The 72,089-nt window shown below is 45.3% G+C and overlaps 1 protein-coding gene across 2 annotated transcripts; it reads right to left on the bottom strand.

The window, feature by feature from the left end:
- Window positions 1–41,165: 41,165 nt before the first annotated feature.
- Window positions 41,166–66,792, bottom strand: NAB1 (NGFI-A binding protein 1). Of its 2 annotated transcripts, none has more exons than XM_027678126.1 (8): window positions 66,608–66,792; window positions 60,557–61,390; window positions 54,858–54,991; window positions 53,817–53,868; window positions 48,293–48,403; window positions 45,820–45,961; window positions 44,472–44,621; window positions 41,166–43,397 (listed from the first exon to the last, which is right to left on the bottom strand). In XM_027678126.1, the coding sequence occupies exons 2-8, from the start codon at window positions 61,373–61,375 to the stop codon at window positions 43,306–43,308; spliced, it is 1,500 nt and encodes a 499-aa protein (XP_027533927.1). In that variant the 5' UTR covers window positions 61,376–61,390; window positions 66,608–66,792; the 3' UTR covers window positions 41,166–43,305. The 2 variants fall into 2 exon arrangements, with proteins under 2 accessions (XP_027533927.1, XP_027533928.1); XM_027678127.1 differs by lacking the exon at window positions 66,608–66,792 and adding an exon at window positions 65,128–65,195.
- Window positions 66,793–72,089: the final 5,297 nt, after the last annotated feature.

Here is a 72,089-nt window from a genome sequence, read left to right as displayed (position 1 = left end):
ATGAAGGGTAGAAGCAGTAGGGTCACCAGGCAGCTGTCACTCAGTACTGCTGAAACTCGATGTTGTTAGAATTGCTGTCCTCCAAAACGAGTAACAGCAGAGCAGACTGGCTTCAGCTTGTCCATAGCAGGACAGAGCTAGTTCCTCCCTACCTCAGTTACCTACTGGTGCTCTCAGTTCAAGGGCGTGGGTAAGAGGCAGCTGTACTGCGGAAGTTACAGGTGTAACCTTTGACTGCCTATTTCAGAGTTCAAGTATGAAGTCAGCTGCGTCTTCCAGCTGGAACTCAAACTGCTTAACCTTCAACTCTTAGAGGTTTTCAGATCAGTGCTGCAAATGAATAGTGAAGATTATTCCCAAACGGGCTGGCAGTCTGTTACACATTATCTTGAAGCAGAGTGAGCGGAAGGATGCCAGGGTGTTCTCTCTGGAACAGAAAGGGATCTTCTGGGAAACAGTCGGTCCACTGGGTCCATCTGTGCAAAGGCCAGGTGATGGGCCAAGAGAGAGGTCATTTATATAAAGGCCTTCCGCAAAGGTGTCACAAAGCTGTCCACTGAAAACAGAGAGCTAGGTGCTTGAATGCTTTAGAATTGGGCTGCATGAGAATTAAATGATTCTTAACTAATTCACTCTTCCTTCCTAAAGAATTACATATATTTTAACCATATAGTAATAAAGTGACAAGAGAGAAGTGATGAGGAATGATGCTACTGGTAACCACGAAGTATGTAGCATTTTTAACAAAGCTAATTAGTTTCGGATTCATGCAAAAAAAAAAAAAGGTCCAAGTTTTGTAAGTGATTCTGTAAAGGTGAACTATGCCATATTCTATTAAAAAAAATCTGGAACTCAGTGCAAGTTTACACAGATGAGTGGCCATTTAAAGAGGTGTTTTTTGCTAAGCCAATAATCTGTTTATTCTCATTGTTGTGAACCTCTCTGGTTTTAAGTCATGTTAGTGCACCAGATTGCACATATCTGTGCGTGGGAAAGGTTTCTTTCCATAGCATTTGATGCATCCCCAGTAGAATTGTCTACAGCACAGTATACGGTAGTGGCACTGCCAATCTGTCCCACGTTTGTGTGACACGAGGCAGCACACTGGAGCAGTGGTCCTGGCACGGACACAGCTACCGGTGCTCTGCCTGCTGCCCTGAACAGCAGGAAGACGGGCATTAGGAGCTGGTGTCACGAGCAAGTCAGAGCAGAAATTGTTTAGCAAAAGGCCAAACACAGAGGCAAAGCAAGACATTTTTACAATTGTCTTTGAGAGAAAAAAAACTCATTTGAAGTCATTGTTCTGAGAACAAAACAAAAACAAAACAAAACAAAACAAAAAAAAGGAAAGAAAAAGACAAAACAACTTTTAAAAGCCTTTTCTGCTACGAGGAAGTTCATCTTTCATGAAACCTGGAGGAACAGCTGTTATTGTGTTCCCAGGCAAGTAAAATCTGGAAGGAAATGAACACCATTATCCAGGAAATGGAAGTGATGGGAAGCAGCTGTGGGCTGGAGCCTGCTGGCTCTCCCTGGCAAGTTCCGTGGCTGCTGCTCATCCCTGCAAAGCAGGGCTTTGGTGTCCCTTTAATTCCTTTTACACTGGCGGGGACACCCCCGTGAAGGCTGGCTGCCACGGCCCCACTAGCATACTTGAAGATTAGTTTAGGGAAAGTGCAGATGCTGTCCTAATCCTGTGTTGAAGCCATGATGGAGTGAGTGTTACACAACAGGATCCCTTCTCTGACTCAGTGGAAAGGATTTCCTGAATGCCCCTGGCAGTGTCGGTCAGACACAGGGAAGATATGCAAGGGAGCGGGCGCACGGCTCAGTCAGCTACAGCACAGACATGACCTATCCGAGCACTTGAAATAAGAGTTGCTGGCACGTTTCCACGCTTTTGGGCAGCCTTCCCGTGCACAGGACCCACACACTCAGTGTGAAGCCATGCAGTCATTTGTCTCTAAACCCCAGACTCATGCAAGGGTTCTCCTCCCCATTCTCAGGTGTGCAAAGTCAGGGTCCACGTATCTGTGCTGCGTGCCCAGCTCACAAAAGCATCCTTCCTAGCTGCTGCTGGAAAAGACTGCTGCGATCGCCCTCACCTCGCAGCCATCCCTCGCAGCCTGGCTGGCGGCCGTCAGCGCCTCCAAGGAGTAGAAGATAAATGGAGCAAGGGCTTTCAGCAACCTGATAGTGCCACAACTGCACAAAGCAAGCTTTCCCTGCCCCAGCAAAGGTGCAGGACAAAAGAGGCTATAGTACTATAGTCCTACTGTTATGCAAATAATTACACAAATGCAAAGTCTTCTGTCTGGAAAGCATTTGCAATAGTATGGGCGGTGTGTTTAACCATTTGCATTTCTTGATTTGCTAAATCATCTCAAGAGCTCTGACACAGGGCAAGTGGAAGAGATCCTTTTGGTTCATCTGGAGATGAATCCCAACCCCATCCCTCCAATTTATTTCACTACTCAAGTTCTGCTAGAGGACTAGCAGCACTCAGTGCTTCATCAGCTGACTTGGGACATGCAGGCAACATCAGCTGTGGCGTTGAAGAGACGGTATGACAGTAACAAAGAAAGCACGAGTTATCTCGAGCGAGCTGGTCAGTGCTCTCCAGCTGGCTCCAGGCCTCAGCTCAGAAGGTCACAGAGCTGACATATCATCCTATGAGTCAGCCCCCGATAATGCCTGTGTCCAGCATAACTCATGTGGTTTGGCAGCATCGAGGGAAGTTCCTTCTCATTTCTTGCTGCCCAGAGTCAACATTGCCCTACAGAACAGACAAGACACAAAAGCCACCAGAAGGCAGATGTACGGCAACTTGACCATCTTGTTACTCATCATCACCTCCTGGAGTGGCAGCACCAGACAAGATTCATACCACAGACATTACTTACAAGCTATCTAGATGAAGTATGTATCAGCACAGCCAAAATACAGCTAACCACACCAAAAATAAAGGTTTACAGTCCAGGTCATCTGATTGACCTAATTCTCTGAAGTCTCTGCTGAAATACGAAATGTGTGCAGGTCTTAACAAGGCTGAAACAACAGACATCTTCACTAAACACTGAGATAGATACCTGGTCTCCAAAGCTCTGTGGAGTCAGGCCCATCAGGTTGTACAGGTTTCATTCACAGTCTGCACTGTTACGGTCTCTGAGTCTATTCCCTAACCAGACAGTAAAAGCACTAGAGACTCAATTGGCACCCTGACAGCACGAGGATATTGCCAAGTGTCACTCCATCAAACAGGTGCTCAGTCAAAGCCACTGTCCTCCGACAAAACCACTGTTTCTGCTTGGGCTGGCTGGAGGCAGCTGGGGAAGCAGGAACTGAAGACACATAAAAGCCACAGGGTACATTAATCACTGAGAAGGGCAAGTAGAAAGCTCAGATGCAGTACATCTTCTGGCAGGAGATGAAGCAGAGAAGTTTGTGAGCAAGGTAAGAAGAAAACAACAACAAAAAAAACCCCTGTCAAGTACATGTGAAAATTATACTCCTCGGACTAAAGTCAGGCTTGAGGCCCCTGAATTTTGACTAAACTTAAAAATGAAAAAAATGCATACACTAAAAGGAAGACATAGTGTTTCAGGAAAAAAGACATGGAACCAACAGATGAAAACAGCAGAAATGTGGTGAGACAGGACCCCCCAGCTTGCCAGGTGAGACTCCATCCCTTCCAGGTAGTACTGTCAGTTATCCTGGAGGAGAAAATGCCATGTCTAGAAGGAAAACTGCCTTGCTGTAGTTTGCAACAGCACCCATCATGTAATTTGTCAATGTAATGACAATGAAAGGATTTTGTGATAAGGCAGGTAGCTATAATGAGAAAACTATGACAGATCATGCACAGTACATCTTTCCAGATGCAAAAAGGAATGACCATCATGGTTGAGCAGTCTGTTGACCATGCAGACAGATGTTTGAGATGGGTGCTTAAACACACTGCTTTTCATTAAGAGAGCAGAGCAAGATTTTTTTCTGCCAGGGTAAGGTGTATTTTTTCCACTGGTTCTGATGACCACCTTGAGAGAAGCTGGAATTTTTCTTCTGCAGTGAAAGAAAATATACATTTCAGCATTTAGCTAAAAGTTATCATCCTGCAGTGCTGGATGAAGTGCTGCAAAGTGCCATGGTTGCTCCAGACTCTTGCAGAGGTGCTGCATGCCTGCAAGGGCTGTGCTAAGCAAAGAGATACGCTGAGCCACGAGGCTACTGGCCATAGTGCTCAGCATGTGCCACACCAACTCCTGTTGGTTTGGAAGCCTGTGGCAGGAGCAGTGCCACCAGCAGGACCTCAGTGGCTGCTGTGACCACCCTTGCTCAGAGGTTAGTGCTGCCACAGGTGCAGTGGCTGCCCTGGGCCTGCTGCAAGTGGCAGCGCTACACACACAGAAATCAGAAGCCAGAAAAAACATGCTCGAATACTTCTCTAGATGGTGCAGTACTTTCAACAGGCAAAGAAAGCCGAGGGTTTTAACCAAGAAGGGGTTTAAACAGAAGAGCTTATACCCTGTTTCCTGAACTACATGCTAAAGTTACTCATTAGCAGTTTGCATTCCGATACAGGGATGTTTGTTTGGGGCAGGAATGTATGTTTGTTTTTATTTTCTCAGAAGCATGTAGCTTACATCTGAGGAAGATCAATTATTAACTCCAGCCTGAGATGAAAGTGTTCAGGTTTAACTTTCCTGCTGTGTTTCTAGATCTGACAGGTTCTGATGTGGTTTGCTCCCATGCAGGAGGTGAAGCACCAACATGCAGTGAAGGGGTCCCTCTGGGAGAAAGGACACCACACTAAGTGCTGATGGGCATAGGGTAGGGATTGACTTCATTTAAATTCAAATTTTTACAGTACTAGTAGAAACAATGTTGTGGAAAAAGGATTTTTTTATTCCTAATAATTCCTAGATCTTAGGTTTTGCTAAAATCTGTAAGAGTTTTCGACAAGGTGCAATGTTACTGCACCTGTGCTCCGTGGATGATGTTTCAGACCTCTACAGAGCCACTTATGTGTGTACATAATTAATGTGGGGAAACATCCTTGAACTTCTGAAGACTGCTCTTGAAGTGTGACTTTAGACTCATTCATCAAGACCTAATTGAGCTCTTGGGTATCAGATGTTTCTGCACAGACATTTTTTCCATGCACAGCAGTCTGTTTGTATATATAAATATACACACATGCACATCTCACCCTTTTGTACTGTCGATCCTTCAATTAGGGGACCTGAAGCTTTCATTTATTAACACCAGCTTTTTATAATTTACAGCTAAAAATCACCCCAGCTTTACAGCTACATGACAGAGTAGCATCACCCATACCTAGGAACAGCAGTAGATGGTGTAAGTGCCCTCGCAAGCAGGTTTCATATGTTACATGACCACTTGCCCTCAGGGTATATTCTGGAGCTGAACCTGCTCCCCTAGAAGTCATAATCAGGCTCATGGCATTCCTGACAATCATAACTAAACATCTTCCTCAGAGGAATCCCTCCCCTTCAGGGAGGATCCATTTACCTCCAGAGCAGGGGCTTGATGAAGCTGAATTCCCAAAGCATTGGAGGTCTCTGCCCTGTGCCATGGTCTGCAAAGCTGGGTTCAACAGTACATGGGATCAGGGGAAGCTCTTCTGTTGAATGACAGTCTGTGAATGGCAAGCTGGCGGGGATTTCTCAGTTTTGGCCCTTGTTTTCTAAAACGAGGAAGGGAACTTCCCCACATCTGCCTGTTTGCAAATTCAGTTTCTGTCTGACAGTGCACTTCACTAATCTGCTATGGCAGCACCAGAGGCTGCACAGGCAGAGCCGGGAGCTGGACCATTGCCATGATGATCTACTCTGGGAGGCTGCCTTCCATACAAAAAAAACCTTATACTCTCCCACCAAGGCTGTGTTTCATTCCTCCCCGTTCCAGCAAACCCTCTGCAACCACTGTCTCGCAGCAGAGACGGCGAAACCCAGGGGAGTCACATGGCTGCGTGGCAGACATTAGCAGATCTATTTAAATTGATTGTGCTTCAAACAAAACTGGTGCTGTCAATGTCTACTTGCATTCCCATTTCAGGAACATTTCATAACCACTTAGCCTTTTAATTAAAAAATGTATGACTTTGTTGCTGAGCCAGCAGTCTTTGCAAAGTGTCTTTGCTGTCTCTCTAACAGCACATTAAGTCAGGAAGGGACCTGAGGCACAAGAAGAGAACCCACTGGCCCAATTTCCTCTCTCAAAACCAGTGAGCTGCCTGGGCACATCTGCAGATGGGTGAGGCTCTTATGGACCACAGCACAAATTATCTGCCCCAGGAGTCAGAGAGGACAGCTCGTACTTGGTGGATGGGGTGACAAACCAGGAGCATTTCCTATGCCAGGGGAAGGAGCACTCTCCACCCAGCTGAAAGTGCCTGGTGAAAGCTTAGAGCTGATGAGAAATCATCTAAAGTACCAGCCTGCAATAAAGACTCTGCACTGTTAGTGTTACAAAGGAGGCTCCTGTTCAGACAAACTTGTTGCTGTTTCTTTAGCGTGACTGCACACACTACTCCTCAGAAGGAAGCTGGTGGCTTCCTTCATGCTGAAGTTTTGCAAAGTTATTTAGAAGAGTGTTGTTTTTCTGGCCATCCCTGCAAGCTCCTGTCTGACACAACACTGCATTGCTTTCTGGATTTCCCTCCCAAGGAGAGGCTCGCTAGAGATCTGTGCTTTCTGGCAGTTCCCTTATAAGGCAAAGCTTTGGGCTCAGCTATTCCCTTAGTCTTTAGTCTTCAGTGCAAAAAAATAGTCCTGCGCTCTGATAATCATTGTACCAGTGTCAAAAAGGAAAGAAGAAAACAGAATTCCTCTTTTCCCTTTACTAAATGCCAGCTGACTTCACCATTTGAAAAAACCCACCCCACCCCCCAAAAAAACAATCAGCTCAGAGAATGTGTAATGTTTGTACCATGAGCTTTGCCCACCAACAATAGCCTGCAAACTCTTCACCACTTGTCTCTTCATCACATGTTCCTACAGTGCTTAACTCGGCAGAGCTCTGCCCCTCATCCCTGATCCCTGGGCATCACAGTCACGTAAGCACTACAGAAAATAGGGAGAGCCCCATCAAACAATGCCCCACGATGACTTGAGTTACAAGGAGACTGGGCTGGGCCTTGACTCATCTCTCCCAGGAGCCCTCTCACAAAGGGTACCAGGGAATCGGTAATAACAAATGTGCCAGCCCAACTAACTCCCTTTTGAGCCCTTAGCCAGAAAAATACAACTATTGCCTCAAATCCAGGGACTGCAAAGCAATTTGAAGATATCAAGCAGTTCTGCAGTAGCTGAGTAAGAGAGAAAGGAAGGGACAAAAGAATATTCAGATTATGATATATGTATTTATACTACACTCAAGTTGGAAGCCAAGTTTAAGCCCGACTGTGTTTGTGCTTGAACTGATAACGGTCAGCCAGATCTCAAGTCCTAAATTTTCAAAGGAGCTGTAGAGATGCAAGTTTGAACTTAGTTCTGCACATGACTGTGGTGCCCTGGGTAAAGTTATTCTGTGTCAACCGTCCTAACACATAAAGCCTTAGGAATTAACACCTCACTGCTGTGTAAAGTGGACTACACATTTGCCTAAAAAATGTGCTTTTCATAAAGAAAATCTATTGCTCAGATCCATATTCAGGCACAGATTCAATGAACTGTTAAACCAAGGTGAGAGGAAAGTTGCTATCCTTGTGTGCCCTGTCTGCTGAGGATTATCAAGTCAGCGGCCAAGAGTATCTTTAGATGTTTGCCTTCTCTTCCTAAGCAACAGCAATTACTTTGGGATAGAAAAATAACAAGAATTTATCGTTTCTTTGTAAATGATTAGCTATGTCCCCATTGATTTTCTTATATGCCTACTACTGCCCTACTTATAGGTTGATAACTGGAGCTATAAATACGAGTCACCCTGCTACTAGAGGCCATTGCAAGGCATCATTGTGTGCTCCTCAGCCTGGAGATGACTCACTTCCAAAACTGAAATGCCACTAGTTATGTGGTGGTTTCTCAAACCCCAAGAGCATTCAGTTGGGATAATGTCACTGGAAAAAGTCATATTAGCTGAAGGGAGAAGCTGAAATTCATCACCTTGTAGCTGCTGCCCAGTTTATTTGTTACCTGCCTGTTGGAACATGGCCTTACTAAGTGTTGTTTCCTTTTTGGAGGGACACCAAATGAGCATTGCACAAAAACAGCATGTAACAGACTCTCCCTCCAGAACCCCATGATCCTTTTTCCTTTCCCAGTGGGGAGAGAGGGGCTGCCGCCCTGCACTCCAGTGGCCACGGCACGTGAGCCCTGCTGAACGGGTGTGCAGAGTCAATGGGGATTTACTGCTCCACCCAAAATTAATCTCATAATAATCCAAGGTATTTGTGCATCAGTGTAGATAACGACCAGGGCCACTGTGTCACAGGAGGCCTGTCTGTCAGCCGGGGCACGTAGCGTCTGCCATTCCTTTCATGGCTTATCTTGCAAATCTACTGCACCAATCAGAACAAAGGCTGAGAGATCATAAAATTTACCGGAGAACAACAAAAATGCTTTAGACTGGTAGGTTTGTAGTGCAAGAGGAAGGAGTTGTGGTGCACTTAGCTTTGTTTACTTCCTTGAGTAGTACCACCATGCATACCACAGCGATGGCTTAATCCAAAATAACATCTTTTTTATGTGTGAGAGGAGGAGGAGAGCTGAGAAAGGAACATGCTGTAAAAACAATGCAAACTGGATATGCAGAAACAAGGGATATTTTTGTTTCTTCTAAAAAGTCATTAAGCAAAACAAAATAAAACCTGTTGTAAATAAATTCAACTTGTTCTGAGCCAATCTGCCTGTTTCCTCCTGCGCCTGCCATATCCAAGCTACTTCTCCATTTAGCAGCACAAGGCATAGCCCTTCCGTACTGTAACAGCAAAATCAGCCCAGGCTTTTCACCGCATTTCACAAAGTTTGAGGAGTGGCACGTTATCAGGCGTGGTCACTGACAGGGATATTTCATCATGAAAAACAAACAAACCAACCAAAAAAAACCCCTCGACCATAGAAAACATATCAGCCCCAGCATTTTTCTCATGCCACTGACATTATGCATGCAATAACATTACTGCTCCAATATCCCAACCAAATGAGGCCCTTCCTCACTGCCCTTACCCTGAATGGCTGTTTGCTCCAAAAGTGCTCTGGGGCAAAGATCTGTCTTCCAAGGCTTTGAAGTGCTTAGAGCAGTGCTGTCATCACGTGAAAGTATCATAAAGCATATGCAAGCATATATCTGCATAGAGTATTACTAGTAAGGCTGTTGCTACATTTGTTGGTTGTTTTACCACGCAGCAGCTATCTCGCTCTGATTTCTTATAAGCTCGAAATAGGTTTATATAGCTGTAAAGGTAATCTAGCAAATGCAAGTGATTAATAATTTCCCCAACATAATCTGTGAGCAGTAAGATAGAAAGTGCGTCATTTTCCGGGATGGGTCTCAGAGAGGAATTGGAGCTGATGGGAAAAGCTGTCCAGAGGCACAACCTACAGGTACGAGCTGATACTGCACCTCAGCTTGCAGGGCATCGGCAGGGCTCATGCCTATGGAAAAACAGTTTGTCCAGCAGGGTAAAGCCCTCTTGACAGGATAAAACTGGTTACATATGTGAAAGGGATACAAGCTCCACAGCCCCCGTGCATAGCATCCAAGAATTCCCTTGCCAGAGCAAGAGCCTGCACTTACCCTTTCTGGGCAGGGGGCTGGAAGAGGATTTCCAAACCTGTTATGAACACAAGCATGGGGTACTAGGTAGAAAGGTGAATGAAGGTTGAATCATCGTATTAATTATGTTTTTTTCTTGAAGTTCTTCTGTCCTTGAAGTGAATTAGTCGCTGTAATTAGTAATATCACCTCCTCCAACTCAGGAAGACTTGGAGTCCATGCAGGCATTATTTACACCCAGTGCAGAGAGGAGAAATGGCAAAATGAAAGGTGACTTACTTCCAGGCAAGGCTCCTGGTCTTCAGGGAACTTCCTGAGCAGCTCTGCAGGCAACCTGCTCACCCTGCTGGCTACTCCTTCTGTTTCCATCCCCTTTCCTGAAGTGATTTCACAGGGAGATAGTCCAAACTCCGTATTTCTGCATCCCCTGGACTTTATTTTTGTCCCCAGGGAATGATTACCTCTAAGCTCACCAGCATACCCAGGGCCAGCAAGCTCAGGCATAACTCCTGCTACAGCCATGGGACTGGAGGGCACCCACCTGTCACAGGCAGGGCTATGCTGGCACCAGGTTGCCAGGATTATCAAAATCACAGGTAGGGGAAGAAGAGGAGAGTCCCTGGCAGGTGCTAATGCTTCGACAGCTACACTCCCAGTTGTGCTTCCTTGGGGGTCATACACCAGAAGAGTGTCTATTTCCCCCCTTCCCAAGAAGCTCTTTCTCCATCAGTCTTATGACTCCCAAATATATGAACACTTCAGTGTGTGTCTTGAAAAATGCAGGCATTCAGCCACTCCAGAACTAATGAACAAGTGTGTCTCTGAGCTGACATCTCTTAAAAAAGCCTGGTTTTCAGCTGCATAGCAATTTTTCTAAATTGGCTTCACTTGAGAGGTTTCAAATGGGATGGTCAATTATTGCCTATGGCTCTTCAAAATACCAGCCTTCATATTTACCCTGTGAAGGCCAAATACAATTTGAAGCCCCTTACTGCTCCCAGGTAATTCAGTCATGCTATTAACTGCAGCGGGTCTGCATGCGGAAATCGACTGGAAAAACTATTTCCGAATCACTGCAGACATTTTGTTCAGGGATAAAGGGAGCATTATTTCTTTGACTTTTTTTTTCTTTATTCTTTTTTTTAGGCGGAAAGTCATATGGAGGCAATCATCACATGGGCATCTGGGAGAGATTCCAGAGCAGAATCAAAGAACAGGTTTTTTCTCTGTGTTGCTATTCTGGTAATTTTCTTCATGTGGAAAAATCCCAACAACGGTCAAGCTCACAGTGTTGTTTACCTCTCTTAGGGCATGGAGAGGTGTCTCATACAACCTACTTCAGAGTTAGCTGTTTCGGCTACATGATGAAGTCATTTTGGTAGGCACACAAAACTGGTAGAGACTTCTGAAAGTATTGGGATCTGCTGCAGGAGCCCTCCCAGCCAGGCAACCTCCCTGACTTCCGCAGGTCCCTCCTTACCAGCTCATGCATCACTGCTCATGTTTTCAGAAATGAAAACCAAGAAACAGATACCATGACCAAAAAAAAAAAAAAAGTTACTTTAGATTCTAAAGAAACAGGAAAACTGCCTTTTTATAAAGTGTCTATGTATTTCCTCTGCAGTCTCCCTACAAACCAGCAGGGTGTGCCTGTGGACCAGCTTTCTTACACACACAACCTATTTTGTGCCTTAAATGATGCAAACTCTCCTCTTTATGCATCATTGCTTTCTTCAGTCAGAAGAAAAAAAAAAGAGGCTATGGCCCAATTAAACTAACAAAAAAGATCATCCCTGCTGATGCTACACCACCTTTCCCACCTTTCTGTAGTTTCTCACTAAAGTACAACTAAACTTCAGCAATAGGTAAAATGAACAGTAAGCAAAGAAACAGAATCACCTCTGGTTTTCTAATAAAGATAAAACACTCGCAAACTCCTCCCTAAACTGCCTGCTCTTAGGTGGATCAGCTTGGCAGCCTTCCCACCAGGACCTCTAAGATTAGGTTTCCTGGGAAGGCAAACAAGGGCACAGCAGCCCCTTCTTCCACTCCAGTCCCTCCAGCCCCTGCTGAGCAGCGCTGAATGCAGCAAGTTCTCCAGCTCATGGAGTTGGGAAGGGACTGTGCTGCTGTGAAGTGCCCCATCATCAATTGGATGCAAACGCTAAATTGTACCACCCTGAAAGCTACATCTACGGAGAATAATGCTTTGATAGCATCAGGCAATTTAGTTTACCGCTGAGATGCACATGGAATTGATCTGTGTAAAAAGACATGAGAAATAGCAGTTTAAGCCATTTAAAAGCACTTTGTGCTGCTAAAAAGGACACCTGATTTTTCCCTGCTTGCTGCACGTTGCAATATTGTGCACATCACTCTGTGAATTCACCTCCACTGACCCAAAAGAGCTACAGCTGGCACTTGATCTATTTTTGACACTAATGCAAAAAAGCTGTCCTGGATCACTAGCGAGTACCATCTGCTCTTTGCAACTGAAATGCCATCAATTCACACACCAGGGCCAGAAGCTTCAGAACTAGCTAGTCTGAAGTGAGATGCCTCGATCCTTATTTAGGCACCTGCCTGACTTTCAGGAAGAGCTGGGCATGCTGCAGCCCCCATTAACCTGAATTCAGTACCTCCTGCCACTGCAGCCTGGGCAGTGTCCTCTGGGTTTCTCTAGCCTGAGACTAGAAAAAAGGGACTGGTTTGTACTAAATGCTGATTTAGCAGTGTCTCAGATGAGTGAATTGCTCCAAAGCATCCAGACAACTGAAGTCTGAAGTGACCAGATTACTACTTACTTTCCATTTCTTAAGCCAGAACTACCTTTTAGCTCAGTTACTTTAAAAAAAAATGAACCTAGAATGATAATTTTCACCTTACAGAGATAATAAAAAACAAACTCCAATTTTTAGTGTTTACAAGGTGGAAAACAGTTTGCAGAAGTGATGGGGATTCTATGCTTAAGTTATAGATACAATATATTGCACCCTATTTAGGTAAAGCACTTTCAGGACTGTCCTTGTTCCTACCACACTGACATACTATATTCATTTTCTTCTGAAGGGGACCAGAGAAATGCGGTCTCATACCTAGGCTCAGGAAGACATTTCCACACCAGTGGAGATCCAAAATTTATACAGTGCAGCACAAAAATCCTGAAAGCTCTAAAAGATGTTTTCACTGTATTAGTGACTATCATTTTGATGTGAAGCCTGCTTTAATGAATACCTGACAACTAAACCTCTTAAAGGAATGATTTTGCTTGACATGAATGCATTCAACTACTGTTTGTTGAATGATGTTCTTGTTAAACAGCCAGCCAAAGATTATAGTGACACTGTAAATCAGGGGTTCGCAACCTTAGCAGCACTTGGGGCCACGTTTGAAACCTGCTGCTCTCAGGGCAATGTTGGATTTCAGAGTAAGCTCAGGGGGTGATTTGCATAAGCAGAGAGAGGCCCTTGGGAAGTCGATATTTGCTCTGTATCCAGGGAGCAGTCCTCACCACAAACTTTATCAAGTGCTGCACACAGAATATCTTTTTTTCAGCCAGCATATTTACTTTTTCCTCATCAGACACTGAGTGATGTAAAGCCAGCGTCCACAGGCCAGGTGCTCACCACTCATGGGTCAGGTCTGGCAGCCTGAAATTCCTGCTCAACTCCAGCTTTGCCTCTCCGGCTGGAGAGAAAACTGGTGTGTAAATACACCTTGCAGCTCCACGGCCCTTCCAGGCTCTGCAAAATGCCATTCAAGCACACCTTGACTAAGTGGGTTCCTCCTGCTCCGGAGCAGCCCACCAGGTTTGCATTGGGAGCCATGGAGCTTTCCATCACAGGGTGTCCATACTCCTGCTCTCCATCCCACAAATGCAGCAGGCAGGTGAGGTTACACGGGGGGCACGGGTTGTGCAAAGCAGATAAGATCATAACAGCAAAAATAATGAAGTATGAAATAAAATCTGGTGGTGTCCAAGATCTCTGTTTCAATATGAAAGTATGGTCACCATTATGTATAGTAATGGCACTAAGATACATTGTACTGGCTCACATTTAGAACAGTTTCTGTTGCCACTGAAATAACTGAAAGTTTAATTAGTGTACGGGGGGGCTGTGTGGGGTGTTTATTTTTGAAAGCCCATTTTCTGCAGAATCAAAGAAATCAAACACCTAAAGAGATACGTCCTGTACACATAAGTGCCCTGGACAAGTACTTTCCAACCTGTCAAAATGAGTCAAAGCGCTGAGAATACCAACAATGAGCACCAAGAAAAGTTGTAGAGAAAAGGGGTAAGAGACGAGAGCTTTTTGGAAAAGTAAAAACGCACAAGCAGATCTCCTCTCCAAAGGGCAGCCGTGCCTTTTCCTACCAGCAGGTGTCACATGGAAATAAGCTGTCATCCCAGCTGACACTGCATCCCCTGCCCGGGCCAACAAGCCTGTCCCCAGATCAAGGTGTGTGGGGTATATGGTCCTGGCCAGGAGATAAATGGAGTTGTCCTCCACCTGGACAAGGACAGCGATCACCCACAGGTACCTTACATCCCACATAGGGGACCTGGGTAAGCATTCCAGGAGCCACCACTCACTAGGCACTTCTCTAATGGGACATACAACTGTGATATAGGGCAAGGATGTCTGACAGCTGACCCTTAGCTGCTTTGTTAGGGGCACTAAAATGCCTTACAAATTTTTTTTCATGACATATCACTATTTTGTGTCACCTCAGCCTGCGTTGCTCTTTGCATGGGGTCAAAGCCAGGTCCTCCAGGCTGCCACATGTCAGACTGCCCCACTGCACAGTCCGGTGTAAACACATGAACGGGATTTGAGCAGGACATGCAAAAGGGAGGCTTTGAGTAGTGTTTTGTTTTGGAAGAACTGAGATTCCCAAAGCGCCCCTTTCTGAGATGTGAGTGGTGAATGGTAAGCAAAAAATAGAGGCAAATAGCAATTTCTAATCTCACAGCAATTTCTGAGCTCCAGGTAAACACTATCTGGGTAGCTTTTTAAATTGCTTCAACAACTGTTCTCACTCAATGGGATCTGGAGCCCAAATCTCTTCTCAATCAGCCCACCAGAAACACTGTGGGCCTCAGCAATGTTGCACAGCAGCTGCACTAATCCCCACTGCTTTCAGAGCATCATCTCCTGGAGGGAAACCATCCTGGAACCACTGGGAACTCACCCAAACCTCCACCAGCACTTGCACTGCAGACTTCCCTGTCCCGGAGGACTTTGCACAGGGGGCCTGCAAAAGGTGCCTCCCAGTGCCCTAAGGGCTGGGTCACCTTGGTTACAGCCACACCGTGGGACCTCAGCTCTGCAGGAGAAGCCCTCAGTTGGATAGAAGCCCTAGGATAACAGGAATTTGTCCCTGGATAAGTGCCTTTGGCTCTGCTGGACCACTGGTAAGAAGGAGTGACGTCCACTGCTTTGCCCAAGAGGAGATCTGAGCTTCAGAAAGGAGGCATTACCTGTAGGAACCCTCCACACAAGCAGCTGCTGGACCACAAAGTCTCAACTGCTGAGTGACTAGCAGTGAAGCAAATCAAGGCAGTTATAACTCTATTAAATATAAATATTGATTAGTATGGTTCATAAAGTCTGGAGTCTTCTTGAATTATGCCACGCTACCTTGCTTTGGAGAAGCAACTCCTAGCTGCTGCCAGGAATGTGGGGATCCTTTCCATAATCCAGACAGCTTTGTATTTTGTTCCCCTCCTGGAATAAATACAAAAGGCAGGTTGGATGCTTCACAGAAATCCATTTTCAACAGCCCTATGAAAGCGTGGGAGTACAAATATCTGACATCCCCCTGCACTGTTTCAGGTATCTTCAGGCCCATCTACTGCTTACAGGCTCCATCAGCCTATGCTAACTTGAAATACCTTGAAACAGAGATGAGTCATTTATAAGAACTGGTGGCTAGCATTGCTTCCATCATCCTTCTAGGAGCAAGAGAAGAGCCTTTCAATAAAATTAAAAAAGACCAAGAAAAGTATGAGTTTTGAAATTAATAATGAAATTCGTTAAAAATGAAATTAAATCTTCCAGCAAAGCTTTAAAATTAAAGAATAAAACAATAGGGAGACCAATACACTGACTACAGCTGGGGAATGCTCAGGAAAGCAAAAAAGATTTGTGCTTCAAGCAAACAGCCAAGTTTGAGTAGCACAGGTGGCACAGAAACACATGTGGCCCTAGCAATGCTCCAACAGCACTGGGACTACAACAACCTGCACTCATTTTTGCCAGAAAAGTAGCAACCTCACAGCTGAAGTCATCATCTCAGGATGGAGATGCTCTATCAGGGATGCAGGGTGGCATTTCCCTGCACACACGCAACAGTGAGAGGAGCAGACTGAAAACACACAAAAAGAAGTGCTTGCATGGCCCTGGTGGTGTTGCCTGAGGGCTGCATGGCCCCATCATCCACATCATCTCACCATTCATCCACTTACCCGTCAACTGCTTCCAACTTTCCCTTTCCAGCCCTCATTCATCCTGGGACAAGCAGCTCTGAGAGTCTCATGGCAGGGAACATGTCCTCATGCATTTCTGCTACAGTGACTACAGGCTGCAAGCAAAAATCCAACTCTTCTCATCTTCCTTTCCAGAGAATAACTGGCTTTGACATCTACCAATGTTCATGTAGGGAGAAAATATGAAAGTTATTCAAATAAACAAATTCACTCTGTAGATGCTGTGTGGCCAATCCAGATCTCACAAGGCACATGCAGCTGCTCCTCAGCTGGTACAAAGTGTGTCAGTAAAGGATATTTTCTCAGAAAGAACAGCCCTGGGGAGCAAAAGCCCTTGTGACAGGGCAAAGATAAAAGTGACTGGAACTGAGAAAAAGAGAAGGAGGGAAAAGGAAAAGTCAGAAGAAAATTAAATGTCATCTTTTCAACCACACATTAATGGGCATTGAACAGAAGCTAATGTTACACCAAACAGCAAAGCAAGTCTTGCCTTGAAGCTGTACTCTGTACTCTGGCATATTTGTGCAATGGCTGAATATTTCCCCGTGGTTTTTTTTATCAAGTGCAGCACCATCAGTGAAGGTCCCAGCGCTTACCCATTCCCAGGGCTTGGAGGGACCCCTCTCCTCTTGCTCAGAGAGCAAGATGGTGTGAAGGGGGGCAAAGAAGGGCCAAGTGGGGCCAGGGCAGCTGGAGTGCCCTTGCTCTGAAGGCCAATGCAGCAGGGCTGGCCCACCCCAGGAAGGTGCTGCACCAGACGAACTCCACTCTGGTCATCCTTATGAAACGCCACTGGAAAGGCATTGGGAGCAGCACAGTTGTGGTTTGCTCCTCAGATTTTCTTTCTCTTGCAGAAAGACCAGATCACGATTTCCTCCATGGGACATTTTCCTGACCAAAGTCCAAACTGCCAGAATCATGTCCCTGGCTGCTGCACATAAAATGACTTACCCCTTTCCCCACACCAGTGGGGAACTGAGATCATTAAAAATGTATATTTTTGTACATTTAGGTGAAAAAACCCTTGCTCTTCTTATGGTTTTACTCTCTTCACACACTCAGTGTCTGCTGCAAGCCCGGGGCAGCCGCAGCCAAATTGCTTGGCTGTGTCAGAGCTCTGCTGGCGCAGGAACAGTGACTGCTGGGAATGAATTATCCTCCTGCATCCGTGGCGTATCCCTCATCCTGTTTCTTCCCTTCTTGTCAATCCTCCTTTCAATTACAAACTTTCAAATTGGAGTTATTTTTTTCCCTACACCAAAGTCCCTTTGCCTGTGGGGCACAGGTAGCAAGGGGGGATCAGAGCTATGCCATCACCAGGGTCCTGCTGCAGCTACGGACAGGGTAGCACCAGGGAAGCCCCAGCAGGAGGCCTTTTGACGCAGGAAAAGAGATGAGAAGGATAGTCTGGTATCAACAATTCCCAAGACATTGAAAGTTGAATGTTTCAACAACTATGCAGTTATGACATTTACCAGAAGCAGCATAAAAATACTTGTTACACTCCTACCTGGTATCCCACCACATTCTTCAGGAAAATGAAAGCCAAGGGAGGTGATGGATCTGCTGGGCTGTGGGACCCAGTACTAAGGGGGAACAAATTTTTAAAGATCTCAGGGATCTTGGCACCATCCCCTGAAGCACCTGGACAGATCCACAAGCTGTTTCACACCCTGACCGAACCACAGGGAGTACAAGGTGACAAACCAGCATAAGCAAGGGGCTGCCATTCACTGCCATCCCCAGGAGGGTCAGGGGAATGGCAGGAAAAATTGGTTTTGATTTTTAAGTGCTTCAAGAGGCTTAAAAAAAAAAAAAAGACATAACGATGCAGGGAGCAGAGAAGAAGCAACAGCAATGTGCGAAGGTGCAGCGGGGCAGGAGGATGAGTCAGTGTGAGTGGGTTGTGGCAGAGCTGTGAGTGGGACTGGGGGAGCAGGGGCATGGGCAAGCACAGGGCTCCTGCTTGGAGCCCTTGCAGAATATATGGGCTCCGACTGCCACAGGGAAAAAACAAACACAAAAAACACCAAAGACCTGATTTTACACAAAACTGGAAAGCAGAAAACTGACAGTTAACGTCTCCAGACTCTCTCCTGCATCCCGCACATCAGGCATCTTTCCAGTCACCTCATCGTGGTTTTAAGCCTACAATACTTCTCCTATGACATGTGAAACTATCCTGGCCTGGTGTGTGGCCACCAGAGCCCAGCCTGCTGGGCAGAGCTTTGGGGAGCAGCCCTGGCTCTGGGAGAACCTTCAAGCAGGAGGGACTCAAAGTGCCCAGCCCTCAGCCCCCTTGAAACAGCTTTCCAGAACGAGCAATCATCGTAATTAAACCACAGCCAAGTGTCACAGCAGAGCAGCAGCTGAATTACAGGTCTAGGAGGTGGGGAAAGTCAGGGGTCTGACTGCCTGACAGTCAAAGAGGGTAAAGGAAACTCTGAGCTCTGACACACTGTAATTGCACCTCAATCTGAGAATAAGCAGGAGTAGAAATTTGCCTCCAAAAAAAATCCTGTTGCAATTACATTTCTCTCCCTTCCTAATCCACAGTTTGAAATATAAGTATTTTAAATTACAATGGGCAAGACCTCTGTAGAGACCAAAGTACGCTGAAAATTAAAAACTATGCAATAAGTAAACGTAAGCTATCTCCAGTAATTTATATTCCATGAAACTGCTTGCAGGCAATGTCCCAGGAATTGTAGCAAGTAAGGTGAGCACGAGGATGGCTGGAACTGACAGAGTTTCATCTCACCTCTGTACAGTTTCTCACCTCTGTACAGGACATCTGAAAATTCTCCCAGCCTGAAAATATCCCAACTCAGTACCAGGTGCCTTACTGCTGGCAGGATAACCAGTTGTGAAGGTACCACAGTGGGCAGTTGTTTCAGTATGACCTTGTTTAGCTACAAAAAGCAAATTGTTGCACCCAGGATTTTGTGAACTGCATTTATAAACCGGGTGAGATTTGGGTGCTGGAGCTGGCAGTGGCCCTGTCAGCAGTGACTGTGCTCAGCTCTGTACAGGGACAGGGTTGCTCATACATGCTGGGAAATGCTGCAACTGCATGGGCTGTGTATGCTACAGTGGACACACTTAGAAGCACTTACACTGACACTTTTAAAACTACATTAATTTTACACATCTATTGCTTCAGGAGGTTTGGTGGGTTTTTTTGTTTGTTTTAATTATTCAAAATAACACCCTTTCTCCCAGCGAAAATGTGTTCTGAGTATCAATCAAAGTAGAAGAGCAATCCTTTGGTCCCTTCTCTGTGCAGAATACCTAAAAAAAAAAAGTATCAATAAATTATAAAGTCTTTCTTCCACAGCATCTGCATGGAGAAGGAAATCCCCACTGTACACGTCTCCTCACAGGGCCCCTTTATTAAAATACCACTAACAAACACACATAGTTCCCACCAGAAGTTAGGAGGTTTTCTGGAGCATACAGGCAATCCCAAACCGGCAGACCTGGAATTGTGCAGGAGCCCACTTGTAGGACCTGGGAGGACATCTCTTCCGGGAGCTGTGCTTTGGCACACAACATCCTCACGGCACATGAGGTGCCTGAGCCACTTGCCCTTGCTGGCAGCAAATCCAATTACAATTCATCATTAAACGTGACAGGAAAACACATAGGGAATTATGTCTTTATCTTGTTGTTACCGAATGGCAAAGCTGGCCTTGGAGAATGACTTTTTAAATTTTGTCTCCTCAAAACACAAAAATTACTAACAGACTCAAGTAAATTGATACTATGAATTAAGTCAGCAGCACTGTTACATGGAAGCAAAGCTTGAACATCAAAAGCCTAGATGCCAGCCCAAAGCAGGTGTCATTCCACTGATCCCTCACCCAGGTCACGCACAGGTCACGCTGGTTATACAGGTTTGTGGCCACAACATTTGAGTTTCCTTCATCACTTACTGAATGAGGGCTTTATTAATTTATTTATTTTAATCAGATTTCTCTCATATCACTCACTCTTATCAAATCTGATTGGCAGGGCATGAAATAGCAATACCTAAAAATAGCAGCGAGGAAGAGAGTCTTGCTCTACTTTCCCCCTTCTCTCAGAAATCTACCATACAGGGCTGCCAAGAGGTGGGATCCCGCGGGATGGAGCCGTCCAGAGAGTGTAATACGGGTGCTGTTGCCATCTCAGGGTCACCAAGGCCAACAGCAAAGGAACCCAACCCAGGTCCCTCAGAGGCACTTGGTTGCAAAGGATTTGCACTGGCTGCAAAGGCAGTAGTACAGCCCAAGAGCAGGCTTTGTGGGCTGGAGCACCGGGGTCACACCACAAGTAGGATCCAGCAAGAGTCTCTAGAAGTGACAATGATGGGCACCGTAAGAATATCCCCACTAGCTCTAGCTTTTCTGTGAGCTCTGGGCATGATCCTAGTCCCACAGAAGTGTGTGGGCGTTTTGCAACTATTCACAGTAAATGTAGATCTGTTCTCCTCTCCTTGTTCCCTTACCATCTCTGCTTGGCATTCCTTCCTCCCCGCAGCTCTCCTTCCCTGGCAGGATTCTGCTGGGGTCAGGGCCTGTAGCCCCAGGCAGGGGTTCACCACCCATCCCATGCCCCTGTTGAGGCGTGCACAGCAGCTGGAAACCAGCCCATTTCCAACAAGCTTGTTTCCTCCCACATCAGCAGGGATAACTGGGTCCTGGAGCACAGCATCCAACGGGAAACGCCCGCCAGCCCCCGAGCTGCCGGGAAGGAGCTATCCGGGAACGCTGCATTTGCATCCTGCGCCTTTAAATTCATTTTACTATTACAGTCATTTCACTAACTACTTAATTGCAGCCATCTATCTGCGTCTGTCTCGGTCCGACACCCACAGCTGCAGCCGCCCACACAGCCACCCACGCCGGCCCACGCTCTGACTCATGCTCCGAGCCGCTCTCAAAAAACCCCGCTCCCCGCCGAACACAAGCGCTCTCTTCAAATGTGTGCTGCTACTTTGATCTATTTCCATAGATTCCTGTGAGTCATCTGATCCGTCTCTGATCTAAACCCAGTAGACTAGAGCCTACATGTATGGTGTTTTGCATGAATTTGACTTGCACAGAGAGCTGACCCTGCTGTAATGCACAGGCATGCAAGAGCAGAAAATTCCTGGGAACTTCTTCCAGGAGGGAATTGCTTACTTATCCAAAAACAAGAGCAATTATTTCCTATTAAAAAGTCTTATTGTGCTCTAAATATATATATATATATATATGTAGTGGAATGGCATTATTCTAGGATATAAGGTCACAGTGATGTTCAGAACCCTTCTCCATCAAATCCCTTCACAGCATTTTCCCACCCCTACCAGCTTGATATCCTCTCCTCGCTTTGCAGATGGCAACATGGTAGTGCCAAACCTTAAGGTGCATTTCAGCAGGAGTGGGAGCCAGCCTACCACCAGCAGCACAGCTTAATTAAGGCATGGGGGACGATCAGTGCTGGGCACCTCGGGGCAGTGTAATTTGGCTGCTGTCACAGAGGAAGGCAGTAATGACACCCAGGCTACCACTGAGGTGCTGAGCTCATCAAAGGCTTCACGCCTACTATCTGGCAGATTTGTGGTCCCTCATTATCCCAAGCCCCAAGAGCTGTGCCCCAGGGATACCCCAAATTCCTCCCAAGTGGGTATTTTCTCCTGGTGATCTATCCAGCCCTTCTGGGTGGATCCACAAAAGCCATCGGGGAACATTTCTAAGCCTGCGATGCTGTCATGGCTAAGAGTGGATAGTCAGAGATGCTCATTTCTACCTGGAGGTTGTTGGCCAGGTCATGCCAGCCTGCACCTGAGCTACCCCCTGCCTCTCCTCTCCCATGGCCAACACCACTGGCTGTGCCTGTGCTTGACCTTGCAGATGTACCTTCCTCAAAAATTGCTGCTGCAGCCACCAGCATTATTGCTTTTCCACAGCCTCTCTGTGCACGGCAGGCAGGCAGCATTCCTTCCTGAATGCTTTGCAGGCAAGTAGCAGATGGTGCCTGTCACTAAAAGCAAATAAACGCTTTGGTGCCCTGATTTATCTGCACAAACACCACCTGAGTTATCAAGGACAGGAGGCCCTGGTAGAAACACCTTTTTAGTGGATTTGCACTCAGTGGTAACAAGCTCTGAGCACATGAAGTTCATGCTTTACCGGCTGTGTATCACTGCTGAGATCTTATTTAGATATGCACAGATGCATTTGAAAAACAATTTAAAAAAAAACAGAAAAAAAAGAAAGAAACAACAACAACAACAAAAAAACCAAACAAAAAAAACCCCGAACACAAAAAAAACCCCACCAAACAAGAGAAACCAGATGGGTTGCATGAAGTTGTCATAAGGATCATTCCAAGAAATGCCTAAAATGTTAAATATTAAGAAAAGAAATAAAGGCATGCAACTTGAAGCCTACACCTGAGCTTCCTGAAGTCAGTGGCAAAGCCACTGCCACCTCCCTTGGAGAACAGATCTGCAGGCATGCAATTAGAGGTGGGAAACCAAGGGCCAAATTGCTTCCTTTTGCTCCTTGGGTGTAAAACCAATTAACTCCCTCCTGCACAGCAGATGAGTAACTGAAAGCTGAATCCTCCTTCTAGATTCAAAGCTTCCCAGTGGCTGACGTTTGGGCTCACCCTTTTATTTTCCCCATCCATCCTCCTAATGGGCCTGAGCATTGCCATCATGCCTGGCACCAGTGGAGAGGGGGAGCCTGTGGCCATCCATCTCTCCCTGCAACGTGCAGCCCAGTTGTAAAGGAGCCCTGGGAGCCAGAGGTTTATTTAAACCAAGTTGGTGGGGCCATGCACTGCCTGCTCCCAGCATGGCTGGTCTGAGCTCTTCCCGGGAGCACTGTATCTCCCAGCAATTCATGGTGAGCATGGTGCAGCACAGGGAGTGCTCTGCCAGCCTGGAGGGGGATGCTTATTGTTTTAAACATCTTGGATCAGCAAAGCACGAATTTCAGTCTGATATTTTGGCATGGGAATAACATCTGCATCAAGAGGGTGACTAACCCTTACTGCAAAATACAGCTATGCCCCATTCCTGGACACCTCAAAAAAGTGCCAAAAATAGGCCAAGCATCCCAGGGAGCACAGCAAGGCTCAGCAGCAAGGGGTAACACTCCCTGGGTGTTTTTTCCAGGAAACCTACAATTATGTTCCACTTCGGTGCTGAACAACCCCTTCTCCCTTTTTTTCCTGCTTGTTTTTGTTCATTTTCTTTCATTTTGTTTTTGTTTGTTTTCAGGAGAACTGGGGGAGGAGGAAGAGAAAGGGGTAGAAAAAACATTGTGTGATTTGATTTGAATTGCATTGCACTTTGCCTGTGCTTTTTTTATGCTCAATGGGAGTGATGCGTGCAAGTCTGAGAAAACAGCACATTTCACCAGCCTGAAAAATACTGCCTTGGGCCTAACCCAAATTTTCACCAGTTTCACTGGAAGTTGAATCTAGTCTTTTGAATAGCTGGAGCTGCAACTAGCAATACCAGGGACTCCAAGAAAATAGATAGTATATAGCAATTGAAGTCTCAATAGTCTCAAATATTTTTAGGGCATTGATGGCCAGCAGCACTGCTGAGCATCACACTCAGAAACCATCCTTGCCAGTCCCTTGCAGTGCTTCTGAGTGGCAAGCAGTAAGGCAACCAAGGCTCAAGAGGGAGAATTTTTGTCTTGCAGGTCCATAAATGATATGCAATATATTAGTAGAATCAAAATGAATAACAAAAACACGAGGAAACTGCCTGATTTCCCCCATTACTCCCAACACATCAGCTCTAAATTATACACCCCAGAAGAGCTGCAGTTAAAACGTGGCTGTTTATTCAGTTATTTCCATATGCATCTTATTTATTTAAGATTGAGACAAATTCTATTCCCATGCCTGCTCTGCTGGCATTAATCATCTACTGCATCCCAGGCTACCAGGGATGCAGGAGGTGGAAGGAATATGACAGCCATGTGTGTGGGCAGGCACAGAGGTGGGTGTTTGCCTGTTGGAGCAGAGGTTCAGAGCAAGCCAGGGTGAATGTTCAAATTCAGAGCCTTCCGAGGGTCTTGCACAACACTCCCTGTTTATTTATCAATTTTTTGGTTTAGATATCCTTTCTTTGCCAATTTTATTTGTGATCAAAATGCATATTGTTGGGGCTTGGTGCTGAACCTCCCTTGGTATTTGTTTCCCCGTGGTGGAGACTCACAACTTTGTGGCCTTTGAAAATCCATTTTCAGCCTTGCCTCTGTGCCGCTTCTTGGCACTCGACCACTCTCACCACGAGCCCTCCCTCTCCATTCAGAGCTGCTGAAAGCACCTTGGCTGTGTCTGAATGGGGGAACATTTGTTCCCACTCACTATGGCACAGGGAGAAAGCTGTGTGTCAAGGAATGACGTTGGTACAGTGTGCAGAAACCCAACCAATGTAGCCTTTACCAACACGGGCGCGTAAGTGCGAGCACTGCTGCCTCCACTCACAGCAGGAATTAAATCAATTCAGAAGAGCAAAACCACACTTTTGGGAAGCCCCAGGCCACAAGAGCCAGAGCATCGCCCTGCAGAGGGGAGGCAGCCCACAGACACTTGGTGCAGGGATGGGGGTTACGGCTGTCCCTCCACCACCAGCTCCCTGCGTTCCTCCAGCCACTGCCTTGTTAACCAGCCCAAACCCTTTCTCAAACATTTATTTAGCTTGAGAAAATCACTAGTTTCACTTTGAATGTGGTCCTAGTCTATTTAATTAACATCAATTAATCCTGTTTCTAAAAAAAAACTAAGAGAAAAGAAAGGTTTATACACCAACACTAGTAAACCTGATTAGAGCAAGCCTGACCAAACACTCCCAAAGTTAAATACCTCCATGGGTCTGTGCACAGCCACACTGAGTCAGTCCTTTAGGTTAAACCCCACTGGCAGCACGCACCATTTGGGGTATTAACTCACCTCTTCTATATCTGAATGCTCCCTCCTATCTTAGGATCACAGAATCATTTAAGTTGGAAATGACTCTTACAGTCACTGAGTCCAACCATAAACCTGACACTGCCAAGTCCACCAGGAAACCATGTCCCTAAGTGCCACATAACTTCTTACTTCCCATCTAGTTACAACAGTGAGAAAACCTGTAACACCTCCTGTAGACACAGTTCACAATCCAGGATTTTTAGCTTGGAGAGCAGAACAACTCCCCTTGCTGGGTACCCTCTGCCACAAACAGAGCCTGAGTTGGCATTACAGGCTCTGTCCTGCTGACCCGAAGATCAGCCTCACATAGGCAAAGCTCACAAAAGCAGCAAAATAGAAGCCAGTGTCACCCACCTTTACCTTCTGCTGACAACTTCCAGTAACAAAAAGGTAGGCTTTAATCTCACCTGAGGGACTGTGGTAGCATCCATCCTCTTATATCCTCCTTTCTCCATCTTTCCCAAGGAAAGTCCTCAACAGAGCAAAGAATAAAACAGGTTAAAACATAGAAACTGTTTAAATATGCTTTCTGCCTTCATTTTTAAAGAGAAATTTTAGCGAAGACACTGAAGTGGGAGCCCAAGGAGGGACAGGCTGCATCCCACCCTGCCCACAGGAAATGTAATCAGCATGGCCCTTGCAAAACAGGGGCCAGCTGCTGCCACTCTCCCAGCTGTACCAGCACCACCTCTTTGATTTCAGCTTGGAGCTAAACATTTAAAAAAAAAAAAAAAAAAGTCACTGAAATTTGGTTCCTTTCGCCAAGGACCAAAAGGGTGGTGTGGGAATGGCAAACAGGAATCTAAGGTGATCTGCAAAGCAAAAAGGACCTCATGCTTTGTGTTCTTTGAAATAAATATAAAGAATAACCTTAAAGGATAGTTACTCTGCTTTCTGTTTAACAATGGAAAGAAAAATATAAACTTGTCATTTTTGCCCTCAACCACAAAGACTGTGAATTTATTTCGGGAGAAAGGAAAATGGCATCTCAGAACCTAACACATTCAAGACTCCAAGTGCTCCAAAAATAAAGCTGAGCATCACAAGGCAGGCAGCCCTGTCAGCAGGCTCTGTGTGGGGATCGCCTGCCCCTATCAGAGCAGATTTCATGAGGCTTTACAGCAAAGGCGTCTGGTGAGGACTCTGCTGTCTAATCCGCAAAGCACACCTGATATTGCAGGAAGAAATCTTGGATGTACTCAATAGTCACACTGTCAGACTGGGGCCCCATATAGCACTGGGAGCTGTTTTTAAAGAGCTTAAAAAAAAGTGAGTGAGGAAAGAAGGAAGAAAAAGGGAATAAAATACAGGATGACACTTATATAGATGTAACGGCTAACAAATGGCTTACTTGCTACCTGTAGAAACATTTCTGTTGAAAAAAACCAGAGCAGTTGTCTCCCAGTATTGGAGGCTCTACAGGACACCTTGTTCTTATATGAAACACAAGGTAAACATGGTCCCTATGGTGAAAAATTTGCGGGGTTTTGTTCCAATAATGGGAATGGATCATTTCTGGAATTAGTCTTCAAAGTCTATACAATGCTTATTAGGCTATAAAATATGCATTGGGTTTCCTGAGTAAATCAGCATTTACACAATGAGACACAAGGGGGAAATTCCCTAAACACCACTGAGGAATCAGCTCATTGGAAAAGCTCTGTTTTACAAAGTTAATTTGTCATTATTGAGTCTTGATTGAAGCTCCTTGATGAGTTTCCTGCACGCCTGGAAGTTTACCATCATTTTACAGGGACTGTGTGCGCACCAGCCCCAGGTGTGATGTATTGTAGCAGACAGCCCCAGCAAAGAGCTGTCACTTCCATGGGGAGGTCGGAGCATCCTGCTCCCTCCTCCTCCTCGCAGTCCTGTTATCAGCACAACATCCCTACCCCCGAGAAGAGGATTCCCTGGGGAATCCTACTACATCCTGGTACGAGGATGAACTGCGGAGCCCCCCGACCCTCACATTTTATTCCCTTTGCCTTACTGAAGGAAAGGAGGGCATTTGTGGAATTTGGAGCCTGGCTCTGGCTGAGCAACTGGCTCGCAAGCCAGACAGTTCTTCCTGCAGGGACCCTCTGCATTTTCTCCATAGAAATAGATTTGTGTAGGAATGAAGACACTTTCATTACGGGTAGATGTTAATAGTGATATCTAGACAAAGAGTGTAATTTCAGCTGCTCTGTCCAGGACTTTACCCCACAAACATCAATGTTCCTGAGCAGGGTGAATGAATAGGCACATGACCCCATGGGATCACTCTCCTGACTTGCTTTTTATGCTAATCCCTGGTGAACTAAAAGGTACTGTCACCTTCACTGAAACTCAAAATTTAGTCTTTGTGGAAAAAGGACAATAAATCTTTACATTCAGTGGAATGCTTTGGGGCAGGGTGTTATCCAGCATTCCCTGACCCCACGCACAGCCTCTGATCCTGTCACCTCTGCAGTGAGGAGCCCGGGGGTCCCCAGCTCCCAGCCAGCCATGCCAAACATGCCAGGCTCTGCATGGACACCCGGGGCTGTCACTGTTCCTGCTCCACTTTTCACCTGAGCTTTTCTCTTTGAGCTGTAACACTCATTAATTACTACTCTGAGCAGCATGATGGATTGGGATGGGTTTGGGCTTTGAGGGGGCGGGGGAGAAACAACAGTTTGGTGGAATCCAGCTTTCTCCATGTCTGCATCTCTTCCCCTCACTGGAGCGGAAAACAACAGCCGTGACAAGCGGGGGAGCAGCATCACCCACTCCCTACTCCCACTCATTCCAGGAAGAAAACAGCCTGCTCTCAATTCTTCCTCACTTCTGTCGGCTTCCAGCAGCGCCGGGCTGCCAAGGAGGCAAGAAGTCATGTCAGCCCAGCGGATACACCTCTAGAGATGCAGGGAGGTCACGGATTAAACATCTTATTGATTCATTTCCAAGGATGGGCATTAAAGAGGGCCTGAAGAGGTTGCAAACTGTCATTGTTATGGGATGAAGTTCACCAATAGCAGCTAGCCGTGAGCAGAGACTGATTGTCAAAATCAATTATTTGTTATTTATTTCCCTGGATTTCCACAATACTAGGGCGGCACCCTTCCGAAAAGCTCTGGGCTCGGTGCCATGATTTAAAACACGTACATCCAAGGTTATCCACCCCCTGTCAGCCTCACCCCCAGCAACACCCAGCTGCAAGCTTTGTGGGGGGAAAGAAAAAGGAAAAAAAAAAAAGGAAGAAAAGCAAGAAGCAACCCTCTTGGCCATCCCACCCTTCTCTAGGAGGAGCAGGACCTCCCTCTAACGCCCAGCTCCCCATATTCTCTCTACCAGGACTCAGGCCACCAAGTCAGGACACAGGGTAGACCCCAAACTGTGGTATCAGCTAACAGCACTACCACAGCCTTACCCTGCAGCCAGGCTTGGCTAGGACCTCCTCACATCCCTGCAGGGATGCAAGTGGCAATGCCAAGGACAAGGATCTCTAAATCCTGGCTTCTGAGCAGTTAAATCAGAATGGGAGACTGTCTACAAGGCGAGGGAGAGCTTTTTCTCAAGCCAGGAAAGGGAACAGTGCCTCTTAATATAGCAAGGGGAGTAATATAAAAAGAGTTTTCCCTATCTCCCACCTCCCACCCCTCCCACAGCCTAACTTATTTTAGTGCCTGGCTACACCCCGGCATGCAGGAAACCATTAGGGTTGCCAAACGCCTGTTTCAGGAGACAATTTACATACACAAAATAATTAAGTTTTTGTTTGCTGCTCCTCACTGGAGCACCTGCAGATAAGGCTGGCCAGAAACCCTGCTGACAGTTCCTGGAGTTCCAACAAACCTTGCCTGCTGGTTGGGAGCAGACTGTGACTTCCGGCTCTTTCCCCTAATCCCAGAAAGCTTCTTTGGTCCTGCCTGTGCCTCCAGGTATGCTGGTGGATAGGTTGCAGGACTGGGATGCTGTCGGGCATGGGGAAGGGCCACGTTCGGTCCCTGCCTGCCCTGGCACCTGCCAGGGATGAGGGGGGATGTTGGATGTGTCATGGCCACACAACACCATGGCTGTCAGCAAAGCAGAGTCCTTGAGTTTGGAGGGAGGACAGAGAAACCCCAGGGCTAAGGAAACCCCCCCTCCCACACCAGCTCTCTGCCAAGCAGTGAGATGTTACTCAGAGCCATGAAGTGAGGTCACAAAGTCACACACTGAGACCACAAGGGCTGTTTGCACTCAATTTGGGAAAAAGCCCGAGCAAGTCAGTCTCCTCTGTTGGGAAGAAATTCTGCAGCTTCCCCACTTTTCAATGGTGGTCAGCATTCTGCTCCTAGTCCCAGTAGAGCAAAGCTCATCCTGTCTCCTGGCACAGGGCACATCTGCAAGAACATCTCTCCATCCCAGGAGGCCACACACCAAGGGCCCCAAGCTTGTGACATCTGTTTCTTAATTTTTGGTCAAACTAAGTATTTTCCATCACAAAGGCACTTGCAACGGAATTCAGTTTTTGATGAAACATGCGCATTGATGAAAACTGCCACTTTATAAAAGAGGGATTCTCCATGAAAAAAAATAATTCTTATTTTATGGAGTTTCCTTCTAATAATATTATTTTTACCTATTAAATTACATGTCAGAAGTAGTTACTGAATCATGTCATATTATGACAGGAATAATAGTTGAAATATTCTCCTTTTATGTGCCATTACAATCACAAAGAGCAGCTGTTATCTGGTACTGTTTGAGACATCTTTTCTTTGTTCTAGATCAAAGTGGCTCCTGTTTGTGCCCCAGTAAAGCCATCAAACCATTTCGTTACAACATGAACATGAGCCACTTTGATCTAGAGACAAAGGCAAGGGAGATTAATCAGTATCAAGCCAAACCACTCTTAATTAAAAAATAAAAAATACAAGTAGCTGAAGCTCTTACGTCATACTGTGATGTGTCAGTAATTGTAAGGCACATAATGCACTGCCTCTACAGGGATGACATGGAAAGTTGGAATGGCAAAACATATGCACACACTAACCAAATTTTCCTCAAACAAAATCTAAAATTCTAAAAAAAAAAAAAAAAAAAATTCCAATATTCCAATTTATGGAAAACTGAAAATATTGGGGTTTGTTCTAATTCAGCAGCTATATTTTCCTTTGTGACATTTCATAATAATACTGAAATGCAATGAACTTTATATGTCTATCATGTATTGGTTTTCCAAAACATCATCTTCAAATAATGTCTGCTAATGCCTAATTTGTATAGCAATGTATTACCACACAAATTTGCTGAAGTCTTTCTGAACCAGCAGATCTCAACGGAAAAAAAAAAGATTTACTGAATCCAGAACATTTCAAAGGAATGTTTCAGTCTCATCAAGAAGGTCCAAGATAAAGATTCTAAGCTTTTCCTTCAAATTTACAATACATTTATAAATTAAAATGGCAAAATAAATTATAAAAATATTTTGATGAAAACGTTTGTGTATGAATTGTACAAAGTTTTTAAAAGGCGTTCCTGAATCCTCAATTTCTAGACTATAAGATTACAAGTGTAGGAATGAAACAATGTTTTTCTCACCAGCTGTATAGACCATCTCTTTTAATGAACAGGGAAAGAATAAACCCCAGTAGCTCTGCTGTGCAGAAGTGTTTCCTTGCTGAAGGCTGCAGCAGCAGCAGGAGAGGTCTGACAGACCAGAGGTTTGTGTTCTTCTCTGGAGGTCCTCAAGAAACTCTCCCTCCACTGCAGAGCATCTCTGCTTTCCCTTTGGTTTGCCATCCCTCAGCCTTGATCATTGCTTTTATTTATGCAAACTCAGAGCTGCATATTTTAAAGGACTGTTTCAGTACTCCAGCAGATGCAAAGCACAACAGCTGGAAATTAGTGCAGCTTGGCATCACAACCATTTTGGGCCTTTTTTTTAATTAATGCTCTGCCATATAACAACAAGGAAACAGTTTCTCTTCTTTTATTACCATCCTAACCCTGAGCCAAGTATTAAACAAGATTTAATTTAATTAGTTCTTATATTCTCTCCTCTCGCACGATTATTCAGTAACACAAGGTTTCTACCCAGCTCCTTTTTTTGCAGGCAGATAAAAATCCTGCTGATGGTGGTGGGAACACGTCAGACACCTAATTTACATGTAAAACGGATTACTGGGTTATGAAAAGTAAAGATATTTTCAACCAGTCCTGTGGCTCACCTTTTGCTCTGCTACAAATTCCCAAGTTCTCCCTGCTCTTCTGCAGCGTGTGGGGATGCCACCAGTGTCAGATCCTATGCTCAGCACCACCAGGTTTGTCCCACCTTTGGGTTACTCCAGAAAAAACAAAGCTGTGAGCTGTAGGTTCAAGGGTTGTATCCTGGCATCCCCTTATCCTGCTGGCATCACTTCTTTGTCTCATCCCCAGCTTTTCTCTCAGACTAGATGAGCCAGTTTTCCTCACCCTTGCGTTTTGGAGGAAGGGTCAGTGGTCCTAGCAAATGCTTCTGGTCTCCATTCTTAAGCACGTTCCTGCTTGGAGTGGACCCCTTGCATTCTCAGACCTGCTGGGCATTTGCATGCAGATCCTGCCACCTCCTTCATGAGTCTGCCAAGTAGGACCCCATCAAAAGCCTGGCTGAAGACAAGGACTACGGCATCTATTGCATTCCCGCGCTCCACCACTAAAATACCAAACTAACTGGGCAACTGCTGTGCCCCAGCAGAGCTATGCTCACTCCATCCGGGGAGGCTTCTGCCAGGATTTGAAGGGATGGAGTCACTGCTGTGCGTGCCCAAGGCAGAAGCTGAGCGAGCGGGACCTCGAGGGACAGGGCTGCCAGGACAGAGCTCTCTAAGGCACACGAGCTGCGTCACCATGGGCCGGAGCAGGAGCGAGCCCGAGTCTCATCCCAGATTTCATCCCAAGTGGGAACAGCACTGAAATGATGGCTGTGCCTTCAGCGGAGCCCCAAGCTGCCCCTGGTGCTCGCTGTGGGTGGTGAGCTGTGACAGCAACCATGCAGGATGCTGCTGAAGGGTTTGACACCACTGACATTTCGGCACGGCTAACCTTGGCTCGTCACCTTGATCCGTCCTCCTGGTGACCAGGAGCAGCAACACATGCCAGGCAGCCTGGACTGGACCTGACTTTAGAAATCCTGTAGATGTTTTGACTTCAGAGTGGGCATCTCATCCTTTTGAGGCAGAAATAAATAAACATACATGTTGTGATTAGTCACTTAAAATCAATTGGCATTGACAGCCACAGCCTGGATGGAACATGGAAAGTGAAGCCCTTGCAAGGAGCCCTTGGGAAGGGGAGGCACAGTGTCATGTCACAAAAATTATCTTTGAGGAATAACAAACCTGTGCCCCAGGCTTATTAGCTAGGCAGTGACTGTTCCACAAAGCACACACTTCCAGCCAAAAATGGGGAACATCACCGTGAAGCAGCAAACCACAACAAAACCCAGAGCCTTGGAACAAACACAGGCAAGAAAATGAGCAGGACACAGCTCTGAGGGTTTTGTTCAGTCCAGAGCAGAAAACGCACAAGCTGAGTCAGGTTGTTCAGCCATGAGTCACTTCCATAGGTTTCCCAGCACTCCTGTCAGCAGGCTTGCCCAAGTGGGGGTTACAGCCTGCCTGCTGCCAGCCCTGCCCTTGGCACCCGCATCACCATGCCCCCAAATACACCACCTGCAGAAAACTGGCACTGATGCTCCAAAAGTAGAGCAAGGAAAAGTTCTGGCCACAAGCAGTGTCTGGAGGAGACATCAAACAGCAGCAGCTCTGCAAGGGGAAGGGAGAGATTGATGGGAAGGGCGAGGGGGCGGGAGAAGCCTGGGCAGGAGTGGGTGTCTGGTCCAGGTACCAGTGACAGCACGCCAGGAGGGGTTTGAGTCTGCGAAAAGCACTCTGCAAAAGGAAAAAACACATTCGAGCAGTGAGGTGAAAGGTCTGGAAAAAGCGGCGAGCGAGAGGGAAGGAGTAGGAGGAAACGTGGGCGCAGAAGTAGGTGGTGCCACATAGCAAGTTTCTGATGTAGCCGGGAAAGGCATCCAGAGCTCCCAGTTTCCAGTCCCACACCTTCACCAGGAGACCATCTGTCCTCTCCCAGAGGGAAGGAGCCCCCAGGTCAGGCGAGAGCGCTTTCCTCATCCTGCAAAAAATAGCAGGCGGTGCCGAGCCTCGGAACGGCACCACTTCTCAGGGTTCCTGCACTGGCAGTTACACTCCAGGCTGGGTCTGTGCCTGCTGGTACCCACTCTATAGGAGAGCTGCATCTCTGCTATGAAACCTGCCATACTTACCTGCCTCCTTAAATGGTGTCTCAGCTAACGCTTTAAAAGCATCAGATGATAGCTTGGGGTTTTTTCTCCTCAATGTACAGCCATAGCTAATCCAATTCCTCCCTCTGGAACATTTTAATGAGAGTTTTGGTTTGGACTTTTCTCTGATGAAAGGTTGCCTTTTGGAAGGACAGACATTCCTCCAAATTCTGTTGAATGCAGACTGTAGAGCAAAGCAACAAAACAGTTCATTGGTGGGTCTCTTTTTCTTTTTTTTCCCCCTCCAGCCTTAACTAAAAGGAAAATTTTAACAGTTCGGAATAGTGATATTTTCTCCAGGTATCATTTGTATTTGTGAGAGCAGGCAGAACATTCACCTGTTTTCCAAAGTCCTGATGTTCAGGCACCACTGGAGGAGGACTCACAAGCAGTGTCAGGAATGCCTTCAGGCTGGTCTGTGCTGCTCAGTTGCAGTGAGGGCATGTCCCTGTTGCACTGGCAACATCCCCTGGAGCTGTCAACACCCTGTGGATCACCTGCCCTCGCCCTGTCTGTGTTTGCCACGGCAGGTACTTGTGCTCTGCAGCAGCTCTGGAGTGGGGAGGATGTGATCTGGACAGGTCCTTCAGGAGGGTACCAACCTCCTGCCAGCCCATGGTCAAGGGGAAGCATGGTAATGGCCCAGGTGTCTTCTGTTACGCAGAGCACATGGTCCAACATGATTCAGGAGGCTTCTTATCTGGAGCTTTGAAAAGCAACAAGCTGTAGGGGATGCCTACGTGGATGGTTGGAAGACTGGATGCATCTACCGTTGGGTGCACACAGCTCATCATCATCATCGCCTCTCCCTCTAGGTATATCATAGAATCACAATGGCTTGAGTTGGAAGGGACCTTAAAGGTCATCTTGTTCCAACCCCCCTGCCATGGGCAGGGACACCTTCCACTAGACCAAGTTGCTCAGAGCTCCATCCAACCTGTCCTTGAACACTTCCAGGGATGGGGCAGCCACAGCTTCTCTGAGCAACCTGTGCCAACGTCTCACCACCCTCATAGTGAAGAATTTCTTCCTAATATCTAATCTAATCCTGTCCTCTGTCAGTTTGAAGCCATTCCCCCTTGTCCTGTCACTATGCCCTCGTCAAAAGTCCCTGTCTGTCTCTCTTGTAGGCCCATTTAGATACTGAAAGGCTGCTACAAAGCCTCCTTTTCTACTGGCTGAACCCCAGCTTTCTCAGTGAGAGAGGTGGTTCAGTCTTCTGATCACTTTCACAGCCCTGCTCTGGACTCATTCTATCAGATCCACATCCTGAGGTTTAAGTGTGCCAGACTAGAAGACTGAAATGCAGCTCAACAGTTCTGAAAATCAAGATATAGCTCATCCACATAAAACAAGGCACTTCTGGTAGGCAGTTTATCAGCACCTCACAGGGTCAGGAGCAGGGCCAGTAGAAGTAGGTGACACATCCAACCTCTTCCCCAGCGTGGCTGCAGAACTGCCCAGATCCCCTGCCAACAACACACATATCAAAGTGCTTTGCAAACACCACAGCCCATGAGGAGCAAAGCACTTCACATTGATTTAACCAAGAGGGTGTATAGCAGGGGGACCAATGGCTGTGTCATCCTCACTGCCAGCCAGGGACAGGACACAGGGAAACAGGGCAATGTCAGACCCACATCCCCCAGTGTCTCCTGCCAGGAGCACACACCTCCTGGGAGCACAGGGGTGCCAGCAGCTCCAGCAAAGCCACAGCAAGGAGCAAAACAAATCAGACTCTTTCCATCCCATGGGAACGCAAACTTTTGACACGGTTCGAGAGGCCCTGTCGATGTGAGCCGTGCATTTACATGTCTCTGCTCTCTCCCTGTGGAAGCTGGTGGGTGCCAGTTTTGCTGTGTTACCAGTAATAAGCTTTTAATGCTACGTATTCAGAATCCCTTGTTTGCCCTGTAGTAAGTTTCTCTTCGTGCATCAGACTCGGAGAACAAAGCACGGGCTGTTTAGCCGCAGGATTTAACCACCTGTTGTAATACCTCGTTGATCTAATCTTTTGTTTTAATTAAAAGCCTTTCAGTTTGGTTTGCAGGTTTTTTCCTCCCTGCACCCAATGCCGGCTTGCCACCTGCTTCACCGTCTCTGTCTTGACTGTGGAGTTCACATCAATCCTCTTTGAATTCCCCCAGTTGCATAGAAATTGGAGAAAAACCCAATCCATCCCAACAATTGTCCAGCCTGAGACCCAGTACTGTCTGGCCACTGCTGGGCACAGCAAAGGATGAAATGAAACAGCTGCAGAGAGTGCAGAGCCAGCAAGGCAATTTCCATGGTGTCCACTGCTCTCCAGGCCAGCTCAGCTCTATTTGAGGGAAGAGACCAACTGACTTTGGGCAGTGAGATGGGACCCCACTCCGTGGGCATCCAGGGGATTAGTGTTTCAGATACCAAGAGAAAGATGTTTTCATGAGGATGAGATTTAAACTTGGTTTCAAGCACTGACATGAATTCTCCTCTATCTCATAATTAAAACATCCACAGCTACATCAGGTATCTACTGCAGTGGATATATACCTTAGAATGGCCACTTTGAATATTATTCTAACTTTTTCCCTATACAGATTTAAATAAAATCCAGACTCCACCAGCCAGAAGAAGTACTTTTTAGCCTTTTGAGTAGGTCACTTCAGAAGAGGAAAATCAGCAAATCAAATAACGAGATTTCAGAAGATGCAAAACAGAGGCAAATCCAGCCACAGACCTGTCCCCAGCCCCCTGCAGCCACGCACTGGTGCTGCCTTCCCCAGCTGCTCATGGCAGCTCCTCGGCAAGATATGCTCCACTCTCCTTCCCGTTTGCAATTCGTTGCTCCTATCAAGCTTCAAAAGCTTTGCTTACCCTTCTGAGAAGCACAGGGATGGCTCTTTAAAGCTGGCCACGTGCTTAACACACCAAAACCATTTGAAAGGTCTGTATTCACACTTTTTCTTGCGTTTCACCTCTCAGTGCTAGCAATACAGCAGGGAACCCAACACGGCCCCGACCCGCCCTTCACCTTCATCTGATGTGGCCACCACCGCCTGTGAGAATGAAAAGCAAGGCTCTGGGCACACCCAGTGGCTGCGGTTTTCCCTGCTTCTCTCCCTGCTTTGGCAAGGGGTACGTTAAAAGCAAAGACGCCCTTGGTGCCATGCCATCACCATCCACAGCATCCAGTACTCTCCTCCGCTTCCCCGAAGGTGGGAGCCAGTGTGTCCGGCCAGCGAGGCAGGAGGGTGCAGCAGAGACAGCTGCTCCGTGTCGTACCACGCCACGCCGCCGAGACCTGTCAGGATATGTCACAACACGCGGCGTGTCGTGCCTCACCGCTTTGTCGAGCAACAAGCAAAAAAAAAAAGGGGGGGGGAAGATTCAGATCTAATACGTGAGTGGGCCGGTATGTGCAAGAGAGATGAATATGAAGTTAAACATGCTGGATGCTACAGTAATAACCGGGCGCACGCGGAGCGGCTGGAAGCGAGCCAGGGAGGGGAGATACGGGAGGGATGCTGCTGAGCTCAGTCTGTGCGGGGCGGCGAAGCTGCTGCTCCTGAATGAGCGCGAGGCGGATCCCGAGGCTGCCGCGTGGGTGTCAGGCTGACACTGCTCCACCAAAACCAGCGGGAGCCCTCGGCCACGTCACCCCCTGGGCTGGGGCTGTGCCCCCTCCCAGGCTCAGCAGTGGGGTCACCAGGCACCCGGGCAGCTTCACTTTGTGTGCGGGGGGAAAAAGCTGGACTTTGTCCCTTAAAAATAGGGCGGTTCCTATTTATGTGCTGGGTCCAGTAAACTGCGGTGCCAAACGCAGAGACGGGCGACTTCCACAGGTCCCTGTGAAACATTAGAATGTGTCCCCCAGTGTTTCTGTATTAAAGGAGGGACTAGTTCACACGTCTTTGTATGGCGATGCTGAAGCTAAGGGCCCCTCTTATAGCAACTTTGTGTCCATGCAAATCTCTTTTCGGGCACCAGTGGGAGGAGACCTGAGGTCGCAGGCAGCCACCTACCACCAGACAGCATCCCTGCCTCTGTGTCCTGCCTGCCGGAGGCGGCGGGAGGAAGGGCTGCCTTCCCCAGGTCCCGTGGGCGTTCACATGGCCCCTTCGCAGCAGTCAAAGACACATTTACGAAGTGCAAACTTCTAACGGCATTGGAATGAGTCATTACGGGGTTTCAAAATGCGTAAATATGATCACATCCTAATTCAGTGTGTCACAACGAGCTACCCTGTGTCTGCGGGGTTACTCTGCTCCGCAGAAACCTCGGAAATTCCTGCCCAACCTTCTGATGAAAAAAAATCATCTGCATTCGTGTCACTGCATGCAGAGAGTTAATGTGTTTTTTAGTTTTGTTTTTTTTTTTGGCACTGGATTTCAATGAAGGCTTATGTGCAGTTTTACAACCCAGTACTGCTATGTTTTGCACCACAAATTTACAACTGAGTAATAAGTAAACACAAGATTTTTTGGCTACATAGGATTTTCCAAGGTGATTAAATAATTTTCTAAATAGCCCCGAGAATGAAGCTGTCTGAAATCCCCAAGGTAATAGGAAATTAAATGCATCCACATATGCTCCAAAGACATAGGAGAATTTCAAATTTACTGAGAAGTAATATAAAATAAGAAAGCAAATAAAATTGAATAAAACCTCTTGCAATTTAAATTAAATCTACCCAAACCAGCAATGACTACCTTTGAGGCCATGGCTCCTCTGGGGGGAGCCTCCATCCTCAATATGTGCCCCAGGCTCTACATGGCCTCTGCCCCACCAGAGCCCGTCACAGACAGTGCACACCTCAAATCCACGAGCTTTGAAGACCTCTGAATATTTTGTTACATGGGCAAAAGCAGTATTCTTTGTGGACTTACTCAAAGAACAGGGAGACAGGAACATCAGGAATCTGGCCAAGGGGCAGGTTTGGGGTGCGCAGGTGTTTAGGGCACCATCTGATGACCCAAGGACTTGGAAGTAGCCTACATTAGGGCTTCCCAAGCTTTTCCACAGTGGCAGCCACCTCCACTGTCTCCCTCAGCACTGGAGCTGCTGCCTGCTGACACAGCCAACTCTCCCAGTGGTGGGCAGCCAGCCTCGACCCCTCTCCTTGGGTGAGAACCACAGCCCAAAACCATGTGTGAAGGGGACTCGCCCTGCCCCGGGGCTGCAGGTGCAGGTGTTAGGGCAAGGCAAGCAGCCCCACCTGGGGGCCTTCGCTGGAAGGGGCCGACCTTCATCCCAGCACAGCAGGGCAGTGGGAGAGGAGAGCCGCCGGGGGAAGGGCTCTGGAAAGCCATTCCTCCTGAGCAGCTCGAGGAAATTCATATTTCATGTTCTGCTCCTTCTCTGCCCACGGAGTTCTTTCTCGTGGTGGTGTGTAGGTGTATGTGAGGGATTTATCCTTTCCCCACTGAATCACTGCAGCACAACATCTTTTCAACCCTTCTGTACAGCACAAAAGAGCCTCATGGCATTTCTCCTCATTTTCCTGCTTAAGGAGACAGCCAGCAAGCTCCACATTGCGACCCAGTTGCACCCCAGCTCAAGGCTGGGAACACCACAAGGCCTCCTAGCCCCGGTGGGACATGCTTGGGAGGGGCACACACCACTCCTTCTCCCAGCTGGCACCCCAAAACCACAGCCCAGCTTGCCTGATGCCTGCATGAAGGTGCCTGGGATGCTGCTGCTTGTTTAGCTGGAAAATGGCTCTACACCCAAGGAAAGGAGCAGAGCGGGGTGTCCTGAGCATGCTGTGCTCTTCCCACTGCCTCAGGAGCCCAGGTCCAAGCCAAAGTATTATCAAACCCCACTTGCCACAGTAACAACCCTTTATGCTTTAACTAGGGGCTGCTGGAGTACGCTTCCACCAGGTCTGATACTGGTGTTGTGTATGAGTTCTCTGGATTTTGAAAAGAGAACGGGGAGTAAATGAGTTCTGCAGCTGTCAATCATGGGCAGAGGCATCGCCATGACTAGAGGCTCAGCCATGGACGAAGGCTTTCCTGGCTGAGCTTCTTATCAATTGCTTATTTAGAAAAAGACACAGGAGCTTTAGGGAGGTAGCCAATAATAACAAATTAAATTACCTTTTTCTGTCTGCATGAGAAACAGGCACTTCTTGCAACTTCACATAAACATTAAGGACCTTTCTGTAAGTTGTTCCACCCAGCAGTGCCTTCCAACCCAAGGACCTCACAGCACTCAGCTTCACAGCAACTTGATGAGACACTGCATCTAGTGGGTCAGATGCAAGCCAGTGGGCTCTGACACCATCGTGCCTGTCCGGCATCACTGTGTTCTTACTGAACTTTGGCCAGTCACTGCTCAGCCTACATCAAGTTAAAAAAATGTCTAAAGGTTTTCTGATTATCCCTGTGTGCAGTCTGATAGATCAATAAATACCTTGAGGCTGTTCTGCCCCATCTTTGCACCTTCAACACAATAGTGCCTGGCTCCTTCCCTCTCCTCTTTCCTCTCTCAGAACAGGGCAAGATTGCACTGAAGTGCAGGCAAAAGCCAGCAAACATTGAGCCATTGGTTCTGAATTCCCACATTTAATCTCCTCTGGGCTGGGAGAAGGCAGGGAGATCACTCCTACTCTGCCCCATCACTATGCCAAATCACTCCCAACTTCTGCGTCAGCTCAGCAACCTGATGTTTTGAAGGTTTTTGGAGGGGCTCCCCACCGTACACACACACTTCCCTTTGCTGTTTTTGCTCCCTGGTCTGTTTCTCTTCTCTTTTTATACCCCATCTCTCATCCAGTTTCTGCCCTCCAACAGTCTCTTAGCAGATATATGGGCTGCTGCTTAGAGAGCAAGTTGAAACAGGGTGGATCACCAGGACACTGTGGAGAGCAGCAATTAAGGCTGGACAGTGATGTTTTCTCTCTCCAATTCCCAAAGACCACTGACATGCCTGGCATCCCCTCCTAGCAGATCTGAGCTGTTTGCAATCTTGTGTAAATATGAGCACACACAAAAGTGGGAGCACAGGAGGTGGGGAGGGCACTCAGTGCAAGTGCTGTGCTCCAGATCCTTCCCAGGTTTTAGTTCCTCCCTCTTGCCTGGGCCCACTGAGCCCTGCAGGCTGTGCACAGAAGGTAAATGAGGATTCAACCACAACAGCAGGAAAAGGCTTCCTCCAAATGAGAGCTGCAGTTCAAGGTATTCCCTCCTCCCCTGTCCCTCCAAAATTAACATCTCCTTTTAGAAAATACAATTAAAAAAAAAAAAGAAGGAAAAACCCTGGGGAAACTAAAGAGTTCTCACGGTGAATTTTATTTTGTAAGCAACAATATAAACATGTGAATAAAACAGGCATCATTTGCAGGGCTGGCCTTTGATCCAGAGTACCCTGGATCTAGCAACCCTTCATGAGCAGACGAGGGCAAGCCTTTACCTGTGACTCCAGAGGCTAGCCAGGTTGCAGTCCACCAAGACCTTTGTCATGGAAAGACCAATGCTTGAATATTTGCTATTACCAAACGCATGTGCAATCTCGGAATGTACCTCCCACCTCCCCCCCAGGTTAAAAAAATCTAAATCATACAGCTGCAAACCAGTAAAAAAAGTTGCTTCCAGCTTATTGAGACTGAAATGGCCTGTTGGACTATAAACTGAAATATTGTTCTGGAGATAACCAACTGGTCGTGACACAAAGTACTGTATTTACAACTCAAAAATATAACTGTTATATACTTTAATTTATAGCAAATTTAATACATTAGTGTTTACAAAATAAAATCTGGACTCAACTGAAACAGCGTGCTGCTTAGCAAGTTCTTCTTCCTTCCTCTTGCTTTAATTGAAGAGACCAGCAAGCTTAAGAGCTTCTTCTGTGATCCACACATAACTTTTGATGGTGTCAGATGTTGGAGAAAACCGAATGTTTCCTGCATCTCTAAAGGTTTGTCGCTTGGTACCTTCTATTGCTCAAGCTGTACAGTTCAAACCATAAGCTGTCCTTTAACAAGTTCCATACATGTCTCATGAAAGCTACTCAGATACTAACCAGGGCACTGGTTAATGTTACAAACTTAAGAAACATCCGTACTACTAGCTCACACAACAGGAAAGAGGAAATATAACTACACATTCAATCTCTTATTCCTAACAGCAAAGCTGTGAACTCCATTGCTTTAAGATACTTCAGTAAGTGAAACAGTACCATACAGTTCAAGAAACATTTTTTTTAAAAAAAACAAACATTTTAATAGTATAAAAAGTTGTTTTACTGGTGTTTCTACTATAAAGCTTTGTTCCACAAATCAAGTGATAAAATAATTAGGTATGTTTACAGTGATAAGAGACTGCAGTGTAGACATTTCAGCTCACATTTTGCTGAGCATTTCAGTACAACAGAGACCGTGACTGATTTGTTAATACACACCTATGACACAGAGCAAACTGCAGACATGAAGTGCATACTTGAAAAGGGAAGTTTACCCATTGGTATTCTAACTTACTTTCTTCAGCTATCCCTTTCACCTCCAGAACACACCATAAGCAAAACCTGTATTTGGAAACTGAGGCATATAACTATCTTGACTGCAGAGCAGCACAGTGGAGAAATGGATGCACACAAATACACCATGGTAAATTCCAAAGTTATATGCCAACTACTTCTCCTTAGATAAAATGACATCTTCAAAAGTGAACATGTACAAAAAATAAAAACTGTCAAATAAATAAAGAATACAGATGTTAATTAACCACATATATAAAGAAACGTATTGGCATACTGTATGCAGTATACGGTATATTCATAGAATCATGTGGGCTGGACAGCACTTAATAAGGAGTCACATGCTAAAGACATGACTCCTTGTCTCTCTCCCCCCAAAAAATCTTATGGTTTCTGGATATCAAGTGCAACCTTTTACACTGATGCATAAATCCTGCATCGTATGTCATCTTTGCCACACTTAGGATGCTTTTTTTTTTTTTAAGATTCACAGAGAAGTCCAAGAAGTTATAATGGTTTGAATCACAATTTTTGCAGCCCTGTCCATGCTACTTGGTCTCTTGAGTTTCCTACCAAATGAGATATCAGTAATTGTACGGTTTATCAAACCCCAGTTTTTCCCAAGGAAATGGGAGCCAATCATATGGACTCTTCCATACTCTAACTGGCATTTCCTATACTCCTGACTTGTAGGTAGGTATTACGCTATAAAAGTGTTACACAAAGGCTGCTGAAACCATTGAAAGTGATGTAGCAATAGTTAAGTGTCAAGTATGTCTGCTATGATACAGAATCAGGGTCTAGGTCTATCAAATGCTATATCCACATAACATTTTTAACCATGAAATATTTTATGCATTTTCCTTTTTCTATAAATATTGTTGAAAACTTGCTGTTAATTGTGTCACGAGGTTTGCATTCCTAATTTTCCAATGATTTTAAATTCAAATGTTTAACAACCATATCTACGCTAGGTACACTGAAAGTAGACATTGAAATTTCAAGTAAAATGAACTGTAGCCACATCTACTGGACTCAATACACGTCCCGACATCTAGATTTACTTTGATAAGTTATACAAATACATAATACATTCTTAAATAATGAAGACCCACAATATTAATTTGTGAATCTTCCCACGTTATAAAACCACTTTTACAGGAATGTTTATCCACCGGTATTACTGTTTTAGTTTGCAGTGTCTCTTGCTTTCCTGTTTCCACAGACTACTGTACCAGTTCTTAGGCTTTGGCTATTGAAATCTCTTATTTGAATGAGGCAACACTGGTTATTAAGGCTGTTTTTTTTCTCTTGTGAAGTTTCATTCTTTACTACGACACTGTTTTCCAGAGCAGAATGACTATCTTGTGTCTTCAGGTTCTGTTTTTATGACCTTCCTTTCTATGTTGTTAAAAGCCGAATGAGGAAAATCCTTTAAAATACCAAGGCCTTCTGCATTGAGAAAAGAAAGAAAGATGTTAAAACACTGCTTGGAAACAAATATATTCTGTTCTTAAATCAAGAAAAAGGTCCAAGAACCACATGGATACTAAGAGTTGAAGCAATAAATTCTGCCTCCTCATCCTGGGCTTTAACCCAGAGGGGTTAGAACCACCTCAGTTACACTGCAGGGCTAATGGAGATGCACTCTGCACTTGCATTTTGAGAGGGAACTGGTAAAACTCCCCAACTGGAGATTCCACTGAGTGTATTATCAGTGGGATTGAGGCAATCTGCAAAAAAGGTGGGCCTAAGATTCCAATATTCCAAAGAGGAAAATGCAAGATTCTGCCCAGTCTTCAAAACAACTTTTGCACCTTCTCTTTCAAATAAGCTCCTTTTCACTGCATCTTTCAAACTCAGGTGGGATTTTATCATTACTCCTAAAATTACAAGAGTCTCCAGAATTCCTGTCTTTATCTCAGTCCGCCAAGTATTAAACTGAAACCACCTAGAGAGATTTCACAAAGGTTTCTTGCTCTCTTCTATCAAACTCAGAGTGGCTCCCAATGCCAGAGGTAAATTACAAGATTGCCAGTGAGCAGAGGTCACTGAATAGGAAACCCAGGTAGAAAACACTTACTGCATGACATGCAGTTCACAGCAGAGAAGTAGTGGCAGGTCCTTATAAACCAGAATAAAGAGGTGTTTTTATAAAAAGTCTCATTCCTTTATACAGAATGAAGCCATATCAGAATCATGTTGCTGTGACTGTAATGCAGTTTAAGTATTCAATAGTGGTAGTTTGGGTCAACAGCACTCTCTGAGGACAGACACATGCCAGAACTTGCTTCTCTGAACCTAGTTACTGCATCCCCAAAGCTTTTCCCAAATCATATTCAATCCAATTCCAGATTATCGAGTAACACTCCTCTTGAAGTTTTCACCAAAGCTTTGATTGCATGGTTCCACACAGCACATGCCAGGCTGCCTTGCTAGCTGCTCCACTCAGAGACATCACAGATTAGCAAATTTATCACAGGCTTTGTAAGAAATAGTGGGTAATTTCCATGGGACAGCACTAACCTGAGGACTGGGACTTCGCCTCACCACCGGGATAAAGCCGGATCAAATCACCGCACAAAGGTTTTCCAACATGCTGCTCTCCATCAAGTGAAATGTGCTGCATCTGTCTGCTTGGCAGATTGGACATCCGGAGGTTCAGCGGCCTTTCACCTGCAGGTTGTTCACAGTGTTAAAAGAAAAGCAATATTAAAAAACAGGTAGAGACCTAAAGATGTACTAATTCCATCTGCAAAAGCACATCCTAAATTCCAGCTGCTCAGGGAAGTTTCATAGCAAAACAAGGCTTATGTAAATATGCTGCTTTTCAGACTACTCCACAGGCACTGCTAGAAAAAGACACTCAGCCACAGAAATTTTTTTTTTAATAACATCTCTTTATTCTTTCAAAAAGCCCCTTGAGATACTAAAAATTTCTGCTCCCACTTCAGAATCCCTTTGAGATCCTAAAAATTCCCACTTTCCCTGCACAATGGATTAAGGGTATAAAGAAGCTTGCTCTGCCAAGGAAAGCTGGATCCACACACCTTCATCTTCCTGTATACTTTTGTACCTCATTGCTTGACCAATACATACAAATGAAAACCTATGTTTTATTGCTTACTTGTGTTGATTCCCTTAGTTCCTCCCTCTACTGCTCCTCTTCGCCTCCCCTTAAACAAACTAGCTTCTAAAAAACAGACACAAGAACTTCTGGTTGTATTTCTTCTGTTTGTAATATTTTGTCTCATTTCACAACAGTAAAAAAAGAAATCCAAACAGAAAGTGCTCCAACAAAACAAACACTCCTAAAATTAATTCAAGCTAAGGAATAGCCAGTTGGTAAATCAAAGAGAACCACAGAACTGTAAGCTTTTTGAAGAATAACAAGCTACTAAGATCATCATTAGAATCTGCTTAGTTCTAAGTAATTTACACAGCCAGCTCCTCAGGTTTTGTTCCTAGACTGCACAAACAGGTAAAAAAAGGAGTACCAACTACATCATCTGCTTTACTTTCAATTTCCACAAAACCAGGACGCAAATGAAATGCAACATTCTGCTCCATTTTCAAAATCAAGGATAAAGGTAGAGCAAAGTCCTGCTCTCAGTAACAGGGATGCACCCTACCTTCTTCCCTCCCCACATTATCCAGAGGGAAAGCAGTTTGCCCAGATACATTAGAGTAACAGAGCAGAACCCGAGTATACATCTGATTGCATTATTGAGACCGTAAGCACTTCAGGGCAGAGATCTTGTCTTGTCCATTCAGTGCTCAGGGTTCTATACGAGATAAACAACACCACTGACACGGGTTGCGTAATATCAAATGCATTTGCTGGCAGCAACGCCGTGCCTGGGAGCTACCATACCTTGTCCATCAGCATTATCTAATGACATGCCATTGGGGCTGTGCTCTTCCGAGTTCTGTCTGTAACACCCTGTGGAAAGACGTCTCTCTAATGCTGCCTGGTTGCAAAGAAACTCCATCTGTTTTGCCATCACCTTTTCCGACTGCAAATAAAACAGAAAAAAATTTCTCTATATATACATACATCTAGCAAGTCAAAACACAGGGGGAAAAACAATATCAGATGATAAAACTAACAGCCTAGATAGAGGTTTTTGTTGACTCATATGTACAGATGTGTGTTTTACGGTTTCTTCAAAACTATGAAGCAAACAAAATATTTTTGCACCCATAGAGATTTTCATAATGTACATCTGAGTCACTCAAGTATACTTAAAATGCAAGCTGTTGTAGTTCATCCATGCAGAAACGCTACATTAAATTCTGTTCTTCAAAAACACACAAAAATCACTTTCTGCACTTTAGGACTCCAGGTTACGTGAAGAGAATCTCAAGAAAAGCAAAAAAGAATGTCTTAATTATCCAGTTAGCTCTGTTCAAATACATGTCTTCTCAAAGTACTCCAGAAAGTATTCCAAGAGCAATGGTAACATCTGCTAAAAACTTATGCCAAGATTTCACCAGACATCTTGGAATCTTTATTTTAGGAAACAGCACTACACAAGCTTAAAAATCTGCCATTCTGAAAGTGTAGGATGACAGTATGTTTGTGGGGGATAAAGGTGTGAAATGTCTGTCTAGAAGAAGAACAAGACCTATACACCTCTAGAGAGTGGAACTAAACAATCCAGTGCAACGTGGGAGGAAATGGCGTCTGAATGTTTGTCATTGACTTTAATGCCAAGAGAATTCTAACTTTCACTATGATCTTGTTCTTGAGGGAATGTAAATAAGCATCTTGCAAAAATAAAAAGAAAATCACAAGTCAAGAAAGTTGATTTAGAAGAGCCACAATGAACATAAGACTGGAAAATGTACAAACTTAACATTTGCAATTGATAGGAAAAAATAATTTGTCTTTAAGGTAATGCTACAATTGGTTCATTTAGTACAGAGCCTTATTCATTGCAGACCACTTCACTTTTCTTGGGAGATGATGAAAGCCCTGACTTCCCACAAAAGTCTGCTTATTCACCATAGTTAGGTAATTTACACATACAATGACAGCATTACAAACCAGCAAACCCCGAGCTTTTCCAGCACAGTGATGACCCTGACAGCAGGGTAATAACATGATCAGTATTTACTTACTCTGGCTCAGAGCTCATCAGGTTTTGCAGAGGACCACTGATAGCTCAAGCTTGGTCTTAGGAGGTAGGTAAAAAACTATTTTCAAATAATTCACTTTCACGAGTGCTTTCACTTTGCTATTCTGTCACTTTTGTTACCAACTTTTGAACTGTAATTTTAAAAAAGAATATTTCTGATTCATGCCATCTTTGTTGTTTAATTGGGATAAATCCAGAATTTTAAACTGCCATGATGTTTCTGATCACTATAGAAAAATCTGTACAGTTGTAGATACATTTAAGCTTGAATTAAATCTCTAGTCCATTGTTATTTGGCAATGACCAAACTTTAAAGCACACACTAAATGAAAATAAGCTTGCAAAAATCAAGTTCATTTAATTATTCTGTGACATCAGAACACGTAGCATAATTGCTTTTTGACTTATCACAATGAACAGATTTGTATGACCAAGCACTGCTTTGCAATAGAAGGTGGTAAATGAGAGGGTAACACATCCAGTCTCAGAAAACAGGGGGAACTCCTAAATGTAATCTTAGGTGCAAATTCGGTGATTACATTTGGCCAAATCAGTTATACAAAATAAATTTGTTGCAACTTAGCACGAAATCCGTTCTTGCCAACAACTGGCAGTGGGAGACATGTATTTTGCCTCGAGGCTGGGATACTCTACAGAAAGGACAAAGAAAGAATCAGAAACCAGTCTTCATTTATACAAAGCTTTCTGTCTGCTCAAGAATATTGTGCTTCCAGCAGAGTAGGTGTTGTCTAGAAGGCCAATTTATCCTCTCAGATCCAGAGGTTCGCTGATTTCCTAAATATATTGGCCTTTCTTCTTACAAGACATGTCAGAACTGAGGACTCCAAGATCGCCTACTCTATTCCTCTAGACTCAGTAACTTGAGCTTTCCATTTATAGCGAATAACGCAAGTAACACAGCACAGACTGTACCAATACTACCCTACTTGCTCCCAACAGGCAACCACAGATTGTCAAGCCTACTATGCTAGATCCTACCTCCTTGGAACTAACAAGGGCAAAGCCATAGTACTGTGTCAGAACAGTTTCAGAAGGTAAAACCCAAATTAAGAGTGATGCAATTCCAGCTGAGCTCAGTAGCCTTTGAAAACTGATGGTAATTAATTTAGTCATCAAAACAACACATCAAAACCAATGTGCAAAGACATGGCCTGCATTATTCACAGTGTAGCGTAGTTGGTTTACCTGGGAATTAAGAGCTGTTGGGTCTTCACTCTTTCCTTTAGCCAAAGCAAGTGGCATTTTGTCTTGCTGATAGAGTGTCTGGACTGTGTCCTGGAAATCAGGATAACCATCCTATTGAGCATAAGAAAAAACCAAACCAAGAGGGGCATATTACTAATCTTTTTTCCACACTCTCCATTCCTCAAAAGAAAAAAACCCATAAACCCAAAACAAAACAAAACAAAAAACCCAAATAAAAAACAACCTGAACCAAAAAACCAAAAACCACATTCCTGAACTTCTGTGAAATTCTGGACTGCAATTTATATGTTTGTGCTATCCACTCCGTTTAAGTTTGTGCACAAAACACAGCCCCTCTACAACAACTGCTATATGTATCTAAAATGGCATAGACAGAAGATCATTTTTTTGTGAATCCAGACTACCGTTGTTACTGACATTAAACTAGTTTGCATTCAGCCTTGCCAGGCAAATTTAGGCCTGTGGTTTCTGTCATTCATAAGAAATCAAGTTTATATGTAGTCAAGAATATATACTAACCTTGTGAAACTGAGAAAAGCCTCCTGAAATTCAACATATTTCACACAGAACCTTCACTAGTACCACAAAATGAAAAATCACTATTTTAAAAGTACGGTAGAAAATTTATATACTATGGGAAATCATGATTCAATAATTCTTCCAGCCTGAAATTCTTATGACATGCAAATCTCTTCTGCAGCTTGCATATGTACCAATAAAGCAAATAAAGTTCCTGTGAAAGCCTGCCAGACTCCATTAAAATAAATTAATCATCGAAGCAAAGGTTCAAGATGAGGAATTTATCCAGCTCGGTATTATAAAAGGAAAGCTCACGTACACTAGAGGAACATCCAGAAATGTTTACAAAAGCACAGCATAGATGACACTGTCAAAATGTGAGAGGAAGCCAGAGATCTTAAGACAGACCCAAATCTGAGAACACTGACATCTGTCACTGAGGATCTGCAGAACTGGGTATCAAAAGTATGCCACATTAGGTATATTTTCCTTGTGGATTCTAAAGACAGATATATGCCAATAATTACATTTTTGACAATAGGTGGACAAAAGGGTTACAGCTCAAGAACAATAAAAGTGATCTTTCAGAAAAAACACGGGGGAAGGACTACAAGGTTCCTGCCATTGGCAGGCTGCCCACTGACCTGCAGAGCTGTGCTCTGACCCACGGCAGGCTGCCAGAGCCTCAGGGCAACGTAATGCCAATAAACCTATTCTTCATGCTCAGGAAAAAAAACTAAAATCAGTCTGAACACTGTATACTGCTTTTATCCACCCAACATAATCCCTCACAGAAAAATAAACATGAGAGCTATGCAAAAATTTCATAGCCAGGTAAATTGCCACAAAGCCTCATCCACTAGAAACAAAGGCTTTGCAGCACTTTTCCATGAGCACTGACCACTTTCACAGTCAGACCTGAATTTGTTTGGGAGAGGAGAATGATCATGTGTAGGAAGATGAGGAGCTGAACGCACAAAAAGCCTATCACTCAGGATCCTATTTTTGCAACATAACAGGTAACAGGTTTTTTATAACATATTTGTGACCGCCTGCCTATACAAAACTGAAGGCTGTTTCCCAAAAGTGGGTCTGGCTGCCTGTCACTGTGTCTGTCACCCATCAGTCAGACAGGTAATTCTCGGATGATGACGTGGTTCTGGATCACCTTCCCAGAGCCCTTCCCCACCACTGGCTGTTCTCCCCGTGGGTAAGGGCTGACAAGGAACATGCTGTGCCAGGCAAGGACCTGCTCTGCCCCATGGTTGCCTGGAGGTCCTGCTGCATGCAGTGCAGCATTTTTGTTTTGCCATGCTGCTGCTCAGTTGTTTTTCAAGCGGTTTCATGCAGCAGATGTTCCCAGTCCCACATGTGCTTTTTCGCTCCCTCTAATGACATTTTTCCTATGAAAACAGTAGCTTCTACTCCTTTCACTGTTTTTGTGAAAAACACAAATCCCGCACTTTGGTTTTCTTTTCAACCTTCTCAGCAATAGTGAAGGTGGGCCTGTTCCCTCCTCATCCTCCACCTGTACTGGCACCCAGGGAAGACACTTCTTTGCAGCCTCCACTCAGGTCTTCCTGCCTGTGCCCCCTGACTCCCACTGAGCTTTGGGAAATTAGCTTTTGAAAGCTCTTACCACCCTTCTCTTTCAGCTGAATGAAGACACTGACACACAAAGCAATTTCTTTATACTACAGACAGCAAGAACATTTTAAAAACTCTCTTTTTGCTCCCATGGCTGTTTGCATTGACTCTGAAGGAGAACCTGGTCGACCCCAATGGCAATGAGCAGCTTCCCTTCTCCCTGAATTCTGTGTGATCCACCTGTGACTTGTTTTGTTTTCTAGCTGGTGCCACAACAGCTCATTGCTTTGAGCAGTGCCAGCACTGAGTCACGGAAGATGACAAAGTAAGGGATGCCCCTACCTCGCTACACCTAAGCAGGAGAGATCCTTGCTCTGCAGGAGGATATGTCCTTTCCATCCCTGTTCGCCTGTCCTGCTCTTTGTCCAGAGAAGATTTAGGAACTACAACCCCTTTTTTATAATCTGCTTCCAAATCCCAATTCAGTCCATTGCCTTTTTCACTCCCTCCACACCTTTAGTCTGTCATTTGCCTGGAATTTTTTCCCTTCTCCTCTTTACACTTCACTCCCACAGCTCACCCACCCACTCTACGAATAAGAGGGGGAGAGCAGGCAGGGGAAGAGAAAGGCTTTTACAGGTAATTTGATGTAATTCATGGCATATTGTTTCTTTGTAATGCTTGTGAGAGTTTCATATTCATGAAAAGGATAAATTTACAGTGTGGCTGTAGCCTGACAATGTTGCAGCTTGCACACACAGCTCTGCTCAAGGATGACCTTCAGAGTCTCTCTGGAGGCTTTTCAAAGTGTTATTATATTTCAGGAAATTAACTCATCTTTTTTTTTTAAGTAATCTTTTACACTATGCAAAGAGGCTGTGAAGTCTTTCCAAATTGAAGACCTAGTATTTTAGACCATGCTTTACAGAGACATAAATGACTAATGGGTAAAGGAATGGTGAATCAAAATACAGAGTTCAGCCATAAAACAGAAAGCAAAATGACCCTTATTAAAAAAAAAAAGGAAAAAGAAAAAGACCTAGTTACAACGAAAAAAATCCCCCATGTTCAGATCCTCTGTGTGTTAGCATGACAGAGCCACAATGAAGCATTACAGCTTCAAAAACAGTGTAAGGAATTCTTATCCAGAACAAAAGGAAAAATTTGCAGCATTTGCTGCCATTTTCCTTTTTACCGTCACCTTTCCAAAATAAACCAAACCAAAAAAAAACACACCCAAAAAAGCCACCCAAAAAACCTCCCCAAAATCCCCAAACATATTACCAAAAATGACCTTTTTTTTCCCAAAATGCATGTGCCAAGAACCCAAAACACCATATGAAAAAGTGATCTACTATGTAACACTGCATCTTTCTTACATTTCATTGAAGAAAAATCTATGATTTACAGCAGACCTCAGAATTATAATGCACTAAAAGTAATGGTTTACTCCTTTGAAGACTCTCAAAGTCGTGAGGAAAACAGACATTTATGCTGATAACAACACTGGTCACTTAAAAAATAATAACGCTATGCTATCAAGTGCAAAAATATTGAATTTAATTTTCAATTTTTTATTTTGGAAAAATGTCCTATTTCTGAAATAGTGATTTATACAGTAAGGACATTAAATTTCCACAAGCATTTTAAAATACAGCTGGTAATTTTAGATAAAAAGAAAACAAAGTAAACATCCTTTCTCAGAATTACTGAACTAAAAAACAGACCTTCCAGAGTTTCAGCCTGTATTTTTCACTATTTAAATTTTACACCTTCTTTCAGTGAAGATCCTGTAGAAAACAGCACCTCCCTTGCAGTGTGTCATTTTAGACACTTGCTCATCATCAATTATTACTGAATGAAGGAAAAACTTCCTAATGCTGAAATCTAAGTCATTGAAATACTACTTCAAGCAGAGGAGTAGCAGTTCCCCACCAGCTCATATAAATTAGAGCTAGACTGAACAAAAGAGAGGAACCTCAAGCAACCATCCTGCAACATGTTGGTCAAGGCAGACAGTGGTGAGGCTGGATAAAATCATTTAATGCAGCTTTTCCCTGCTCTTTTTTGTGGATCGAAGAACCAGCACATGTCAAAGCAAATCGTAACACATGTCAGTGACATTACTGACTTCTCAAAGCTACCAGCAAATCCTCAATGCACATGAATATTTTGCATTATATAGACTCAAACTACGACTGTATACAGACTGATGGACTTATTTATTAATCATAACTGCCTTTTCAAAACTAACTGCTGTCACCAGGGTTTGCCTCTCAGGAAAAGCCTTTGCACAGGTAAAAGCATCACAGTACTAAAAAAGATTAAAGCCTTACTACATTCAGTACATCACTTATCACAGAGTGAGTTACATGAGAAACACACTTCAGAATACGTTGCAATTTTCCTCTACACTTCAAGAATACATCCCTTATCTATGTCACACATAAATCTAGCTCAGGTCTAGCTTACATTATAATACACATTTAACTTACACCTTTTGGAGCAGACAGTACAATAAAAAACACCCACAATGCTAAGGATAAATTAGATACCCACGTAACAGTGAAACGGTAATTTGTTTAAAATATAAATTAAAAAGGAAGATCTGCTACTCTTATGAGGTATATACATATGCATACTTTTTTTTCTTTAAATTAAAAGTACCTTTTTAAAAGGTCTCAAATTTGCTTTCCAGCAGTGGTAACTGAAGAAAAAGGTAAGCTACATATATGCTGCTCCTGCACTACTAACAAGGAATTCTCAGAATCTCTCTAAGCAACAGCTTGTGCAGGTATATACATCAGCCATGTATACATGCACATTTTACACAAAACTCAATCCAAAAAACTGTAAATTAATATTGTGTTGACATTTGTGTTGACACATAAAGCTTTTAGTTAGTTTTAGTTCTTGACTTTTCAGTATGATCAGTGTCATAATCTATGGCATAGAGGGAGATGGCTAATATTATGCCATCAATCCAGAACTGTGGATTTTGGACATGATCAAGAGCTGACTCAGATGAATTAGGCAAACCTCACCTCACACTGACTTAAGGAGGCCTTACAGGAAGAGATTTCCTACAGTGCTCGAGCTTATTCCACCACAGGAAGTCAGTCAGTCCCATTCCTCCCCTCCTACTCACTCAGAGTGCAAAACACGGAGAGTAACTTTACCATTAAACAAATCCTACTCTTTTCCCCTGCTCCTACAGGTTTCTCCATCAAGCATTTATATTTGCAGAGACAGTGGTGATGTTCTCCCCCTCTCTCTCTCACATCCATCACCTGTCTATCAAATGTTTTTCTGACAAATTTCCTTAAGACAGATCCCTTCAAAACAAAAGTGAATTTTAGCATGCATAGGTCAAAATACAGGAGTCACAATACTGTACCTCCATCTTGATTCTCTTTGGTGACAGCTCATCCCTTTCTCCACACTTAGATCTAGAAGAGAAGACACATACACTGTCAGTGAACAGCACATTAACCCTGACTACCAATAATAATGAAAAACAGATTCAAGGAAAAAAGTAGATCAGGGACAAACAAGTGAGATGCACAAAGAAAGCCCCCAATTCCCTCGACATGGCAGTGAATGTCACTCAAGTACAGAGGAATACAAGCATCTTTTGTTGTTTTCAGAAGTGTCAAGAGATTCATGGATTCCTCTTCCAAAGAGAAAGGAAAGCTACCTGAGCACACTGAATTACAGAAATGCCTCTGGCATTGCTTACCTAGAATGGATGTATATTTACATTAATCACTATGGAAGAAAGGGGAGCAAAGGAAAACTTCTAAGAAGTGTAGGAAAATGTGTTTTGAAAGGATATTGCATTGCAGGCAAGGGAGTTAACATTTAAAAACAAAGAAAGCATCAAGATTTTCAATCACACTTATTAATTCTAGGGTTTTAATTGTATTTAAAAGGTGTTAAGCCTTTGTCATGTTTCATAACAGCAGTTCATTTAACAGAACACTAACAACTGAAATTAGGACTTGGCTTCACCTCCTTCAAAGCAAATTCGTAAGCCACTCTCTATGACCTTATCTTTTTGGCTAACAAACCAAACCTGTATATGGAAAAAAGGCAATTGATACACTGAGCATCTTTGGCTACTCTGCCTATTTACATTAACTTTAAAATACACAGATGCCTCAAATGCTTGAAATACCAACCTCTCAGATGCCTCTCAACATGCACCATCATCAAAATATCTGGAAAACTAAAGAGCAAATAAAAAAGGTAATTCAAGACAGCTAAATCTTATTAGTTTAAAAGCTTCACGACTTAAATAGCATTTTCCTACCCTCCTCAGAAGAGCACTTTGCTCAGAAGAGCAGGAATAAAGTGTCTCTAGCACTTCAAGAAGAAATGCTATCAGGCTGATTAGCTCTCTGAAAGTGTAGATCCTTTGAGTTAATTAAAGCCTTACTTGGTGGTCCTGTAAGTATACTTGTAGGTAACTTCTCGAGAGATTTGCCGAGCTAGCGCGAAGAGTTCATCTCTCCTGGTCAACAGCGCGTTATCTTTCACACACAGCTGAGCGGCTGCTTCATTAACTGTGAGCTGGAAATTAAACACAAACACAGGGGTTCAGGATTCTGAACACTTTCACCTATTGTGCCTGTAAAAGTACCTCTTCTGAAATAATAAAAAATTTCGATTGCAATTAAATTACCTATAATTGTACACTAAACCCCGGAGGGTTTCTTCAGCGTATTTATACCCCTCACTAAACCAGGTAAGCCTCTGGGAAGACAAAAGGATATGAACGTAGCTGGTGCATAAAGTAAAACATTATTGTAAGACTGTCTCAATGTGCGCTGCTTGTGCCTCATCCCAGCATTAATTAAATCTCAGTATAAAACAGTAGCACTGAACGTTCACAGTGTTTGGCTTCCAAAGCCTGGTTTACAGGGAATACTATTTTTATAAACGCAATATGCCCAGGACTTGGGAAAAAAAAAAAGAAAAAACCCTGACAGTGTGGGTACAGATGGCTTTCCCTGGTGAATACAGAATAAATTCCGTAGAAGGTGATGGTTTAAGAAACGATTAAACTTTTTTTAGCTATGTTTCTCACCCTCGTGTTTGTGAAGACTATCTTCAGACATGAATCAAATGTAACTTGTTTCAAGGATGTTTTCCTGAGCCTGCCAGGACACATTTCTAGTGCCTGTGCTGCTGGCAGTAGATTCACAAAGAGGGGAAAAAAAACCCCTTAAGTTAAGGCTCAATGCTCTTCAGAAGCCTACAGGAAGTGGTGATACTGTCATGGATTATATCAGCTTTACAATACTGCTGTCTGAAAAGCCTGTGGTCAGCAGTACGGACACAACAAAATTCTTAATGCAACAAGAGACACAAATCGAGATGCTGGAGAGGTGAATCCATGCTCCTTCCCTAAGAAGCAGGGGCTGAAGAGACATTTCACTTTTTCCTCAACTGAAGAACAGCCAGCATGTGTAATGAGGCATTACAGCAAGAAGCCAACAGAATACTCCAGGTATTTTTACCAAAGTGCCCACAACCCCTCTCCTCTTCTATTTCTAGAAATTAAGGTGCTTTGAATGGACTTGGCTTCTGGCAAAGGAGTACAGCTGCTTTGGTGCTACTGTCAACAGTGTGTTCTGCATCTGTCTCAGGCTAGTGAATATTACAGAGCATCTCGGCTTCCAGGGCACAGTCAGCACATTCACGATTGACTGAGATGTGCCATGCCCAGCCCTTGATCTGGCAGTGCAGAGAACAGCCACAGCTCAGGGCACAGGGACGTGGCCGAGGACGGGCAGGACCACACGTGTGACCTCAGACACCGAAAACACTGCTCCTACAAGAAGCACTTTTCATGGAGGCAGACAAAGGTGCAGCCAAGGACAGACCAGCAGATCTGCAGTTAAAGGGTGTCTCTTGGGAGAAGGGTAAGAAACTTGCTCTTCCACCCTGCTGCCTACCACACTGCAGAATGTTATTTGTGAATTAAATCACAGAGGCCAGCAACTCACCCAAAACACTGCACACTCCATCCCTGAAGGATGGAAGCTGTCATAAGACATGAACAACACACAACCGTGCTGTTCTTTGCTGTGGGGCTTGATGGCATCCAAATTAAAAAATATATTTTGCCCAATGCGACACCTGTTCTCCAGGAAGGTTAAAAAAACAAAAACCTGTCAGAAGAGCTGAGCTGCTCTCAGCAGCCTGTGCCCATGCAGTATTTCTAGTAAAACCTCACACAGAACTGCTGCTCCTAATATTTTATAAGCACTTTTTTCCTGTGTTTAGCCTAAAATCCTCTGATCTGAGTAGGGCATTTCCTATGGTACCTGAATGTTAATCAGAGCACAACTATGTCTTTAACAGGAAAACTAAATATGTTGCCTGATCCTTTAGTCTCTCTAGAGACAAAAAAATAATCTTATAGAGATCAGATGGACAAGGGCATGAACTTTAGGTTTAATCTGTGAAACAGGTTACTATGCTCCTATAATACAAGGTACTAAAACAACAAACCATTACCCCCTAGACAGGAACAGTTATTCCACAATGTCTATCTTTTCAGACAAAAACACAGAGGGGAAAAAAGATACAATAAAAGATTAATACAACACTGATGAAAAGAATTACCATCCAAAGAAGGCAATAATTTCTGTAACAGTGATAGTTATTACTTTGCCAAGGATGAATAATATGGCTAATGCTTACAAAATAATTTGAGATTTTTTTTATCCCTCAAAGTGCTGAAAGGTTGCAAAGAGCTGAAATGACTGAAAATGCTTTGGGTATTTGTAGGCAAATGCTGTTTATCCTAATATGTGAGAAAAGCCAAATGTTTATTTGTTTGTTTTTCCTGGTTTCCTCTTTGAGGTCACATCCAGACTTAGTGAATTGAAGTACATCATGGCTTCCTGCCTTTTCAGGAGGCATAATACTGCAGATAGAAAGCTTTGCATGCCTAAAAATAAAGATTCTGTTTGGTGGAAGCCTTAAGGATATGGAGCAGCACACAGCCATACAGACTGTATGGAGAGGGATGGGTATATTCCCATCTGACGGGGTTCACATATTCCCCCACTAAAAACACATAATTAAACACCAAGCCCTACTGTTTTGGTGAGTCAGCAAAAGAAAAGGAAGAGACCAGGCCAGACAAAATTTATTACTTGTATTTCTAATTCCTGTTTCTCACACTACTGAACAGGGGTTTTTTTGTTTTACATGCACTGAGACAAGTACTGAAATATTAACAGGGAAATTACAAATCTGACTCAAACATGCTCGGGTCGCTGAGTTCAAGGGCATGCCTCGTACTCATCCCTTCTCCAGTCCAACATCAAGTGCTCTCCGAGTTTGAAAAGCTGTGTAATACTGAGACAATGGGATGGATTAAGAACAGCATGTTTATTAGTTTTGGAACGCCTCTGAAAGATTCTGCATGAGATTTTATGTCAGATTAGTGCTTTATGGAAATACTCCTACCAGTGGCACACACATCCAAACCAGCTCAGTGCCTGCAGCTCTTGCAGGCCTCTAATGGCTGCTCAACCCCTCAGAGACACTCTAGTGTTCATACTGAAGTGAAATATTCTCATTAATTTACCACTAATAATTCCATCAGGTTTGATTTTAATTTGCATGCAACTCCACTGTGCTTGAGGAGCCAGAGATACTCTGATCTTTACATTAGGAAGCTAACCACTACTTAAGCTTTTTAAATTCATAGTGAAGTTTATTCAGCTGTTCCTTGCCAGCTGCAAGGAAAAACCTTGAACTACAAGGCACAATGACAGCCTTGGAATGTATTAACACGTGCAGAAACAGTCTCTGGACAAGCAGAAACTTACCTCCCTGGTTGTTTAAGGTCCTTCCTTCTGAGCAGCAAATTGTTTAAGCCATCAAAACCAAAAACATACTGAAGTTGAGTTTACGAAAGGCAGACTCTGGTTTAGTAGATTTTAAACAACAAAAAAAAAAAGTCTCATTGTTGTTAATTGTATATTTTCCGCCTTTTTCTGCTTTAAAATGGAAATGAAAACTGTTCAAGACAAAACTTCATGAAATCCGGCCTCTTTAAGCAAACAGTAAACCAATTATGAGGAAATTCTTCTTGCTTGCATGTGTGCAGTTCCCATCAAGTTCAGTGAGGCCCCACATGCGTAAGTGAGGCATAAGTCAACCACAGACTCCTTTGATCTTGTGCCCTTAATCATAATAGCGATAGAAATATTTCCTAAAGCCAAACCATGCTCTCATTCCATTTTTAAACATGGTTTTACAATGATGTAGTAAAGATCTGTAGTGCAATACTAAAAAAAATGAACAAGGCAGAGCAGTCACCCTTTCTTCCAGTTCATTGCTACCCTGCTCCTTCAGACTACCAACCCAGTATTCATTCCTCCAGCTTTGTGGAGCCATTCCCAAGCCTACCACATGCCTGACACAAAAGCTGCCCTTGGAGCCCACCTCCCAGTACGCTGCTGGATTCCAGGAAATTATCCTACAAGAAGTCTGCCCAGATTTCAGAGTATTTTCTGCAGTCACCACCTCAGAGAAAGATTGTGAAAGCACACAGCTGCACACATTGTACACCTCGACTGCCTCTGTGCCCAGGTGGGGAGAACCCCCTTTCTCCAAATCCTGAATCTGCAGCAATGTGCACAGGACATCTACACAATCAATCCTTTCAAATCCTGCCTCCATCTCATACACAACTTGTTCTGTTACGAGAGAGACTTCCACAAGGTCAGGGGAGTAAGATCAGATCTGGTTTTGTACACTGGATGAATTCACAAATTATAAGTGTTCAACATAAAGCCACAAAGCACGTAAGTGAAAGCTGCACAACCAGAACTGTGTGGCAGAAATGTGGCTCACTACTGTGGAAGTGTCTCCCCAGCCTATAGTAAAAGCCCTTGTCAAGTCACTGCTGGTGATGTGCAGTTGCCTTATAAATGTAAATACATAAACAAAAATGTAAAGAAATACGCCTTGTTTCCTTCTGCCCTTCTACTCAGAAGCATAAAGAGAACTCAGTCTTATGCTATGGATCACACACCTACAAAACTTCTTCTTGAAGCAAAAAAAGGCTAAAGCCAGTACAGTTTTTTTGGCACTCCTGTAACATAAACATTGCCTTTCCTTTTGGGAGCTAAGCCTTACATGCCAAATTTTAAATCCAACTGAAATTTTGCAATCAGTGTTAACTGTAAAAATGCTGATGCAGCATTCATATCAACAGTGTTTTGGCACTGCTTTGAGTTAATGTTTGTTCTCCTCTTGTACTGTACTCTGGCACTAGGAAACTATTCCCCACACAGACACACCTATTGCGTTACAACATGTGCAGTGCGAGCCTCAAGAATGCCAGAAGAGAGGCGAAGGAGGCCCACATGGACTTTCAAGGAGAAGAGGGAAGAGATGCTGCTCAGGACAAACTTTCAAATTACAGCCATCCATCAATACTGGGGACGGTCCTTCCCCTTCCTCCTCTCACAGGAGGAACTTCACTTGACTGGCTTAAGACCACTGTGCCCAAAAAACCCCACAGGTTGTACAGGTGAGTTTCATCCCAATTCAAACGCAAAAAAACCCACCACACCGGGTTTAGGAACCTCGTTGGCAGAATCCTTTTAGCCTCGAGGGCACAAGCTACAGAGCGGGGTCTCAAGGTGAGGAAAGACAGGAGAGGGTAGTAACCACGCCAGACACAAGCCATTTTAGTTACTGATCTTCCAACCAACCAATCTACTCTCAAAGCTGCAAGGAAATACAGGACCCCCTTGAAAACATGCCAAATGTTTAGAACCCCAAGGGCCATGCTCAGTGCAATACTGGTTTGCTATTTCAGTGCCAAACTGTTTAAACCCTCTGTCTGACAGGCTGCAGTGGTGGCCGAGCAGCCTGATGACACCACGCTGAAATCAGTGCACACATGCACACACCCACCCACCAAAGGGTACCTGTACTGCACCCGAGGCTTCTGTGCCAGGGCAGCCCTGCCTACAGCAGTCAACACACAAGTCTCATCATCCAGCAAGAAGTGCCCTTACAAGAAGTGTACCCTGTGAACAGCAGCTCGTAGAAGGTGCAGGAATAGGGGAAGGAAGCCCAGTGTCACCCAAGGTGTTTTACCTCGTGGAGGGTGAGATGTTTGCCATCCTTTCTTTTTGAGTCAAATCTGCCATATATTGCACTGTACTTTCTGATCTCCTCCTCTTTGTGAGGGTCATCGTCACTCATCTCAAAGATGTGACCAATCATCTTTGCCAGTTTCTTATTTGTTTTCAGTAACTCCTTGACTTCATTGGAGTCGCTTTTGGGCAGGGAGGGAACCATACGTTCTACACACTCAGCAACTGACAGAGCAGCAGCGGCATCCAGGGTCTCACTGTTTTCCTTTGGTGAAGCTGGAGAGCCGAGGTCAGCCGGGGAAAGACTGTGTTCACTCTCTGTGGTGTGGTGTCCCTGCCAGAGTCTCGGTTCGCTGCCGCTCTGCAGCGATAAGCTCCCCACCACATCGGATTTGCTTGCGCCCACACTTTGCACACACGTTGTGGCAGCACATTTTGGAATCTTCAGGTGAGGCTCTCTGGTGCTGCTGTTCCTTTCATAACTGCTGCAGGATATCCCCAGCCACGCAGGAGACCCTTCTGGCAGCTTATATATTGGAATGCTGCTGACGGGCAAGGAGGTGAGAGGCTGGTTAAACAGACCAGGGTTTGTGACCCAGTCCCTCAAAGCCTTCTGCAGCCTTCGCACGTGAAGCGGCTTGCTAGCCATGCCTACAAGAGCCATTATCTCCAAAAACTCCTCTTCACCTGCTTCACAGAGCTGCTGGACATCATCACCACCCTGCTGAATGAAGGCATCAAAGTAGAACAAGAGATTTGCTTTTTGTAGTATTCGATATAGTTGCAATTCCCCAAGGGTTCTGGGTAGAGCTGACGCCATCACGGACGACAGAACCTGCAAACAGTAAAAACAGAGAGGAGATGAGCACCAAACACCAACATCTAGAAGCATTGCCCCCCCAGCCCATTTTTAGGTAAGGCTGATAACTCAGAGGATAGGATTTCTTTCTCTCATCATAACAACACACATGGAAATGAAAAGGAGTTTTTTGACTAGTTAACTTAATGGAAATATTAGTGAAAAAACAAATCGGCAGATAGTTGCAATGCACCTACAAAGAAGATGATTCAAACATGAAGCCAGCTTGTTTTCAACATTCCCACTTCATGTTTGCTCCCAAGAATGTCAGTCAATATTGCTCACTGCTTCTACTCAACTCTCTTTTATATCTTCACATCAAAATGATCACAAAAAACAATCTGAAGAATTACAGAATACTTGGTTCCCTGAAGAAAAAAGCTCCTCAGTTTCAATTCTTCTTAATTCTCAAATCATTTTCATCCATAGCAGTATGGAGGGCTGTAAAAGGAAAGCAAAGAAGAACAAGCGCTTCACAGAACCCCAGAGGATTAACGAAGCTGGGCCAGTAAAAGGATCTTTCAGAACCAAGTATTTCTACAGTTTTCCCCCATTTCACATAAAAAGGATCTAATGCCTATGCTGATTTTAATTATGGCAGCAACAGCTGCAGACAAAGCAAAAATATTGATGGATTCTAACACATATACTTTAAAAACCTTACTTTGAATTTGCCTGCCCATTCCATTTGCTAACAGGGCTGTGTGTCATTGACACTTATGACATGAAACACCACTCAGCAATACAGCCATTGCACTTAGGGGCTCCCAACAGACAAATCGCAGCAGTATTCTACCCTTACAGCTGCAGGAAAAAAACATTTGCACAAGTTTCACCTTCATAAACCCTGTTATCCAGTTATACCACAAATAATAAACTCTTCAGAGAATTCTCAGCTCTCTCACACACACCTCTCTTCGCTCTACGATGGCTTTCACAACCTCAAGCAGATAATTTCCAGTATTACTGTATTAAGCTAAACCACCAATCGATAAGGTCTAAAGCATGTAATTTATAGTTAGTTGGGAAAGTAGCAAAACTAAAACACTGAGCAGGTCTGCTAACATTGCTCTGGCTCTACTATCACATTGCACTTGAAAAAGCACACAGTAGTAACCTAAAAAACAACACCTACAGAACGATTTGCACGCACTGGGGGGAAGCTATTTTAATAATGTGCAACTCCCCTCCATCCAAGACTGTGATGCAAGAATATACGTATGCTATGGGGCAGTGGGAGACTGGTAATCAAAAGTATAACTAAGACAAATTATTTTTACAGTGTGTACTTTTCTGTATTGATTTGTTGCTTGTTTTCTGTTTTGTTACAATACCAGCCTTTGCTTCAGCAACTCAAAATAAACATACAGATGTAAGAAACAGAGCTCAGCTCCTATTCAGGAGGCACCTGAAAGATCAGGTTTTTGCTACAAAACTGTGATTAAACTCTACTAGAGAAAAATAAAATTAGGAGGACAACAGAAACTTTCCAAAAATCTATGTGGCAGCAACAGGATAACTACAATCAAATCTCCTCAGGAAGACAGATAGGAGCCCTGGGGGGAAAAAAACAAAACACACAAAAAATACAAAACCCCCAAACCATCAGCTGAACACATTGTTCCTTGTACACCGATATTTGTAGAACAGAAGGGACAGCAATAGCTGTTTAGATCTGAGTAGCTACCTCAAGGAGTTGCTGGTGAGCTTATGAGCTAATAAACTACACACTTTGGAACTCAGGGTGAAACTGGAAATATTTAAGAGCTACATATTTTAGAAATACAGTTTAACTTTGGAAAATAACAGTTAACTTGAGGAAACCAATTAAATATTGTCTACATTCAAAGATACAAGAAGAAACACAGAAAATGAGGAAAATCACTTAAAAGTAACCCTTTCAAGGGCATATAATTCAATATTTTAAAAAATTGTTATTATTTTGCAGAATTTCTTAGAAAAATCCTCCCATTCCACAAAAACTTTGACAAGACAAACAAAACTAACAGCTTATGGTTTAGTGGCATTTCAGTAAGCTGTTCCTACCCTCTCATTTCAAATGATGCTGAGTTTTCACCATCAATACCACAAATTAACTTATATAACTTTCAAACAAAGGCCCATTTCCTAGGAAAGCCATTCATCTTAGCACAAAATCTACATAAATCTACATAAATGGACTTTGTGCAGAGAGCTAAATTGAATCCTGGGAGGATGGTGGCAGTGAAATTACACACAGCCCAGGAGCTCCAGGCAAGCCATGAAACTGAACTCATTTTTCCAGCCCACAGGCTAGAAGAGCAGAAACAGTCCACAAGCAGCCTTTACCTAGAGGCTTCTAATCAACAAATCTCCTCATGACAGATAAAACTGGATTAATATGTACTATGGAGGCGTCAGTAGTGAGTCCACGGTTCAGACTGCATTGAGATTTGCATTTACAGCAAGACTGAAATCCCTTTGTTTTGTACTTTAAAGACCCATTCTGCTTTTCGAATTCAGTACAGTAACTCCTGAGAGGGCCAAGCAAATTTTCCATTTACGACTGCTACTGATTTCTGCAGAGAAGGCATTTTCAAACACTCCTGCTTTTGACCTCTTTTCTCCTTGCATTATACAGAGCTCCTCCAGCACTCACCTCAACACCATCCCAAGTATTTCTAAACTTTTACAAGGGGAAGGCTCCCTCCCCTTTCCAAGACAGCCTCGCCAGGCTGCCAGCTACGCTGCTTCTGCAGACATTACCGGTCCAGTCCCCTGGTTCGGTCAGCTCACAGCCTACAAAGCCAGAAAAGCAGGTATGCTAGTCGACCTGGAGGAGTAAGATGAGGCTTAGGAAGAGGACAAGCAACGAAGCAAGGGTTGCTGAGGAAGTAGCACAGCACTGCCTGAATCAGAGGAGACCGTTAACCCGAAGGACACACGGCACTGCTGTCGCTGCTGGCTCTGCTCACCTACGCAAAGCCTTAGCACACCCACTCAAGTCTCAGCGCCCCACATCTTTCGGGTGACCTTTAAGCTGCATCTAAGAGACCTAAAGTACTGCTTTCCACCACTGCTGTTCTCATTTCCTAGTGCATCAGGGACTGTGCTTTTGGGGTAAAGGGTGAGCATGAGAAGAGGTTACACAACAAGAAGACAAGGGGCGAGCTCACAGCCAGAAGACTCGTGTATCCTCCTCACTGGGAAGAGCACTTCGGTAAGACCCTGGGACACCATGTGTGCTCCCCCTCTTCTGCAGCCTACTCGATAAGTCTTAGGCTTTCTAATCTGAGATCCCAAACCAACCTGGTTCAGGAGTAACAGTGTGGTCATGCCCTCTGGCAAACTCTAAGAAGCCAATCAGAACGATCTGCCACCTCAGGAGTGAGCAAGGAGATCTAAGGTATGGGCAACTACAAACCCTTTTTCTGGCAAAAGGCAGCAATGCATAAATACAGCCATGGCACTTGAGCTGCTACTTCTCCCCCTTCTTTGCTCATGTCCATACCAGTGAGAAGTGTGGGAACACATGGGGAAGAGTAGCCACCTCTTACATTTTTCACATATATAACAAACAAAGAAGCCAGGAAACTCCCTCTAGCAGACAAAGCTGTTTAAAATACATGCAAGGCTGCATACTGTTATAGCCATGGAAGAACCAGGAAATCACTAGTTAGATTTTCACTCAGCCCTTGCAACCCATAACCATGCATTCTGATTTTCCACATTACCTCATTCACATCCACAGCCTATCACCCCACATGCCATGCCCTCCTCTCCAAACGCTGGATGTCACTTTAACTCTGACCACAAACATAACTCCTGGGAAATAGGAAAACAAAAACCACAGAGGGACCACAGAGCACTCTTAAATATTTGTAAACAACTAGTGCAGGAATCACAACCTATTCCTGCTCCCTCTATCAAGACAAGGGCAGCGGCAGCAGCAGCCCCTCTCAACATCTTTAACGACGGGAAAACACCCGTTCCTTCCCGTTCTGCCTGATCCGAGTTCAAAGCTGCACACTTCCCGGAGGTGGCAGGAAGAAACGCGGCTGAAGTAGGCAGGTGGTGGACGTGGGTGAAGTACTGGGAGAAGGAAAACTCAGGAGCTGTGAGATGTAGGCATGGGACAAGGACTTAAAGAGCAGGTTTCCTGCTTTTTAAGGTTGCACCAGAAGGAAAAGCAACTGAGCAACTCTAACCGATTTTTAGAGATTTTTATTTCAGGTGAATTCTATTTGAGCTGTCACCAATTAAATTAGGAATACGCACAAGGAGAAAGTGTGAAACATCACATCCCTGTATTTTAGGCAAAAGTGATTATTTCATAATATATCTTGATCACTTTGGGCGTTTTGAAAAGTCTCTGAAGACAAACCGGATTTGGGTTTGAGAGCTGGCTGCTTTGCATATTCATTACATTTCCGCAGCGCTTCCAAAGGACTTTTTGCAGGAGGAGAAAATTACATGTAGCTGCAGAAGCGAGACTTTGCAAATTAAATAGTCTTGTCTAGCTCTGAGATGTGCCAAAATACAGCCGATTGAGTGAACTCCGCGTTCACGTACAGATCCGTATCTCGCCGCTAACTAATGAGAAACTTGAAACGTGCAAAAACACCACCATCGCGTAAAGACGAAATGCGAGCACAAATACCTCAAGATTCCCGCACGGCCAAAGGGGGGTCCCCCACCGTTGGGTCCCGAGGAGGGGGTCCCCCAGGGGGGATGGAGCCCACGGGAAGGAAACTCACACAGCGGGCAGGGGCGGGGGGCTGCGGTCCCCACACTAAGTTCGCAGCCGCAGAGCCCGGTGACAGGAACGTCCTCGGAACAGCTTCTCCGTAGGGCCCCCCGGGCACCGCTGCACCCGGACAGCCCGGGGAGGTTGGCGGCAGAGGCGGCGGAGGGGCACGGCCCCGCACAGCTCGGGGGGCGGCGGCACCGCATCGCCTCCCCCCGCTCCCGGTGCCCCGCGCAGGGCGGCACCGCCTCCGCCCGTCCCGTCCCGTCCCGTCCGTCCCGCCCCGTGGCCCCCCCGCCCCGCACACACGGCAGGGACGCTCCTGCACTTTCCGCCCACTCCCCCGTCCCCCCCCCCGCGCCGGATTTCTCCGGGAATCACCCACGCACGACCCGCCCGCTCCTTCCGGCCGTGCCCCGCGGGGCCGGGGCCGGGCTGCCCGCGCCCCCCGCCCGCCCCGCACCTACTCTGCAGTGGGCTGCTCCCGCCGCCGGCCGCCCGGGGCTCCCCTCGGCGCCGTCCCGGGGCCGCAGACTCAGCCCCGCCGAAGTTCCTGCCCGCGGCCCCCCCGCCCAGGCTCCTCCTTTCCCATCGACGGGGCGGGTGGGCGAGCCTGTCCCCGCCACCGCCTCGCTGCTGCCGCCGCCGCCGGGGGGGCGCGGGGCCGCCCCGCCGCACCCGCACCGCGCCTCGGCCGCGCCTTCGCCGCGCGCGGGGGCCGAGCGGGCGGCGGGAGGGAGGGAGGGAAGGAGGGAAAGAGGGAGGGAGGGATGTAGGGGAGGAGGGAGGGAGGGAGGGAGCGGCCCCCCCCCCCCCCCCCCCGCCGCCCCCCCCCGCCCGGTCACATGGGGAGAGCCCGCGCGCGCTCCGCCGCCCGCCCACGCGCGGCCGCCGCGTGACGCAGCGCCCGGCGGGGGCGGCACCGGCAGCGACCCCCGGCGGACACCCCCGGGACACCCCCCGGACACCCCCGGGAAACAGCCCGGGACACCCCCCAGGACCCCCCGGACACCGTCCGGGACACCCCCAGGACATCACCCGAGACACCCCCTGGACACCGACCGGGACACCCCCGGGACACAGCCTGGGACCCTCCGGACACCGACCGGGACGCCCCCGGGACACAGCCTGGGACCCTCCGGACACCGACCGGGACACCCCCGGGACACAGCCTGGGACCCTCCGGACACCGACCGGGACGCCCCCGGGACACCTCCCGGGACTCAGCCCGGGACCCCCCGAACACCCACCGGGACACACCCCGGGACACACCCTGGGACTCCCCGGACACCAACCGGGACATCACCCGGGACCCCCCGGACACCGACCAGGACACCCCTGGGACCCCCCGGGATTCTCCGCCCCCGCGGGAAAATGCCGCTTCAAACTTTCCGCTCGGTGCCGGGCTGTGACCGAGCGGCGCGGACCCCGCCGGGTGCGGGCACACGGCCCCGGGGGCGGTGTCGGAACGGGCCGGCCCGGGGTGCAGAACACAGCTGTACACAAAGCGGTGCAAAACGCCAAGTATCAATTCAAGCAGGGAGAAGTGATACCGTGTATTTATTTTACGGATGGAGAGTTGATTAAGCTGCCAGCTTTTAAGGAAGTAATATTTAAGTGATAAATTAAGTAATACGTGGTAAATTAAGTAGTAACTAATAAATTAAGTTGTATTTAGTGCAGATAACAATAGAAAAAAAAGGAATAAACGGAGGGAAAATTAGTAAGCGAGGGAAAAAAGCCTCAATAAAATGTCTTTTAGGCCAATATCCATCCCCAGAGCCAGGAATGCCTTTCACACAGGGTTTACTTTCCGTTTTCCTTGCCTTCCCATCCATACCTTGGCTATCAGAAGACTCCATTGTACCTCCTGGCTGTTTGTCTGAGCAGGGACCTGCCAGGCAGGAAGCAGAGTTGTGAACTGGCTCTTTGGTAACCACATCAGATAAAATTGAATTTCTCCTTCAGTTTTTCCAGTTGGAGGCTGCTGGCTTTGTAGCATCTTAATAAGGAACCTATGGCAAATCACTATCACCAAAACTACATAAATACTTCTAAAAATTAACATATGACCTAGGCACAAAGTTTAAAGAAAAGTTTTCTAAGGTTTCAGGACTGCATTCAGAAGCTGGAGAAATGCAAGTGGCTTTATTTTATACCCTTTTTATTTTGTAACACCCAAACTTTTAAAAACTTGCATTCCTGCACAGCGTATTTTCCTGTTCCTGAGTTAGTTGTGACGCTTGGTGGCTCTAAGCCTGCTGACAGTGGAGGCTGCCGTGGGGCACAAGGCCCCTCTGTCCATCCCCTCCCCTCTGCCCCTGCCCACGCAGGCTCGGCAGGGACGGGTGGGCGGCCTGCGGGAGCCAGGGCTCTGTCTGCAGCACACCCTGGCCAAGAACAGGCATGCTGCTCCCGAGGCTGCTGGCAAATCTGTGCCCCAAATCAGCACTTGCCCAATCCTAAAATCATCCTGCAGGTGAAGCTGCTGCTCACTGTACAGAAGGGGTGTTGCCTGAGGAAAAATACCTGTTGCCTGCAGAAACGGGCAGCACCTGCCCCTGGAGCCCCTCTACAAAGCAGAGTGTCGGTCAGCCCAGCTTTTCCCTAAAACTGGAATGATGTGGTTGTCTCCTCGGCTTTGGGGTGTGATCCAGTATCCCAATGGAGCAGACGAGGAGGCAGAGGCAGCTTTTCTCCCTGGCATGCTGTGGTTCCCATGAGAAAACTCCATTGCACATTGCCCAGCAAAACCACAAAAATGTTCACAGCGCTGCCTCCTCTCCTCCCACTCAAAATGTTTTTGCATACGCCTCTAGGCACTACAATCATGGTAATTAAAGCTGTAAAATATTATTAGTATCACACTTCTATAGACTTTTCGTCCTAAATGCTTTATATACCATGCATCCTGTGCAAAAGAAATGCAGCCACTCCTATGAAAAAAAAGGAGCAGGAACAGTGCATGTCAAGATAGGAAATCAAATTTTCACCAGGGATGCTCAATGCAAATCCCTTCTCCTGCAAGAAGCTCCCAGGACATCTCTGAAGTCCACCCAGGGCGATGCTGTGCTGGGACTTGGGAAGGGATTTTGCACGCCTGGGACTGACTGTGCGTATGTATCCTGTTTTGGGAGTACTCAAATGGATTTGTGGAGATGCTCACACCACTTAGCTGTGCTTCCAATGGCTGCTGGTGAATGAGATGTAACTCAGCCCTGCCCAGGGCTGCTGAATATATCAGGGCAGGTGTAGGAAAGGGCCGAGGAGACTGTAATCCCCTCTGTGGGGTGTCTTTAAGAACAGGAATGGTGGCATATCTGCTCCAGTCTGGCATCTCACGCTGGAGAAGAGGAATAGGACAAACGTGCGTTGCTGTCTCCCTTCATCAGTAGATCTGAGGATACTGGGCAAAAAGCCAGAGGCAGCCAACAAATTGAGACTTCCCCAGCAAAAAGCAGGGAAGTATTTTTAAAGTGTTTTTTAGCACTGTCCTATCATTAACATTCAAACGCTTTCCTGTCTAGGTGCTGTTTCTGCTTATATCCCACAGAGGACATACAAGCACCAAGTCTGATCCCTCTTACAAATGTCCTGACAACTGGAGGTAAAAGTGTCCTTCAGATGTTGCCCTGCACAAATGAGAAGGGAGAGAGGGATGGAAAGAGTTCTGGTAGCTTTATAGCTGCTTTATGCTTTCATATTTTGATATTGAAATGGTTGTAGTGCACTGGGAGTAGGTAGGTGAAAGCAAGAAATTGTAACACTAAGCAAGTGAATAAATCAGTAAACAAGTGATGGAGGGAGCAGAACTTCAGCTCAGACCAATTTATTTTAGATCTCCTTTGTTTCCTAAAATGCTTGCAAGCTAGGGAATACGTGCTAACGACCCTTGCCCAGTGTGGATCGTCTAGTCTGATATTCATGACAGAGGCTCTACAGAGTGTTGAAAAGCTTGTGATGAACTTTCAGCATCGTGTATAAAGAGCACACGCACCCTTGCACCCAAATAAACCCACCCAACCTCCTACACATGCTTTTTCTACCACCACGCTAAGGTAGCTGGGTAGACAGCATTAAAATTCTGGCCAATTCCATGAAGTGATTTGGTTCCTCAAGACCTCCAAAATGGAGAAATGGGTCCATCTGTGGCACACGCAGATTTCCAGGCAGACATGTTCTGTGCTCCTCAAGGACTCCCTGCAGCCATCACTGCTCAAGCAGCTGTGCCCCAGCGGGCTTGGCGAGGGAGAGAACATGCTCTGCCATAGAAGATTTGCAAGGCTGAGCAGTGTGGGCCATGGGGAGGTAAAGCATGGGGTTAGAAAGGGGGAAGCCACAGGTGTGCTGTCACCTCTATGGAGCCGGTAGCAGGCAGTACCTCTGCAGAAGCATCTCCTTCCTTCCCCACCCAGCACACAGACCTCACTGGTGTAGTCTGACACTCTGATGTTCTGTCTGATTAAAGAAAAAAAAGATTAGAATCACACATGGCATAGGGACACTTTCACAATGTACAGAAGAAGTCTGCAGATGATCAGTTCTCTTATTTCCTCAGGCTCCCCAGATTGCAAGATTGATGAGGAATCTGAGTAGGATACGAGTGCTAGAGAATCAAAGGGAAAGAAAAAAAAATAAATCAGCAGTGAGCAATTATATTGAAGGAGACAAGGCAGTAAGTCAGACCCAGAGGCAACTCCAAGGCTGCCAACACAGCAGCTGGTATGCAGAAATGTCTCTGTGGTCAGTGCCCAACCTCCCCGACGGTCACCAGAGGAGTGAAGGGATGGTGGAGCAGAGGAGTGGAGCACAGGGGCGTAGGTGCAACCTCGCCCCTGTCTGGCTCCTTCTAGCAGGTCACAGCTGCTAGCTGGGGCACAACACACGCTCAAGTAGTACTGAAAATGCATGTTGAAACATATTTCTCAGGAAGGCTATTAATATCTGTGAAGAAAACACTGGAATTGTTTGCTGTTAATAGAGGAAAATGTATTGCATAAAGACAACTTTTATTAGCTGTCATTGAGGAGGCTGCAGGCTCTGGTGGCTGGACCATGTAGCTGGGGTCAGAGACAGCTGCATTCCTTTTCTAGCTCTCCTCTGCTGACAAGTTATTTCACCTTGCAGGACCTCAGTTTCCCCATCTGGAAATTAGGATAATGATTTGACTGCTTCCTCAGTGAAGCAATACTAGATCTGCTGATGAAGAGTGCTGGGTCAGAGGCAAGGATTATGATTTAGCATCATAAATATTCATACCATTGTGCAACGGGCAGGACTTGCTGAACAGACAACAGTGCTTGTTAGAGATTAGAAAGTTTGCAGTCTCCAAACACTATACCTGTAAATTCACCCAGTGCAACAAAGAACAAATACAGAGCTGGGTGTATTTTTGGCAGCTATGGCACCTGAATGCGTGGTTGGGAAAAGAGTTTTGAAGAAGAGCATATAAATCAAAAAGTGGCTTCAAATGAAAAGGAGGCTACCCCAGACACACAGGGGGGCTGTGCAGGATGGGGTGGAGCAGAGCTTCCAGAGAAAGAAAAAGGCATTTAAACTTGATGGGATGGTGAAAACCAGGAGAACAGGGTCAGGGCTGAGTAGCAGAGGAAATTATCAACATGGCAAGTGATATCTTTCTATTGATTTTCAAATGAATAGATTTTATGGCCAGGGGCAACTATTTAAAATAATCAATCATCATAATCTCACCTCTTGTACCCTAGAGATCAAAGAACTTCATCTAGTCATTTGAATTACATTAATCCTATGTAAATAAAACAGTGCACTAATTATAATCAGTTGGAGGATATAAATCCATCACAAAGACCTGTGGGAGCATACAGCTCATAAAACAAGACTTTGCTAAAACTTTGCATTAAGTCTTCATCAAAACAGGCACAGACCTGGAAATTACTCCATTTCCGAGTTGTGCCTGGTATTTTAGTC

This window comes from Neopelma chrysocephalum, unplaced genomic scaffold (assembly GCF_003984885.1).
Source record: "Neopelma chrysocephalum unplaced genomic scaffold, ASM398488v2 Primary Assembly neopelma1_44, whole genome shotgun sequence".
Taxonomy (NCBI): Eukaryota; Metazoa; Chordata; class Aves; order Passeriformes; family Pipridae; genus Neopelma; species Neopelma chrysocephalum.
Note: the sequence above shows the minus strand (reverse complement) of the source record. Positions and strands in the feature narration are given on the sequence as shown.

Excerpts from the sequence above, each read along its gene's own strand:
- NAB1 (XM_027678126.1), bottom strand. The coding sequence starts at position 61,375 with ATGGCGTCAGCTCTACCCAGAACCCTTGGGGAATTGCAACTATATCGA. Across the intron at positions 48,404-53,816 it reads CAAAGAGAATCAAGATGGAG|GATGGTTATCCTGATTTCCA; the intron begins GTACAGTATTGT and ends TATGCTCAATAG. Across the intron at positions 45,962-48,292 it reads CAACAGCTCTTAATTCCCAG|TCGGAAAAGGTGATGGCAAA; the intron begins GTAAACCAACTA and ends TTTTATTTGCAG.